The 72,089-nt window shown below is 40.4% G+C and overlaps 2 pseudogenes; one reads left to right on the top strand and one right to left on the bottom strand.

Moving 5' to 3' along the window:
- Positions 1 to 18,468: 18,468 nt before the first annotated feature.
- LOC131913854 (malate dehydrogenase, mitochondrial-like) lies at positions 18,469 to 23,163 on the top strand (annotated as a pseudogene).
- Positions 23,164 to 32,855: 9,692 nt separating this feature from the next.
- LOC131913853 (ribonucleoside-diphosphate reductase subunit M2-like) lies at positions 32,856 to 64,028 on the bottom strand (annotated as a pseudogene).
- Positions 64,029 to 72,089: the final 8,061 nt, after the last annotated feature.

Below are 72,089 nucleotides of genomic sequence, written 5' to 3'. Positions count from 1 at the left end.
CAGACATTTGAAAAAGAAAAATGTTTGTTACTGAGCTGTATACAGGGATCGGATGTTTCCCCTCACTGATTCAAAATTCTTAACCTGAGAGAGATGACTCTTCCCTCAAGGCAGTTAACTTCTCAGTATGGGACCAACTTTTCTGGACATAATCTTTAGCCAAGTGATCCTCATCTACGTGACCTTGCCCCAACAGTGTTCACCTAGAACAGCACACAAGCAGGGTTTATTGCTGAATTGCTCCCGATGGATGACGTTCATGCACAGCTTTCCCGTATGCTCTAGTTCTTGGGGCAGACCCTCCACTATTTGTGCTAGTTTCTCCTCTGTTTGCTTCTTCTGGGTAAAGGGACACAAGAACTCACTGTCTACTACTCACTGAAAATTTGGAGGAAGACACTGTGTTTTTTGGAAAGAAGTTCCTATTAAGAGCTGAAACAGGCCCTGCATGTGTTTAAACCAAGTGACAATAAAATCTCAAGCTCCATTTCTTGAATCTTCTTTCTTCAACGATTAGTTCATGTGTCTTCATAAATTTGCTGTTTCCTATATTCTCGCTTGTTCTCTATCTCATAAGAAGCCCGTTAGATCATCTAAAAGTAACAAAAAGAAAATGATTCTCTGTGTCTGAGGAGAGAACTCTCTGGATGTTTCCAGTTGTGTGCGGAAGTGACGGAATCTATTGGAGAAGAGAAAGGGCAATGGAAAAGGCGAGAATAATACTTTTCTAATTACTATGATCGAGTACTTGGCAAGAAGCAACTTAATAATGGTTTATTTTGACTCATAGTTCATGGGATACAGTCCAGAGTGGTAGAGACAGCACGGGAGTGGAAATGACTCCTGCTGGTGACAGCAGGAAGCGCCTGGTCTCAGTGGACCAGGAAGTGAAGAACAAGGAATGCCTCTATTCAGCTGGTTTGTTCCTTTTGTTCCCCTTTTAAGCAAGACTGGGACTCCAAGCATGGGACCATGCTGCCTATGTCCAGGTTGGATCCGTTAATCCTTTCTGGGAATACCCTCAGAGACACAGTCAAAGTTATTTCTCATTAATGTCCTAGATGCTTATTAATCTGATCAAGCTGACAACCAAATGTGGCTATCATAAATAACTTAGATGAAGAATGTTTAAGAATACAGAAACTATCTACTGATTAGAAAGACCTAAAGATAATTAATAGATATCTAGTGTATATGAAAGTAGCCTCCAGAAATGGATAGGGAGAAATAAAAATGACAGAAAATATGGATTGTGGAACGAAAGATTATTGTTAGAATGTGCACCATGGTATGCTCTTAAGGCATACAGCCATTTGAGGGCAAATATGAGACCCTGAGTTCGGATCCCCACTACCCATGTAAAAAGCTAAGCATGTTAGTATGTGCCAGTGCTGAAGAAAGAGTTAGAGACAGATGGATCTTCAAAGCTTGCTGGCAAGACAGTACAGCTGAATTGGCAGCATCCAGGTTCAGTGGGAAGCTTTCTCAAGAAGAAAGGTGAGGAATGCTTGAAGAACACACCCAACATTAAACTCCAATGTGCACACATGCACCCCAACACACATACACAGGCATACACACACACACACACACACACACACACACACACACACACACACACACAAAGAGAGAGAGAGAGACTTCGAGAGAGATTTAACACTCTTCAAAACCAGCTACAGAAATGTCAACACACTTTCAAGAAATATTTTAATGATGTAAACTCCAAACTGCCCCTGAACTTGAGCACAGCAAAACAATCTATAGACACACTTGAATGTACTTGTGTACATTGGAGCCTTGTTCCAGTGACTGTGAAACCAAATCTAGATCCTACTTGAAAGTATGTTTTGTTATTTGGATTCGTTTAAACTACAGCTAACAGTCCTGGGAGCTCTGAAAGCATCACATCCCTCTTGGCTTTCAGTAGGCATCAACCTTTCCCAACTAGACTATTCAGATGTTGAGCAGTGCAGGACTGAATCTTATGAAAAGAACTGTGTGTCCCTCTAACTTGTACATCCGTAGGTAGGTTTGCTATTCTCATTTCAACCAGTAGATAGTCAGCAGAAGCAGTGATGGGGTGCAAGACGTGATACTCCAGAACACCAGACTATGCAATGGGGCAGCTTTGTGGGGGAGATATCCTTGACAGAGTTATCTAGGGGCATTATACTTGCCAAATGCTTTTAGTCCCTTTTCCAGTTTTCCCAGAATTTGAAATCTGAACAGATCAATGACCTAAAATGGTGACGGCATCAACATCTAAGTATCCCTTAAGTTTTACAGAATCCAGCACAAATGAATATCATTGTTTTGTTTTTTTATATTTACCTTTTATTATTCTTAGTTTTTTTTTTAATAGTAAGAAATTTTCTACTCATTCTACATACCAACCACAGATCCCCCCTCCTCTTCCCTCCCACCCCCCAGTCTTCTCCCCAAACCACCCCCCATTCCTACCTTTTCCAAGGCAACGCCTCCCGTGGGGAGTCAGCAAAGCCTGGTATATTCAGCTGAGTCAGGTCCAAGACCTTCCCCCTGTATCAAGGCTGTGCAAGGTGTCCCACCATAGGCACTGGGCTCCAAAAAGCCTGCCCATGCACCAGGGAGGGATCCCAATCCCACTGCCAAGAAGTCGCCTAAACAGTTCAAGTTAAACAACTGCCTCAGCTATGCAGAGTACCTAGCCCAGCCCTATGGGGCTCCACAGCTATTGGCCCACAGTTCAGGAGTTCCCACTAGTTTGGTCTGGCCTCTCTATACATTTTCCCATCATGATCTCGATATCCCTTGTCATAGAACCCTCCTCTCTTTCATTGATGGGACCCCTGGAGCTCAGCCTGAAGCTCCGCCTGGCACCCAGTGTGGATCTCTGTATCTCCTTCCATCAGTTATGGGATGATGACAGGGTATTTACCAATTTGATTACCAGAGTAGGTGCCGTCAGGCACTCTCTCCACTATTGCAAGTAGTCTAAGGTGGGGTTTGTAAAGACCCTCCTCAGTCATTAATACAACACACACAACTTGTGACACACAACTTGATGTCTGGTTGCAGAAACTATAAGAATTGCACCAGACATAGCGATGCAAGCCTGTGATTTCCAGCACTTAGAATACTGATTCAGGAGGATCATGAGCTCAAGATTGACCTGGGTTAGCTAGTGATAGTTTGTCTCAAAACAATGAAACAAACAAATAAAAAAAAAAACACAGGTGCTAACTGCTGGAGGTTGAGATCCATGGTGATGAACATGGCCAGAGAACAAGGAGACACATACCCTGCATAGTAAAGAGACCTGTCTTAGTTTTCTTGCCTATTGCCTGGCAACAGTAGGACTCTTATAAAAGTCCTTTCCACACCCATGTTCCAAACATAGGTTTGAGGTGACAATCTTCTACACTCTCAACACGGCAAGACCATGGTTACACCTGATTCTACCCTGTCAATTTGCATCTCCTAATACTGGCCTTGGAATGATAGACATCCTAGATCTTTCATTCCAATAACAAATATGCAGTCCCAAAATACTTTTTTAGTGTTTTTATTACATTTTAGCTTCAATGTGTTTTCAATGAAATAGAAAACATCATGTGCTCTGCTTTCCTCCTTCCAACCTCACCCCAACTACTCTCCATCAAACTCCTTCCGTGGCCCCCTACTATCAAGTTGATAGCTCCCTTTTTCTTTTCTTTTAGTTGCATACACATGTGTGTATACATATGCACAAATACCTACTGAGTGTGTTTTTGTTGGTGTGATGGGCTTACCATTCTGCATAAGACAATCCACAAGAAGCTAACTCTCCTTCTCCCAGCAGTCGTGAGTGCCTGTAGCTCTTTGTCTAGGGCTGGGATCCCGTGAAATTTTTCCTCTAGAAGGATTATTTTGAGATGGTTGTTTTCAGATGCTATAGGTGATAAAAAAAATAAAATAAAATAAAAGAGCTCTGAAAAGTTACCCCTTCTTAAGAAAAATTTATATCTACAAAGAAAATCACAACTTGTAAAGGCATTTTTCTCTCTATGCCAAGAAGAAAGGGAGGACTAAAATGCCAGAGATTCTTGGAGAAAAAGGAGATGGCTCAGTGGGTAAGAGCACTTGCTGTGTAAATATGAGGACCTAAGTTCAAATCCTCAGAGACCATGTATTCCCAGAGCCTACATAAAAAGGCAGGTGTGTGTTCATCTATGAACCTGTCACTGTAGAAGTCTGAGCCAGGAGGATCTCTGGGGCTTGCTGGCCACCAGCCTAGCTCCAGTTAGGGGGAAAAAGCCTTTCTCACGGGAATAAGGTGGGGAGTAGTAGAGAAGACACCCAACATCCTTCTCTGGCCTTATCTTGCCTCATTTGTGCACATGTGCACAAAAGTGCAACATACACACACAAATAAGTAAACAGTACATAAACAAATACTAGGGATTCCTAATAAATAAAGAAGACATTGGCTTCCATCAGCATAACACACTTTATTTTTGTTTAATGATAACCAAGCACATCTCTCATTAGCTCTTTTTTAAAGTATTTTTTTTTTCATTTATTTAGGTGTTTTGTGGGAACATCGGTGGTGTGACTTGTATAGAAGAACAGGACAACTGTGGGAGTTGGTTCTCTCTTTCCACAACGTGGATCCAAAGTATCAAACTTAGACCATTAAGCATAGAAGCAAATGCCTTTATCCTCTGAGCCATCCCCCTGACTACCCTCATTGGTTTTTTGTTCTAGAGAACAGTGGTATTTAAGACCGATGCATAAGATGATTTCCTATAAGTTTTCTTATTAGCATGTGATAACTACACATGACATTGCATTTTGCTATGGTACGGTGTAATATATGTTTGATCATATTCACCACCTACTACTCTCTTTGTTCCCCTTCCGCTCTCATGGATCCCTTTCCTATCCCCAACTAGAAGAAGCAACTGTGAGAGACCTACTTCAGGGCTGAGCCTCATGGCATGGTCCTACAATCACAGCTACTCAGCAGGCTGAGGCAGGAGGACTGCAAGTTCAAAGTCCATGGAAAGTACAGAATATCAAGGTTGACCTCCTGAGAGTCTGTCTCCAGGGAAACGGTCAAGAGAAGGCAGAATGTATAGGTCAGTGTGGGAAGCACTCACCTAGCACACACAAGACCCTAGGCTCAGGCTCTAGGTTTCATCCCCAGCATCTTAAAAAAAAAATACTCTGGAGGTTTACTGCTTTCTCCCGCTTGCTTCTCCTGTGTGTAGGAGTTGTATGTATTATTAAACCTCCACTTGTATTTCTCTTGTTAATTTGTGTTTTGTCACAGGGAGTCCCAGCTTATGACTCACAAGGGATTGAGTAGAGAATTCTTCCTCCTCCCTGCCTGACAGCTCTATCTCCCCTAAACTCTGGTCAAGTCTACTGGGGTCTCTGTGAATTGCAGCCCTGCCTTCACGAGCTAGGAAAACGAAGGTTTGGAATGCCCTGTCCTTCAGTCTAATGTCAAACAATTGCCTGTCTCAAGCTTAAGGAATTCTTTGCTGCTCTCTGTGCTCAGTCAGATACTAAACCTATGACCATTGTTTCATCCATAAATGATTCAACCAGCCAGAAAAAAAGGAATTGTCCTCTCATGTGCCAGTATAACCAAGTGCGTCTGGAAACTGGAAGTAGAATGCAATGAGTGTTGTGGTGGCCTTGGTTTCTTTATGTGTGTCAAGAGGAGGCTAATGCCTACCTCACTGGATCAGTGAGGGAATAGGAGACCCACAGCTAGGGCACTACATCCAGTGACTGGTACATGGTTAAATGTTCAATAATGGGAGGTGTAAATGCAAAGCAGAATTTCCACCCAACATCTGAGGTTAGTGTCAGTCTCTGGCCTTCTTTCCCCACACTTAAATTAAATGTGAACTCCATTGTCCTTTGGCTTCACAGTTTTACTAACCACCTTGGACCAGCTCTAGTATGACAGTGAGATTCCAGGGTGAAAGCTTCTAGAAGCTGCACACCCTTGAGGGCAAAAAGAGTCAGTTATAATCATCATGCTTGTCAGCACAGCAGGATCCCTGCCTCTTACATCTGCCTGAGTGTGCTACTCGGGACAGCATTAGACAAGTATCATTTTGTCAATTAACCTTTTCCCATTCATGGTTTATTAAGGCCCGAGCAAATACATTTACTAAGCAGAGTGGGGCTTTTATTTTTTTTGACACAGTAGTTGCAGCTTCAAACACAATGTACCTGCACTTTCCCCTTACAACAGACCCAGTGGCATTTCTCTGGCAAATTGGATGACCTTGTGTCATGCTATGTAAGAAAATCATATTAATTTATAGAAAGCCTCGGTTTATTTAACATTAGGAGCAAAGGGTGCATGTGTTTTGCTCAGCTTTTCATATCCAATGGGTATGAGAAAGCAGAGGGTATTAGATGTTGCCAACGATCACTGACTACTTACCCTTCTATAATCTCAATGCACTTGGCCTTCCTCACCAGCTCCTGAAACCTATGTGTCACAGTGCACTTATGATTAAGATGCTAGCTGACATAAAAAGTCAAACAGATGGGGCTGGGTCTTCTCAACACCCACGTAAAAACCTTCAGTGGGATCATGTGCACCTGTAGCCTCAGTGCTGTGGTGGCTGGAGACATGATTGTTGCTGAGGCTTGCTGGCCACTAGCCAATCCCTAGGATCACTGAAAGACCCTGGGCTCAGTGAAAGGCCCTGTCTTAGCAACACAAGGTAAAGAGTGCTAGAGCAGGATACTTGACATCCTTCTCTGGCCTCTAGACACACACACACACACACACACACACACACACACACACACACACACACACTCCACATTTATATATCACACTTACAAATTTTCTAAAAAGTAAAATAAACTGTAATTTCTTACTCTGTCTTACAAAATGCCCACAACACAGCCTTCTAATGAATAACAATAAATATTTTTGCTGACACTTTATAACGTATCAAATTGTGCTAAGTACTTTGTATCTATTCTTATACTTTAATCCTCAGAACAACTCAGGACAGAAAGTATTACTATTTCCATGTTAAAAATGAAGAAACTATTAAAACTATTTTGTCAGTGATCAAGGCAACCAGAACCAGTTTGCCCTAACCAACACATACTCTATGATGTCCAGTTCATACCTTCAACTCACAGCTTTGCCCATATCTCATCTTTCAAATGTATTTCAATTGTGATAACAACTAGCAGATGCATCTATTTCAAAAGTAAAGACAGACGTGATGAGTAACACTGGAGATGGTGCTAAAATCTTCAATACATTTACGGAGTTGGGAATATTGACATTATTTTGTGTGTATAACCTAAGGGGGGAAAATGTCTGAATGAAGTCAAGCAGACAAGTATTGATCCAGCCTTGCTGATATGACAGAAGCATCAGTTCAAAATTCCTCTCCATGGAGGCATGAACAGGAAACGGAGCTCTTCTCCACTCCACCTTTCCTTTCTCCCTAAGGGGAAATTCCTTACCCTATCACTGATCCATCTCTTCCCGCTTCTATTCCCATGTGTGGATTCCAGAAGCCATACTGAAACCCGCTGCTTCTGCCATGTACTGGACACTGCCTTCTACTCAAACTCCCTGGCTTCCTCCCCTTTTCCTGCTGTCTCACTCATCCCTTGGGCATCCACACCCCCTCACTGGTAGGTAGTTTCTTCTCTAATTCTTTCTGTTCCTAACACTGTTGAATCAGAGCTTCAATTTTGAAATGATGTGATGTGACAGACTAGAAAGAAAGTACACGCTGATTTTTCAAGTTCCCTGTTTCTTAATTTTAAAAAATAAGCTAATCACTGAAAATTTTGTAAAATTAAGATCAATTATGCTGTTATCACAGAAAGAACATCAAAATGATGGTCTGGGGAAATTTGTGCTCTCTCTGGGGCTTCTGAAGGAACAGTTGACAAATGAATCGCCCTGCTCTCACTATGGTGACCTCAACAGCGACTCCAGTAAGACAAACAAGAAGGCGAATGAAAAGGCATTTAATTCTGAGGTCCACAAGGAAAAGAAACACACTCAAAAGTATTAATATTTGTCGAATGGACTAAATCAGACTGGGAATAGGAACTACACTTGTTTTGCAGTTAGAAGAAGGATAAACTGTGTGCAATAAAAATGGAAACCATAGGAAAGGGGCACTTATAATCCTAGCTTTAGATGTTACTGCAAATGAGTCTAATCGCCATGTTATCATTATCAGGATTATTATTGTTATTACTGATAATAAACATGTACTGGCTGCCAACAGGATGCCAGGCTCCACACAAGAGAGAATTAAGATCAGTCCCTGCAGTGCAGGCTTACAGCAGATTATAATTGCCATAGAAAATAATATTAATAGCAACTCGATATTTTATTAGAAAAATAACATTCTTTCTCGCTGCTCTCTGGGTTGCCTACCACCAAGTGGAGGCTTGATTCTGAGAAGGATAGCCCTGGACTCCAAAGCTTACAATTCCCCCACCCCCCAAAAAAAAAAAACAACTAATGTCTCCTCCGCAATTTTCCAGCACCAGACACTTCTTTGGATCTGTTTTCATATGATCAAGTAGGGCCATCTCACATCTACTCAGCTTTCTATGTCACAGATGAGATAGTTTCCCTGATTTAGGTCAAGTTGGCTGATTTTACAGTGGTTATCTTAAAGAGTGATTTTTATTTTCAAACTCAGGTTATAGTCTACTAGTGGGGCTTAAAGTCTAGTTAAGGATTTTCACCAGGATTTTATTTAAAAAAAAAATAATAATTGAAAAGAGCACAAAAGAATCTATATATATTTGGTAAGAATAATGTTTTCTGAAACTTACTTCCCTGTTACATGCATGTGTGTATGACTGTGTGTATGCCTTGGTAGTATATGTGTGTATGTGGTAGTTTGAATGTAATTGGCCCCCATAATCTCATAGGGAGTGCAACTATTAGGAGGTGTGGCTTTGCTAGAGTAGGTATGGCCTTGTTGGAGGAAGTGTCACTGTGGGAACAGGCTTTGAGGTTTCCTGTGCATAGGATACTGCCCAGTGTCTCCATCCATTTCCTCTTGCCTGCATGAGGAAATCCAATTACAGTTCTACCGCATGTAAAGTAGAGCTCTCAGCTACTTCTCCAGCACCATGTCTGCCTGCGTGCTGCCAATGCTCTCTACCATGATGATAATGGACTGAACCTCTGAAACTGCGAACCACCTCAATTAAATGTTTTCCTTATAAGAGTTGCCATGATCATGGTGTCTCTTCACAGCAATAGAAAACTTAACTAAGACAGTGCATGTATAAATATGCACATGGAGGTAGGGGTCAACGTTAAATATTTTCCTCAGTCTCTACCTTATTTTATCTATCTATCTACCTCTCTATATCTATCTATCTATCTATCTATCTATCTATCTATCTATCTATCTATCGATCTATCAAATGACAGGACCCTCACTAAACTCATGAGAACACACCAATAATTGGATAAACTGGATGGCCAGGGAGCTCTTGTCTCTGCCTTAGTATCCTAGGGTTACAGACTCATGCAACTGTCCCAGCCTTTTCATATAGGTGCTGGGAATCTCAACCTAGCTCCTTGTGACTTTGTAGCACGCATTTTACCAAATGAGTCATCATCCTAGGCATCCCCAAATGTGTACGACTTTAATGGGCTATAGAAGTAAATGTATTCATTACGATCAGCCACAATGAAAAAGAAACACACAATAAAAAGAAAAAAACACAAAAAGTATAAAGACAGACTGTCTACTTAATTTGAAGTTCAGTCTCCACCTAAACCACAGTTGATGGCAGACCAAAAGTGTAATTTTCTACAGAATCCAATTACAGTTCTACCACATGTAAAATCAAGTAATATTTACCAGCCTTGCACCTAAGAATTAGTTCTGACTTCTGCTATGCTTTTTCCTTTGCCATCATAAATATATCCAGACTTGTAAAATGCCAAATTCTGGCTATTGGTTTATAAAACATGTGTGCTACATGATGTCATGTTAAAGCTATTTTTTCTGGTTTTCATAGGCCTTTCCTTCCACACAACTTTGTGGTGAGATCCTGAAGTGGCCCAAGTGGATGAATGTACCTGCTGATGAGCTTGCAATGGAGCTATCTCTTATTGCTCACTAGTTTGCAATCCAGTCCTCAGCCACAAAACAGAAAAGTTCTTGATTTGGGATCTAGAACCCAAGATAGGGCTAACTGATGTGTTACCAAGTCCTGGCCTGACTCGGCAAGCAAGTCAGCAATCCCACTTTATCGAAGACTGTTTTTCTTTTCCTCTTATTCAAGCTGGACTGTGTGTGCTTTCCCTGTAGCATGCTTATAACAAAGGGGCTTATTAAAGGAGGGGCTATATATCAAATTAAGCATGCCGAGTCCCGCTAGCTTCTTAGAGCCCCTTATCTTGCAAGAAACTGCCTGAAGAAATGATCACCACAGCTATCCCTTCAAATCACAGATCCTATTTGCCAAGGAAGGAATATTTTTAACAGCCAGCCTCCAATGTATATGCCTGTAAATATGTCTAAGTGTGATGGAAATTTCCTTTGATGACCATGGGACTCAAAGACCATCTACAGAAGATCAGATAGACAGGGATTTCAGCACCATTTCCCAACCTATAAAAGCTGTAGGAAACTATGTCTAGAAGCTGGAATTTGTAAAGCATTAGCTTAGATTCAAACCCATGTGAATAAAGTTGAGTTCTTCCACTCTCTGAGTCATCGGCTTGATTCTTTGCTAGTTGGTATTTCCACTACAGTTTGATTTGATTTGCTAACAAGGCTGTGGTTCAAACTCAATGCCTCATGTAAGCTAGGCCAGTAAGGTACACTGAGCTAAGTTATTAGTAATATATTATTAGTTCTTTTAAAGTTGTATATATTCAGGACTGAGTTGGTATCTTTTCATAACTTTCTTTTCCATTTTTCAAAAACTTATTCAAACAAAACCATTTGAACTGGAGGTGAAGAGGAAAATTCTCAACTGAATTGTCAAGGTAATCTTTCAGCAAAGAGTCTGGGGAACTGGAGAAGCCAGAAAAGCAAAATATGTAGCAAGTGCTGTTAGTAAGAAGGCATTCACACAAAGATAAACACAGCCTTAGGAAGGATTTTACAGGCCCACAATTCCCATGATGTTTCTAATTGTTGTCCTGAAGAGATAATTTCTAGGGCTTAAGAAAAAGTTCTCTTGGTTTTTTTATCCTAAACTTACAAAAATCTCATAGTCATTCCAATGTTGGCCATAAATGGAAAACATAAAAAGTTATATTCTTGACTAGAAGGAAATCAATTGTTAATACATTTATTTGCAATCTGTCCTCCCACTCAACATCAACAAGGATATGAATGAACAGTTTACTAGCTGCAGTACAGGACCAAGTACTGAAAGACGAGGCAAAATTCTTCTCACAGAGCAGAGATGCTTTTATTCATTTGATTGAACCGATTAGAGCATTGAATGCTAACTCTGCTAATGTAAAGGCTCTGGCAACTGAATTAAAAGGGACACAAAATGATCCAAATGTAAGTAGTTTTCCTGGAAATGAGCCCAAGCAGAAATGTAGCATGTGGCCCTTATGTGAGAAACACCTGGTCACCTCATGGCCCTGACTCTAATGTATGTTCCTCTAGATGAATTGTCTCACATTTAAATGATTTATCTATAAGATGGGTCAGTTGAGGGGGCGTTTAGGATTAGAGGATTGCTGACATCCTGGTAAGCATTAAAATTCTGATTCCATAAGACATAGATAGGTTTAAAGAATATGGTTGCTTTGATGAATGAAATAGTACAAAAGTAGAAATTTTACCATTGTATGAGATTAACCATTGTATAATTTAACCATTCTGTAAAACTAGCCAGTTTTTTTTTTCCATATGAAATGTCAGAGTCATCCCATGTATCCTAATCCCAGATTTCCCTGCTAATTTCAATACATGGCACAAGGCCACTTCCAGCCTCCAGTCAATCCTGGATTCTCCCTTCTCTACTTCCTTCCTTTCTTCATTTGTTTCTCTTCTTTATTTAGGCAATCCATCACATTGCTCCTTACCTTATCCTGCCTCGAGTGTCAGTCTCCTCAACTCAAACCATATCACTTCAAGGGAGACTTTTAAAACATAAGTATTTTTCATACAGAATGTGATCCAAATTCTCAGCATCACCATTCAAAGCATCCAAACCCTTCTAGCTTCTCTGGGATTACATCTCTCCAGAGCCTCTTTAACCCCACTGTTTCAGTCATCTGTTCACACCTACTCACAAATCCCCAGAGACTCCTGCCTTAATGCCTTTGCACCTCCTGTTGCCTCCCAGGATGCCATTCTTCTCCAAGCTCTCTTCCCATTTCATTGGGCAAAAGCTGCCTCATCCTTCAAGATCTTAATAGACTGCTGCCTCTTCTATGGTGACCTCATGATAGCTACTTGTCTGTCTTTGCCCACACTGTGCCTTGTACACTTTCCATCATAGCACCCACGACAGACACTCCATTGCTTATTTGTCTGCCTCTCTCAATCCCTAGCACCAAGAGGCTCGAAACACTTAATGCTTTTATCCAGAGTTCTCAGGGAGTATTTGTAAAATACATGAGTGTCAAATCCCTTCCCTAATTTCTAACTCCTAAAAACCCAAGCGAAGCTCTCCTTGTCTGCTCTCTGCCGTTGCTCAGTTCAGAGCGTCCCCACACTGACTCTCATACCAACCGTATGTGTTTCCTTGGCTCACTCAGTAGTGGTGGGAGCCATGTGTTCCGTTGTGTTTAATGCTTCCTTCTCGCCACTTTCTTCACCCTTTTCATTTTTTCAAGCTTTGTTAATTTTGTCATTTGACAATTTCATCCTTGTGTCTAATGTATTCTGTTTACTCTGCTTCCTCAACTACCAGTGGTCACTATCAACACCACCCCTATGCCCTCCAATATACTTTTCCATGATTTGTGACTTTAGTTTCCTTTTGTGAGTCATTTAGTTTAACCAGGGCTATCTGTGTGACAACTGGACAGAAACTACCTGTTGTATCATAGCATCGACAGTGGGTACACCACTGAAGGCAGTCATCTTGGCTCTCTCTGAATCTACGTTCAGGAGTGATGAGTAGGGCCTCTGAGTCCCTCTTCCATCCATGACAGACTCATTCTTGTGCAAGCCTGATGCAGGCATCTTCACTTGCAATGAGCCTGTGGGATTTCGAATGGCCATGCCTTGCCTGGAAGACGTTATAGTTCACAGCCATTCTCCTTGTTTTCTTTCTACCCCCTCTCCCACAACATCCCCTGAACCCTTGTGAGGACGGTATAAAAAAATACAATCTTCATTCTTTATCAAACACATCCATCCCCTGGGATCCTCCCTCATATGCTTCTCACCAGCCTTGTTCTTCTTAGTAGTGTTTTATGTGCCTGATGAGGACTTTGTCCATTTGGGGCTTTCCATGAGTGATAATGTGCTTGTTGAAGAACAGTGAAGCTTACGGAAGTGACAGTTGCTTTTACATCACAAACACCTATGAGCATCCCCGTAAGTCACAAAGCAGAGGCAGCACAGCATGAGGTTAACAAAGGCAGTTTGGTTTAGCCAGTTGTTTAATAGTCAAGGCCTTGGATTTGAGCCCTGCCTCCAGGTCTCACTTGCTGGGCAACCCTGGGCAGGGGCTTAATTTTGGAACGGGATTGCTGTTCATCTGTGAAAGAGGATTATCGCACATCCTTGTGTATCTTGTTGAGAAGACCCAGGAAGGTAAGGCAGAAAAATGTGCAACAGGCAACAAATAACCAATCACTGACAACTTGTTATTGATTATTATTACTACTGCTGGCTAATATGAATTATTATTCTGATCCCATGTGTGACTGATGCTGTAGTGGAGAATTCCTAGGGGCAGTTTTGCCTTTGGGTTTAGGGTATGAGATTTCCAATTAGCAACTTTCTGTGCATTTGTTTCTTAATAAGGACTTCTGCTATTGGGGGATTATTCCACAGAAATCCCATCTGGAGTGGATATGGAGCCCAGCCTAGGATGGGAAAGTCCAATGTAATCCTTCCTCTCAAAGCCAAGCCTGGGGAGACAGCAACACAGTAAAAGCAGCCTTGGAAACTCTGAGTTTTGTTATTGTGCTTGGTTTTTTTTTTTTTTTAATCATTATTCTCCTTCTATTTTCCAGTAAAGAACTGAGAGCCACTAGAGGCAAAGAAGATCCTGTGGCTCAAAAATGTGGCAATGTGTCCCTGGCAGCTTGTGACTTTGTCTTGGACAAAGGAAATCACTCTTCGGTGGATGCTTCATGATGATTTTTAGTTTCTGCCACTCCTCTCCAACAGCTACTGTAACAAAAGCCTGTAGGGAGAGCTCAAGCTTCACCTATTTCCGATATCCACACACTGGCTCTCTGTTTTAATTTAAAAAGAAAAAAAAACCATGCAGAGCTTCAGTCGCTCTCATATTTAATATTTTATTTTAAAATAGCTCCCTTTTGTTTTTCTTCTTAAAATTAAAACAGTGTTCTTCATGATGGGCAACAGAAAAATCAAAGGAAGGCAGAGAAACAGTGGCACGGGGGAGGAACAGGTTTTAAAGCATGAGCTCATTCCTTCTCCTTTTGAGGTAAAGAATGTGGTCCAGGCTCCCCTCTTCCTGCTCCTGGCATTGCATAGCAGCTATAGCCCAAGAGTTGATGGAAACCATCCCTGTAAGCGTATTTGGAAACACACACAAACACACACACACACACACACACACACACAGAGAGAGAGAGAGAGAGAGAGAGAGAGAAAGACAGAGAGAGAGAGAGAAAGACAGACAGAGAGAGAGAGAGAGAGAGAGAGAGAGAGAGAGAGAGAGAGAGATGGTTAAGCTAAATAATCCTATCATGAGACACTTGTCTGTTAAAGATGAATATACAAATGCTATATTAGAGGCTTGCTGAGTTTTCCCTCCCATTCCCCGTTAAGAGACAAATCAGAAACCACCTGTGGATTCCAGACCATGTCCCCACCCCTCCTGGCTTCTTTCCCAACTCAAAATTAGTAGCAGAATTGCTGGCCTGGGGTCAAGCTTTTCCCACCTCCTGGATAAGTCGCCAACCCATGAAATGCTCCACAAAAGCACCTGCAAATCATGTCACTTGCTCCATCACATCAGAATCTTTCTCTGGCTCTCTGCAGGCTGGGCCTCATGCTGCCGGCACAGCAAGCTGGTTGTGCTCAGCTATTATGCAATGATGTTCTACGATGCCAGTAAGCCATGGCTGCATGCCATCGTTCAGCATAGCAGCTCCATTTAGCTTTATTTATTGGATTTTTAAAAATCCTTTTGTACAGTAGGTGTTGATCTCTTCTGAAGTTGTGATAACTGCTCTAACTATTGACACTTCAGTCGCAACCAACCCCTGCACCCTTTGCCCTCACACTGACACAAACCAGTAGTGCTCCCTACCCTGTAGCCTTGACCCTGGCCCCTCATATTCTGTGGCATGAACATAATAGGGAACATCTGTCTACTGATCCATTCACTTCCTTAGCACCTTGGAAAGCCCACATTGCCACCCTTTGTTACTTTGTTTCCTGAAGGACCCAGAAAAGAGTCAAAGCTATATTTCCATCTAAAATTTGTCTCTTTCCCATGCAAGAATTTATTTTCTGCCTTTACCTGGCTAGGGCACAGGCTGTGGAAATACTGAAATTATTATTTCAGTCAAACTTTGCTTGTCTCCCCTTTTCTGAATAGCTCCTGGAACCACCACTAAAATTCAAAGCACCCGAGTTTGAATACCAACTTCAATGTGAAGTAATTAGGTGATTAAAAAAAAAAAAATAACTCAGTCTCTTTATATTTCAGGCCCTTCATTTAGACAATGCAGGTCCCTCATTTAGGCAGTGAAGAAACCACAATGTTTCTCTGAGCTTTATTATGAGGGTTAAATGGGAAATTGTGTAGATGGATGTGAAACACAGTGGGTTGTCAGTCCTTTTTCATTTCACTCCGACATTGCCCTTTGCTGTCTCAGGTTCACCAGACCAATTACTGCCCATGAAAGACAAGACAATCATGCTGTCATATTTCTTCACCCTATTGTAGGTCAGATTAAGGAGTTTGATCTTATCATCCTGCTGTCCTGACTCATGTTACCATGACTGGCCTCACTTGGGTGCCTGGGATTCTTCTAGTACTTACTTCTCTTGGCGCAAACATTGACAAGGTGCTATTATGAGTTGTAATGTGTTTCTAAAGTCTTACTTAGTTAATCAAGTAGTTTTCAATTCCAGAGTGGATTTACCTTGCCTTTAAAATATATTGCTGTAAATAGGTTCAGGATTCTTGGAGAGCATTCCTAGAAATATATGAATATATGAAGAAATATATAGACCTCATACCTAAGCATTCTATACCTCTGGCAAAGGAAGTTGTATTAAATATAACAGGCTTCCTAGAGGAAAATAACAAGGTGAGCGATGAGAGAAAAGCTTTAGTCCCCATAAAGAGGACCAACCCAGTGGAGGATGGTTCATATACAGGATGTACAAAGCTTAAATTTGGTATCTTCCCCTTAGCTTGTAAAATGGGAGAGAAGGGAACCATTGAGAGACAGAGCATCTGGAAGAAATTAGGTAGCAGGACATCAAAGCCATTTGCTGCTACTTTCCAGGACACCAAAACCATGTAATAGGATTTTATAGGATAATATTTATCAGTGTTTATTATAGACAGAATGGGCAACATGTATAGGTATAAATGGAGTTCTCCTTGCTTAATGTTCAAAATGTTAAGACGTTCTGAGTTCAAATTAAACAGGGGCCGTTGTTACAGGATTTCTAGGAATCCTTTATGGTTTTGTGTTTTTCAAAGCATCAAGAAATCTAATGAATGTGCCTCTGTCACAAACTCAGGTCTCTTCAGAACCTGCTTTTAGAGAGCACGTTAGTGAGCCAGGACTCAGCAGAATAGTTTCCCACTGAAAGACTCTGCCACAGTGTAAAGGACTTAGGAACAGTGGCTGAAAGACTGTGTCAGCCCAGAACTAGCCTAAGTTCCTACTTCAACCTATTGAGAATATCTGTCCTCCAAGAGAGCATCCATGGTGAGCTCTAAAAAACATTAACTGAAGAATAGGAGGGGGAAGGAAAAAGGAGGGAGGGGAGATAGGAGAAAAGAGAAGAAGGGGGAGAACAGGGAGGGGAGAAAAGGAAAGGAAAGGGGAATGGAGGGAAAGAAGAAGGGAGAGAAAAGGAATGGAGGCAGGAAGAAAGGATAGAGGGAATGGAGAGAAAGAGAGGATGGGATTTAAAAAAAAAAAAACTCATCCCAGAGTGTTGGCACACACCTTTAATCTCTGAACTTGTGAGTTCAAGGCCAACCTGGTCTACATAGTAGGTTTAAGAACAGCCCAGAGCTACAGTGAGAAACTGTCTCAAAAAAAAAAATCCAAAATCCATAGTTCAAGTATGTGGTGTTCATTACCAACTCAGCAACCGGAGAAACTGAAAAGAAAAAGAAAATGAAGAAATGAAGAGAAGCATGGTTATAATATTGGAGCATAATGCCATCAAGAATATGTTCCCATTGGCCATGTAACTATGCCTCTGTTTTCACCTCTCTGTGCCTCAGTTCCATCTCCAAAATGATTACGTAGAAGTTTCTGGACTCTAACAAACGTTAAGCTCTCTTTCCAGTATACTGTTCATAGACCCATCCATGTGAGCACTGGGAGACCAGTGAGAAACCCCGAAGCTACCAAATCCCTTTTGCTGTCCCAGGAAAGCGAAGACTAGACTGAGTTTGGACCTTCAGTATAGGAAACCCACACTCAAACAAACAAAACAACAACAACAAAAAAAAAAAAAAAAAAAAACAAAAACAAAAAAAAAACCCAGTCTGCTTTGGTCATCTCTAACTGGAAGAGATTGCTGCCTCTCTTAAATCAAGCCATTACCTACAGAACAATTGCGCATATGTCCTTGCTTTACCATCTGAGGTCACAAGAGATTAGTCTGAACTTCTCTCACTGCACTGACAGCTCTTATCTCCTGTCTTAGTTTCTTTTCCTGTTGCTATTAGCTAATGCATGAGAAAAGAAAAGAAAAGAAAAGAAAAGAAAAGAAAAGAAAAGAAAAGAAAAGAAAAGAAAAGAAAAGAAAAGGAAAAGAAAAGAATAACTCAAGGAGGAAAGGGTTTGTTTTGCTTGCAGTTCAGGGAGACAGCCCATAATGTTGTGGAAGTCACAGCAGCAGGGGTTTGAAGCTACTGGTCACACTGCACCCACATTCAAGAAGCAGAGAACAATGAATACTTGTACTCAGCCCAAATTGTCCAGGACTGTGCCAACCACAGAATGGATAGGTCTTGCCACCACAGTAAACTCAATCAAGATGGGCCTGTCTCCTGTCTGTCAGATGAGTCTAGATCTCGTCAAGCTAAGAACTGAGATTAGATTTGTTTTCTATTAGCTCCTTCGTGTGTAGGTCCATGCCCCGCCTGCCCCAAGTAGCAGTGGTGGGAGCTTCTGGGGGCATTGGGCAGCCCCTTTCACTCCTCCTGAAGAACAGCCCCCTAGTGAGATGCCTGACCTTCTACAATATTGCTCACACACCTGGTGTGGCACTGGATCTGAGTCACATTGAGACCAGAGTGAATGTGAAAGGCTACCTAAGACATAAACAGTTGCCAGACTGCCTGAAAGATTGTAATATGGTGGTGATCCCAGCCGGAATGTCCAGAAAGCCAGGAATGACATGGGATGAACTATTCAACACCAAAGTTACCACTGTGGCCACCTTGATGGCCGCTTGTGCACTGTCCTGAAGCCATGATCTACATCATTGCCAACCCAGTTAATTCCACCATCCCCATCACAGCAGAAGTTTTCAAGAAGCACGGCATGTACAACCCCAACAAGATTTTCGGTTGACAACCCTTGACATTGTCAGAGCGAAAGCATTTGTGGCAGAGCTGAAGGGTTTGGATCCTGCTCAAGTCAATGTGCCTGTCATTGGTGGCCACGCTGGGAAGACCATCATCCCCTTGATCTTTCAGTGTACCCCCAAGGTTGACTTTCCCCAAGACCAGCTGACCTCACTCACCAGGAGGATCCAGGAGTCTGGCACGGAAGTCAGGCCAAGGCTGGAGCAGGTTCTTTCACTCTGTCCGTGGCTTACACTGGAACCTTTTTGGTTTTCTCCCTGTGGATGCCATAAATGGGAAGGAAGGTGTCTTTGAGTGTTATTTTGTTCAGTCCAAAGAGACAGAGTACACTTACTTCATCACAGCCTTGTTGTTGGGGGAAAGGGGCCTGGAGAAGAACCTGGGCACTGGCAAAATCACTCCATTTGAGGAGAAAATGATTGCCAAGGTCATCCCTGAGCAATCAGCTCCTGCCTCCAGGTTCCTGCCCTGCTTGAATTCCTGTCCTGACTTCCTTTGAAGATGAACAGTGCTTTGGAAGCATAAGCCAAATAAGCTCATCTTCTCCAAGTTGCTTCAGTCATGGTGTTTAAGTAGGACAGATTTACTTTATTCACGTGACTCACTTTAAAGGTGCTCAAATTGTGTTCCAAAGGGAAAAAGTATGTTGCATAGAAAGAATGGACTCGTTGTTGTAAATTTAATTTTTTTCATTTTTGATAGCTGTTAAGAAATATCAGATTATTAAAGAAGATATAAAAAGCAAATGTTTGAGGCTAGGTTACTATGTTGTATAGTAAAATTATTCCTGTATTCTTTCCATCAGTGAATTAGTATAAATAAAATGAATTGATTTCCATGGTATTAGCAGACATCTAGGTTTTCTCAAACTGTACTATATGAACACATTCTCATTGCTAAGAATTATCAAATTAGACATGTGTCTTAGGCTAGCATAGATGACCCAGGTGAATGTATACCATCCATATATCAATAATAGAACAAAAGTCAGTCACTTGGCTATCATGGGACATACATGAGTCTAAATAACAAGAGAGTAGACGGTTTAAATTGGTAACTTAAAAAAAAAAAATGTGTGAAGGGGGATTGATTAAGGAATCCCGTGAGGAGTGAATGCAGGCCTAGCATATATCTTGCTTTGGGGTGTTGTAAGCAGACATTTACCACCATCTGCTACCATTGTATCTAGAAGAAGAAGAAGAAGAAGAAGAAGAAGAAGAAGAAGAAGAAGAAGAAGAAGAAGAAGAAGAAGAAGAAGAAGAAAGAAAGAGAAGGAAGAGAAGAGGAGGAGGAAGAAGAGAGGAGGAAGAAGAGAGGAGGGAGGGAGGAAAGAAGGAGGGAAGGAGGAAGGAAAGAAGGAAGGAAGGAAGGAAGGAAGGAAGGAAGGAAGGAAGGAAGGAAGGAAGGAAGGACACAAACAACAGTATCAACAAACAAACAAACAAACAAACAAAAAATTCACCCAGGGTTATCAAAGACAATGTCAGCACCGAAAACTCTATTCTTGTTTTGCTGAGACACCAAATGTAATATGGGTAAAAATTTCATTTAAGTCTTTGTAGAGAGAAGAGTAAAGAGTACTAAGAAACAAGAAGCAGATGGAGGCTGGCAAATCCCACCCCTCATCACCTTCACAAATAGCATCTATCCCCTCTCTATGGTTTGCCATGTCAGTGACAAAGAAAAGAAGCCAGAAGTGCTGACTACTGGAGCAAGAGTGAAGCCATTTTATTTAGGCCCTAAGAAGTGCTAGGTAATAGGGCAAAGGAGAGAAACCATTTTACCTAGGCCAGGAGAATAGGGAAGGGTGTCTAGGGCAGAGTACCCATTTCCTGTGAAGAAGAAATGACTCCTTATTTGACTATGAAGAACGAGGCTTTAAGTTTAGGAAGACTAGAAGGAAGGTTCTCTACAGAAGGAACAAAAGAATGTTACGCAAAGGCATGAAGATCAGAAAAAAATAGGGCTTACTTAAATACTATAAAATATTGTACATTTGGGTAACTGTACATCACAATAATGTACAATATATTTCAAAAACCTAGATGAAACTATTTTGCAGATTTTCATCATAAAGAAATGTGCATGTTAAAAGGGATAAATAGGTTTATCCTGATTTAAACATTACACAATGTATGAACGTATGGAAATATAACATGGTATTGCACTCATATATTCAGATTTTATGTTTGTATTCATAGGTTAAAATAAATTTAAAATAAGAAACAAAATTTAAAACATCTTCAAAGTAGGGAGTAAAAAATGTAATAAATAACAAACTTCAAATAATTTGGCCCAGCACAGCTGGAGCACAGCAGTTTCCTAGGGTGGTTGCTTGGAGACAAAAGGAAGAAACTGGGTTCTATGGAAATACTTTAAACAGACAATGAAGGTCAGAAGGAAGAGAGAGGAGGGCAGAGGGAGGTAGAGGTTTGAACAGGGATAAATTTTGTCACAGATTTTCCACAGGGAATGAGGTAAAAGGACAAAATGATAATTGCTAGTATAAATGTAGGATTAGGTAATAGTGATGCCATTTCAAACATGCTCCAGTTGCCTAGTCTAGTAAGGATTTCTATTCCGTAACTTCTAAAGGGCTTCTGAGAATACTGATTAGAAGAGGATACTGATTAGAATATAGTTCATTGTTTCATTTTACCTAAGTGTATTCTATAGCTATTGTAGTGATCTTTCCTGCTTGTAATGAACATTATAATGAAAAGATGTCTTATAGTGGTTAAACTTATTAAAAGCAGACTCTGGTAACAGGGAGGTTCTTCTTGTCTCCTAAAGCAGGTAGGCCCCCTAAATCCATAACAAGGAGAAAAGAAAAGAGCACAAAGCTAAGGCATTAAAAGTACAGTGTCCTTGGAACAGCTGGAAGGTAAACTATCTCCAATCAAGGTTACTATTGTTTACTCTAACGTAAAATTGCCTGCAGTGGGAATGAGAAGCCAGAAGTTCAGTCATGGAAGTGTATCCATGGAGAAGGCAGAGGGGATCCTCTTCCTGGGACTTTCTTACTCATGAAATCCCACTGACATTCTCAACTCCCCAGCGCTTGGGTTTCTACGGATGTTGTGAGTGTGCGATTTAATGGTTGCCATCTTCAGCTATTTGTTCTATGACTTGGAAGTCTCACCTGAGGAAGGACTCTGCTTCACCCAGATGTCTGAATGATGCCTGGCTCAACATAGCTTCCCCACAGCTGATTTCTGCTGAATGTAAGATCCAGATTTGAAGACCTTACCTTATGTTTGCTCTCTCAATTGGACTACCCTAACTATCTCTACTAGATACCGACTGCGAGAGCCCAATTTGATGATGTTTTGCTCTTTGCTGCTTCTCTATGTATGCTAATCACAATTATTTCATTTTTCCTTGCTATCTACTTACTAAACGCATTTCATTCAAAATTGAAAACATTGTCATCATAATCATTTTTAGAAACACACAGCAATGCTTTCTGATCTAAACTCCAACACTAATTTGCTTTTTTATTGTGCTGTGTTATTACAGTATTCCTTCTTATTTTGGACAAAACAATCCCTTTGGAAACAGCTTGGGAAAGTAAGTAATAAGCAGTTAAAATGTAAGCAAGAAGCATTGAGTTATTAGGCAAGGCATTACAAAGATAAATGGTTGCTGAAGGAAAAAGGTAATTAACAGGTTACACTGTATATGTTTGCAAAATGCCTATGATGCGTGAAAATGTTTTTGTCTACTTAATTTTCCAATGATTGTGTGTGTGTATATTTAAATTAATTAGATGCAAACAGTCTTGTGCTCAAAATAATTTTGTCATAACTGCTATAGGCAGCCAAATCAATGGACTGTAGTAAAAAAAAAGACCAACCTCAAACTTGTGGTCCAAGCAACCTTCTTCCTAGTGAGGACCTAGGAAGAGTTAGGCCATAGAATAATGATACTTTCCTTGAGAGGAAAGAATCCCAAAGCCACCTTGAGCACCAGCCAGAAGCCTTCCTTTCAAAGGGAGATTTGCAGCATATTAAGGCTTTGCCAAGAAATCAGTGCCCAGAGAACGGAGATCTTCATCTATTTTGTTCCCTGACATACCCAAGTGCTTAGAAAAGGCTAAATGTTCAATAAGCATTTGCTTAACTGGTGAATCATTGAGTCTGTTAATCAATACATTGCCCCCATCACTTTAACAGCATGATACGAGAGCAAGAATTTGACATCAGAAGTCCTGGGATTTCACCTTCATTGGTAGTGTGATACACATTAATACACTCAGTATTCACTTAATCTCATCAGTAAAATGGGGAGAGTAGTTATGAAAACCAAGTTACAAGTTCTTATGAAAGCTGTGAACATGGAAGGACTGGGCTGGGGAGATGTCTCAGTTGATAAAGTGCTTGCTGTATGTGCAAGAATGACAACCTGAGTTTGATTCCCAGAACCTATCATAAAAAAAAATCATGTACAGTGGTCTAAGCTTATGATCACAGCACTGGCAAAATGAAAACAAGAGGATCCTTGGGGCTAGCAGACCAACCAGCCTGTTCTAAGCTGTGAGGCCCAGATCGAAATGTGAGATCTTGTCTCAAAAAGAAGGGTTGGGAAGGTGGATGGCTCCTGAGGGATACCACCCAAAGCACAAGCATACTCACAAATATGCCTGCACACACACACACACACACACACACACACACACACACACACACACACACAAGGATTGATGTTTTTAACTCCTTAAAGATGAAGAGTCTACTTGTGTGTTACTAATTATCAATCCCAGCTCTCATGTATTATTTATTTTATGGTCCCATGACACACAATCAATCCATAATAAACGTTGGTTATAAATGTCTAGAATTCATGATGGGTAGTGCATTTTACACTGGGGAGTGAAAAAAAAGAAAGAAAGAAACCAAGTTGGCATGAATGATGAGAAATTAATTCCAGGAAGCATCTGAGGTTAGTTGTTGGGGCTTCTAAGGTCTAAGTGTCTTTTCCAGACTGAAGGTCCTCTCCGTCAGCTTTCTGTAACATGACAACTGTGCACAAGGTGGTCTGTGTCTACTGGTTCTTACAATACAGGTCTATCCAGATCAAATGGCTCTTAGTTTGAAATTTCCCCTCTTTATCAATACCCACGTATGTTTTATAGCTTCTTAAACCATCTCTTTATCGAAAAATCCCAAATTTCACCTGTAAGAATCTCATGCATGAATTTCTTTAAGAAATCCAGGAAAGGTCATTGTTCTAGCACCTGTATGAACCTCTGGGAGCAAATGGTGTCCATGATGTCTTCTGCCACTGTTGGGTCCTTCTCCCCAGTCTCCAGAGGCAGGAAGAACAAGGAGAAAGCTACTGCCTGTGGTGATGTGAGCGAAAGATGCTATGGTAGGATCTTTGGGGAAGAGAGCTGGGAACTAACTGGAAGACAGAATCATGAGGACCATTTGATGGTTCCAGTGTGAGAGTAGATAAGTAGGAATATTCTAAGGTGGCACACTGGGTTTATGGCTTCTGTGAGTGGGAAAGCAGTTCGATTGTTTGCTGAATGAGAGAGGCCCACAGGGTGATCAGTTTAAAGGCAGGAAAGAATTGCTTCACTCATGTGCAGCACTCAGCACAACTCTGGAGTTGAACAGGTAGCTTGCCATTGGCACCAAATATGAAGGTAATACTTTACCTGTATTTTGCCATAGGTACCCAATATGGGTTAATAGTCTCTGCTCTACTATTTACTAGTTGTAGAGCTTTGGATAATTCATTTTTCCATTATAACTCTGATGGGGGGGTAGAGAAAATAGCTCCTAACTTTGTCATTATTATTTTTTAGACATAGAGTTATGATAGGAGCTAAAGGTAGAGCTCAGCTAGAGGAGTACTTGTCTTGCATGTGTGAGGACCTGAACTTGACCTCCAGCCTGGCAAGCAAAACATAGAAAGTGTTTAGGACCTGTAATAGCAAGTATACTAAGTTTTCAATTAACAATGGCCACTTAACATTCATCCCCTCAGGGAATTTGTATCTGATACAGGACAGCAGGAGGAAAAAAACAGATGGAAATAATTATTTTATTAATAGCAGAAACTCATTTTTAGATAATTATTGGCTGAGCCTCTGTTGACACAGAACACATAACTACATTTGATTTCGTGAGAACAAAGGAACCTCATCAAGCAAATACAGAGCTCTCCAAGTAAAAACCTGGTATGAACCCCTGTCAGGACTCAACTCTCTGTAGCCTTATTTTTATACACCTTTCTTTACCTCTTCCACAATATAGATAGATCGGTGGCAGAGGATGTGTTAAGAAGGAGTCAATGCAAGAAAAAGCAAGAATTGACCCCCTCAGGCCTACTTACTTAAACTTTAATATTGTGTGTAAGGGTAGATCATACAGTTAACATAATTTTATGCACAGCACACGTGCATATGCAAAAGCATGTAAATCATATCACTCTAAATGCAAATATATGCATGGTCTTTTTTGTTATCTATGCCACTTAGATATGACCCTCAGGATAACCTTAACAGAAACTACTGCCCTAGGTGCCATATTTTAACTGAATCACCAATTTGAGATTTTTTTTTTCAAGAAATTCAGGAACGAAAAGAAATCTGTTTTATAGTTCATATCTGCGTGGGTCAAACCACCTGCTATAATTGTGTGTATTGTGTTCCATTTACTGGCTTTTCACTATTGGTTAGCTTTTTTTTTTAATGTATACATATTTTCTTTCCCGCCGCCCTCAACTCCAGATTTTAAGTTGCTTGAAAGAAAATGTGATGGTTTAAATGGGATGTCCCCACTAAGTTTTGGATCTATGACACCCCAGTTGGTGGCTGTTTGGGAAGGATTTGGAGTTAACACTTTGTTGGAGGAGTTGTGTCACTGGGGGTGGGCTTGAGGTTCAAAGGCCTCCCCTATGCTCAGTCAGTGCACTCTATTTCCTGCTTAGGATTTGAGATGTGAACTCCCAGCTGCTCCATGCTGCCATGCCTTTGTTCTGCAATCATGGACTCTAACTCTCTGGAACCATAATCCCAATTAAATACTTTCCTGTATAAATTACCTTACTAATGCTGTTTTGTCACAATAGAAAAGTAATGAATACATTATATGCACTATAATGTATTGTAACACGAATCTTAAAAGGTCTTATTAATAAAAAACACAAGAGCCAGATATTGGGGTGAACACTGAAAGATCAGAGAAACAGAACAAGCCACAGCCTCATCTCATCAACTTCTCAGCCGATCTTGTTTCTTCAAGCTGGAAGCTTCTGTGTCCTCATCCAAATGGATCTCAGCTGAACTGCTGCTAAAAGCCTAAATGCCCTAGTTCCTGGTCTTCACAACTTATATACCTTTCTGCTTCCTGCCATCACTTCCTGGATTAAAGGGGTGTGCCACCATGCCTGCATGTTTCCAGTGTGGCTTTGAACTCACAAAGATCCAGATGAATCTCTGCCTCTGGAATGCTAGGATTAAAGGTGTGAGTGCCACCATTTTCTGGCCTCTATGTCTGTCTAGTGGCTGTCCTGTTCTCTGACCCCAGATAAGTTTTTTAGGGTGCACAATATATTGAGGGACACAATATCACTACAATGTATTATATGTGTTATAATTAGATATATTATAATCATTATTTTCCTTTGTAACCCTGGCAACCAGGGTTACAAACTTCACAAATAGTTATTTCCAGAATTCTAGTTCAGGTGGTATGGCTCCAAAGGTCTCCACAAACCAGATCCAGAATTTGTACCTGAGAAGCATTGAAACTGCAAGGATATTAATGGTGGTAAAACAATTTATTTCAATGTGACCTAAACTGAGATGCATAAGGGCCTAAAGTCCTACCCATGGCCTTCAGTATACTAACAGTAACTCTGAGATTATAGAAGGGAAGAACATGGGACATTGGCTGAGGAGCATATGTAGTTAAACAATTGGACAGACTTGGGACACTTATTAATTCAGGTGGGATTGTGTGGTGTTCCTCAGGCACAGGAGAAGTGACTACTAAGTCACAGGGGTAGCTCGGTTTCCTGCCCTGGTATGTTTGCCTGGAAGGTTCCCTATTCCTGGGATCTGAGGTAAGCTGAGGGAAAATCACTCACAGAGAGATTAGGCCAGCAGAAAACCACAGTCAATAAAGATAACAACAGCTGAGCACCTTTTGCAAATCGGAAGAGAGGACCATTTCAAAGAATTCCCTTTTGTAGACAGAATGAGCCACCACACGAATTAGTACCATGGAAACTGTTTCTCACCTGCCTTTCCATTCTTGCTTCCATAGATCTATCTTCTGCTCGCCCCATGAGTCCTTCTTGGTCTCCCGTCTCCTTTCTCCTGGACTGCATCTGTCTGTCCTCTTTGGCTCAGCACACTCAGGGATGCTCTGCCCTGCCGCCTCTCTCTCCACGGCCTGGGTATCCTGGACTGTGCATCCTGGGTCCCTCCACCAGTTCTCTTCCGGTCTCACCACAAATTCTCCATCCGTCAATTTGCATCTTCCATTTTGGATTCTATTAATATATATCGAGTGTCTATATGACAAAATCACTAAGACACAATTTTTAGATTTGGACACAGTCATCTCCCTTTAGAGGAATTGTTTCATTCCACATGAGACAAAATGACCTGCTTTCTCCTCAGACATGACTTAACTACAAAGATCATTAGAACTCTTCTTCACAACTTGTCTCATTCTGTGTCAGAATGAGCTCTAGTCCTATAGGTATTAAAAAAAAAAAAATGGACAAACTAAATGCCCTGTCAGGTGGCTCCTTAAGTTACTTCTTGGTTGCTACCACTCTTACTTCTTTTTTTTTCCTTTTTTTCCTTGCTATTGTTTCCAGAGTTTTCATTTCATCTAAGAACTCCTCACACTTAAGTTCAAGTTTACTGACTTCATTCCCATGCACCTGCTCAAATCCCAGGTCCGTCTGCACTCAATTTTTCAGAGCTTTTCATTGGGCTTAAGGGTATACTTCTTGCTCAAATAGCTTCTAAGTTCCATGGGGAAATGAGCAGTTCATTGTTACCTTGTCAGCATAAATCTATGGAGAACCACTTGGGACCCTGTGGATGCGTTTTAGGGAAATAGCTCTTTTAAGGAATGGCTCTGTAACAGGTGCCAGAGAGGATGCTTGCATTCTTTGTTCCTGTAAAAATAAAGTCATGACAGTTTTGAGGCAGTTTTTTTTTTTTTTAAGAGAAAAGGAAAGTTAAATACCTGTTTATTTCCACTTTTTGTTTGCTTGTCTCTTTGGGTATGTTTTGCTTTGTTTGTCTTTTTTCTATAGAATGGAGCAGAAAACCTTTTTCTGTAAAGAGTTGGATATCAACAGTGTAGACTTTCCTATCCACTCAGTCTCTGTCCCCACTACTCAGTTCTGCCAACGTTGTGCAAGAGCATCCACACACAATATCGAGGAGATTTGGGTGTGGCTGTGCGAAGATACAAGAACGGAGGGGAGGGATCAGGCAGGGAGTGAGAAAAGGAGGCAAAGAGCCTTTGCTCTCTCATCCAGCAGGAAGCTCTTGGCATGGTAATACTTGGATCACCAAAAGTGACCCCCCCTTTTTTTTCAGTGCATATATCCAAGCCAACATGAAGTAGTGAATGCCAGAATGCCCACTTCTTACATCATCATCAGGAACTCATCTAGCCCTTCCTTCGTAGATTGGGTCTGTTTTTTGGACCTGCCTCATTGGAATAATAGTACCTGCAATCTGAGTTGTTATAAAAACATATAACACATCCTACTCTAGAAGGGAGGATTCGAATGTATATTTTTCTTGTTAACATAATTTGGAAATTTTAAATCGTCAATAAAATACCAGTTTAATAAAATAATTACCTGAGATAATGTAATGATTAACAGTGATTGTCCGATTCCCAAGGTCCAGAATCACCTAGAAGATAGACCTCAGTTATAAATGTGAGGGATTACCTAGGTTAGACTAACTGAGTGGGAAGGACCACTCCATGGGCTGAGCTCCTGGACTGAATGACAGAGACAGTGTACTAACCACAGTATCTATCTCCCTGTGTTTCTTGACTATGGCTGCAATGTGATCACCTGCCTTCATGTGACCATGACTGCCTACCATGGTGAACTGTACACTGGAACTGTGAGCCAAAGGAACCCTTTACTTTAAATTACTTCTATTGAGTATTTGGCACGGTGTATTATTCATCATCCGTGAGATGAGTACTAATACAGTTAGCAAAACACAGAATCTGACCCAACATTGCAACTTAAGAAAATTAGTTGATGACATATTGTGGCATGAAAACCTCAGTCTTATTTCTTCATGGTTCCCGGATGCTGTTTAAAATGCCCCACTGTTCAGCAGCAGGGCCTTGTTATAGCAAGGTAATAAAATCAGAGGGCTAAAGTAAGGTTTTCTTATATTTACAAAAAGGCCTGTTCATTTTTATTCTTTTTGAATTTTATGAAAAAGAAGACAATTAAGACTATGTTTATAGTAAGATACAAATAAAAGTATTGTAATATTTTAATATTACATGTATATATATATGGATACATATAGTTTTACCTTTATGTATCTATGTAATATCTAGGATCCATATATGAGAGAAAAACATGCTATTTGTCTTTCTGAGTAAATTTATTTTATTTAACCTGATTTTCTCCAGTTGCAACCCTTTTAAGCAAAAGACGTGATTTTATTCTTCCTTGAGAATGCATAAAATATCTCCATGTATGTATGCTATGGTTGCTTCTCTCATTCCTCTGCTGATGGACATCTAGGGTGATTCCATAACTAGCTATTGTGAATAGTGCTGCGACATACATGGATGTGCCGGTGTCTCCACAGTCAGATGAATTAGAATCCTGCTGGGTTCACAGGAATGTATAGTTGGGAGTCATCTGGGAATTCTATTTTTAGTTTTTGGAGTAACCTCCATAATGTTTGGGGGTTTTCGTTTTTGTTTTTTGTTTTTATATCTTTGTCAAAAATTAGGTACTTAAAACTAGGCTCATAGCGGCTCACAGAAACTGAACCATCAACCAGGAGCCTGTATGGAACTGACCTAGGCCCTCTGCTTATATGTTACAGTCATGTAGTTTGGTCTTCTTTTGGGACTCCCAGCAGTGGCAGGGGCTGCCTCCAACTCTGTTACCTGCTTTTGGGACCCTTTCCTCCTACCGGGTTGCCTTTTCCAGCCTTAATAGGAGGTGCCTAGCAACTTGATATACCATAGCTAGTTGATATCTATGGGAAGCCTGCCCTTTTCTGAAGAGAAATGGAGGAGGAGGAGCAGATGGGGCAGGGGAGAGGGGAGGTCATGGGAGGGACTGGGGCAGAGAAGAGAAGGTAGTTACAGCTGTGTGGGTTTTACTTTCTGTGTCTTCCATGGTACTGTTGTGATGTGTGTCTGGTTTGCATTATTGTAGCTTTGTAGCAGGATTTGAAATCTGGTATTGCAAGCTGGGCGTGGTGGCACACGCCTTTAATCCCAGCACTGGGGAGGCAGAGGCAGGAGGATCTCTGAGTTCAAGGCCAGTCTACATAGTGAGTTCCAGGACAGCCAGTGCTGTACAGAGAAACCCTGTCTTAAGAAAAAGAAAAGAAATCTGGTACTGTGATCTCTCCAGCACTGTTGATTATTCACTGTCTTTTGTGCTCCCATTTGAATTTTAAATTGTTTTGCATTTCTGTGAAGAATGACATTAGAATTTTTTTTTATGAAGATTGCACAGAATCTGCAGATCACCTTTACTATTGGAGCCATCTTCACAATGTATATATAAAGTCTGCCAGCTAGTAATTGTGGAAGTTATTTCTCCAGTCTTTTTTATCAATTTCTTTCTTTAGTGTTTTAAAGTTTTTTATTAAAGAGGTCTTTCACCTCCTTGGTTAGGATTTTGCAAAGGTATTTTATTTTTTGAGGCATTGTGAATGGGGTTGTTTTCTTTCTTTGCATGTTATTTACTTGAATATAGGAAGGCTACTAATTTTTTAATGCTAACTTCATAGTCTGTCACTTTTGTTGAAAACGTTTGTCAGAGCTGAGATTTGTCCAGTGTAGTACTCAGTCTTGTCTGGTTCCTGATTTTGGTAGAAAATTTTGAGTTTTTCCACATTTAGTTTGTTGTATATAGCTTTGATTGTGTTGGAGGGCCTCCTTTCTATACCTTGCTTCTTAGAGTCTTTTATAGTGAGATGTTAAAAAAAAATCACAGGGTTTCTATCCCTAAATTTACTAGTGTGGTGTATTACATTTGACTGACACCTGTTGAACCAGCTTTTCTACCCAAGAATAAAGCTCACTTTATCGCGGCGAGTTGTCTTTTTGATACGCATTTAATTTGGTTTGTGGTTATTTTATTGAGGATATCTCCATCTGTGTTCATCTGGGAAATTGGTCTATAATACTGTAATGGCCTTTTTCTGTTGTGGCCTTCTCTGAGTAACTCTGTCATTGTAATGGCAGTATTCTTTCCTTTTTATTATTGTAGATATTTTCTTGAGGAACATATGTTTGTTCTTTCTTAAAGGTCTGGTACAATTCAGCAGTGAACCCATTTGTCTAGACTTTGGACTGTTTCTCACTTTTGATTCATTCTCATTGTTTGCCCTTGTCTGGTTTATGTTGTATGTGCTGTAGGCTTAATTATAGTAGGTAATACATGTTTAGAAATTCATCCATCTCTTCTTGATTTTTAGTTTATTAGAGTTTAGGTTTCCAAAGCATGCTCTAATTGGGTCTCTGATTTTCATTTTTGTCTCTTGCAATATCCCATTTTTCTTTCTAATGTTATTAGTTTGAGTCTTCTGTTTGTTTTGGTTAATTTGACTAAGGTTTTATCAATTTTATTTATCAATTCCAAAAACCTCTTAATATGATTGATTCATGTTCTTGATTCCATTTAATTGATTTCTACTGTGATCTTTATTATTTATTTCCATTCACTAATTTTAGATTTGGCCTTTCCTTGTTTGTTTAAATTCTTGAGGTGTAACAATTTCTCACACATGCATGATGTGCACATACATGCAATCTCAGCCCCACTGTCCCATTACCACTGTTCATTCTGATTTTATTTTATTCTGTTTTTAAGACAGGATCTCACTATGTTTTGCTGACTGGTCTGGAACTTGCTGTGTAGACCAGGCTGGCCTTGAACACATAGGGATCTACCAGTCTCTGCTTTCCCACTCTGATTTTTTTTAATGCAGGCATCTACAAATATAAACTACCCTCTTAATAACACCTTCATAGTGTCTCGTGGATTCTTCATGTCATAATTTTAGCTTTTAGTTTCCCTCCTGGTTTCTTTGATGATTCATTCATCACTCAGGAATGTGATGTTCAATCTCCATGAATTTATGTAGTTTTTACAGTTTTTCTCTCAGCTGATTTCTAGTTTTTTTTTTTCTTTTAGAAAAAAAATATTGATTGTACTGCTAGAAGTCTGAATGGAGGATTCTTTAGATGATGATCAGGTCAATTTGTTCTGTTATCCCTTCTGATTAACTGTATTTTGAAGTCTATTTCATCAGATATGAATATGACTACACCTATTCTTCTCTTTGGAACATCTCTTCTCATTCTTTCACTCTAAGGCTGTGTTTGTCTTTGCTAGTTAGGTACATTTCTTGCAGGCAACAAATAGATTGGTCTTCATTTTTAATCTAGCCTACTAGCTTGTATATTTTGATTGGAAAGTTGAGACTATTATCATTTAGAGCTATTGAAGATAGGTAGCCATTCTCTTGTTTTCTTAACTCTCTAATGTTTGGTATTTTCCTGATCCTCAGTTTCTTGCTTTTCTATTGTGTTTTTCCCTTTCTGCGACCTCGCGGATATATATATATATATATATATATATATATATATATATATATATATATATATATAATTATTTTTGTTGTTGTTAAGCTTCAAAACAACAGCACATCTTCAGTTCATTTAGAAATCAGCATCCAAGGTAAAAGAATTCTCTGTTGTAATCAGCCTCCCTCCCATCCCCCGAGAGTCACCTGCTTTCTTCCCAAAGAAGTTACTCTCCCCTTCCCTGGATGTATTCTCTGAGAAGTCAAACGGATTTTCTACTCTGAAAACTCAGTTAAAATCCAGACCCAGCAGAAGCAAGGCTGCCATGGATTCAGTGTGCGGCTTCATTAAAAACCAATTCATCCCAGTGAGCTTCACAGCAAAGGCGTCCAGGAGGAACCTCTGCTCCATTCGAACAGCACTGATAATTATTCCTTTTACTCTCTGCTCTGATGCTTTGTGTACCAGGTGTTTGGACATCAGGCAGCTAAAGTCACAGTGCAAACCTTAGTCTCTGCTAATAAGCTCATTGGAAAATATGCGGCTGGGCACCCGTCCTTGTTTCTTGAGCCAGAACACTGATATGAAAGAACCAGAAGAGAAGATTCCTTTCACAGTGGCAAGGGCTACCACATGTTCTCCATAGCCTCATCTTCAATTGCTTGTTTTCCCTTCTAGTTCTTTCATGTCCCCCAACCAAGTACAGTCTGTCTTCTTCTCACACAAGGCTCCATTTAAATGGCATTGAAGAGAAATTCCCTTTCTTTAGAGTCTTTATTGTGTTAGTGATGAGACTATCCATTTCTGAAAGTACGTTTTCTATGGCAGATTTGAAGCCATCAAAACAGTAAGCTTTTATATTAAAACTTCTTGGCTAAATCACCTCACTGAATTTTCATTTATTCTACCATCACTGACTGCAAAGAAAGCCAGAACATGAGATATGTTAAAATTTGTCTCATAAAACAGGTAATTTTATATTAATCTTTTCTTCAAAATTGTCATGGCTGCTCTTGTGCACCAATGAATAGAGTATTATTTTGGGTCAAAAAAAACCTAAAAGCCAATATTACCTCAGGCCTGATGTACAAAAAGAACTACATGTAGGAAAGTCAATAACATTAGAAGGTTCATCCAATCATGGTGATTTGCAAAGAGGCATCAATAACTTTCAGGGTGTGAACTGAACTGAATAAGGTAACATATCATCACAAGAGAGCGTAGCAGAGCAAGCTGCTCCTATAATGATGGCAAGAAAACAGAGATAGAGTGAGAAAGAGATCGGGTCCCACCATTCTCTTGGACACACACCCTAAAACCTAAAATCTCATACTAGGCTCTATTGTTACAGTCTCATCATCTGACAGTGCCAAGCTGAGGATGAAACATCTGAGCCTATGGGAACATCCTACACAAATAGAGTAATATAATCCTACTCTTCTCCCTGTGACTCTTGGGAGATGAGGACCCAGAAAGAAATATGGTTAAATAAGATCACAAGGCTAAGACCCCATAAGAAGAAGAGATGTCTCAAGTGTTGGGGTATAGCTATTTCCTCCAAATTGAAACATTTCTTCTTGAAGGGAAGAGAGAGACTTACAAGACTCGGGAAGTAAACACAACTCTGACATCTCAGAAAGTTCCTGAAATTCATGAGACTCACAAGGCCTCTTCCCAAGATTATAAAAGCAGTCACAATTTCTGAAGAAAGGAAACTCCCTCAGCCAAGAGTCATGAACAGTCATGTCGAGAGCTACAGAATGCAGTTTTCATGAATCATCACTCATGCTGGAATTGGCTTTATCATGGTGCTGCTGCCTTGAATCACCCATGGTTCTCTAAGTAAGCCTTCAAATATACACTTATAAGTAACCCTAAAAAAACTCAATGGTTCACTAGGCTAAAATCATTTCTTTGGTCTGTCCTTAGTGCCATATCTGGGGTAAATAGACATTTGTTAATATACAGCAGTAAAAGTCATATAACAAACATAATGAAAGGTCACATGAGGACAGGAAAAAAAGAATGGTGGCATCTGAATACTATGAAGAGAAGAGATGCTAGCACCTTAACTCGGGTCTTCAAGCCCCTGAACTGAGAGATATGTCCTTTGATCTACCTGTCCAGCAATATTTTGTTTTGGCTGTGGAAGCAGACTAATCTCTGCTCTCCCTTGCTTCATTTCTTCCTTCCTTTCTTCTATCCTTCCTTCATTCTCTTAAAAAAAACTATTCTTATTTAGACATTTGTTTATTCTCTTTCATCTCTCCTTTTCCACTTCCTTCCTTTCCTTTAAAAAAAACAACTTTATTGGTTTTTATATTTGGGGAAAATATGTGTATGTGGGTTTTTTTTAAATAGTTAACTATATGCCTGTGTTGTTTGTTAACATAAATGCTATTGTATGTTAAAAAAATTTCATTCTGTCTTGCTTTTTTATCACTGCACATAAGATTTTACATATCTATCAAGATTAATGAGAATATGTGTCTACACATTAGTCTTGAGTGATATGCCTGTCTGTAGCATGCAGCCACAACACTCATGTAACCCTTCCTTCAGCAAAAGAAAACTGGGTTGTTTCCAGTGTCTCTCCACCACCACAATGATTTAAGAAACAGCCCCATTCATTTTCAACTACCATTTTGTATAGAGTGGAATCTCAGTAATAATGGATACTTTTATTTTTGTTAGGTATTAGCAAAATGCTTCTGAATTGTTACATTCTTCTATAATCTAACCAGCCAAGCCAGAGTATACCCATAACCTCTCCTTCCGCCAGCATTTATTAGCCACTGTTTTATCCATCTGACAGGTCTTTGGGGATACATCATTGTTACTTTAATTTGCATTTATCTAATTACTAATGATTTTGAGCATCTCTTTGAAAGTTTATTAGTCCTTTGAGTTTCCTCTTCTATGAATTTCCTTTACATACATCTTTGGACTATTTTTCTCCTGGGGTTCATATCCACTTCTTGTTTATTTGTTGGAGACCCATATATATTCTAGATATGGGTCTCAATGGTGCTAAATATTGAATAAAAATCTTCAATGTATTGTAATCAATTACAGTCATTGTCTATATCGTGATTCTATGGTGTTATGCTTTTCCACAATTAGAAAACTATTCTTCTTGTGTTGTTTTGTTAGCTTTATGGTTTTCACATTTAGATACATAAGCCATATGGAGTCTTCTTTATAGCATTATCTGTTTTATTTTTATGTTCTAACAACAACTAGGAAATAAATTGTCTGCTTCCCATAATATCTTGGGCCCTTTCACTATTTATCAACTGTTCAAGTGCATACATGGTCAAACATATATATGGATGTATGTATCTTTATAAAAGTCTCTAGACTTCTATGATTTATTTTTATATCAGATTATATAACTCCAGATGTAGCATATGACAATATCTAATAAAATAAGTATCCTCTAAGATTCTTTTAAAATAAATTTTACTTCCCATCAGCACTCAAATTTTGAAATGATTTGAATGCATTCCTTTCTTGTTAAGTTTGTTCTAGGAATTACCTAGATTTTGTTTCTAAAATGACTAATGCTTCACTTATACTACAATTTAGATTATTTATCATGTATTAAAACATTAATTATTACTTCGTTATTACTTTTTATGTGTTAGTTGTATATTTGGCTTTCATTGAATTTCAATTTCTCAAATGTAGGGAATGTTTTTTTTTTATTCCAGGCATGGTGGCTATACCTGTACTCCCAGCATGGGAGAATTTATCATGGATCCAAGGCCAACCTTGGCAATATCCTGAACTCTAGGTCCTCCTGAAGGATAGAATAAGATAAAGGAGGAGGAAGAGGAGGAGGAGGACGAGGAGGAGGAGGAGGAGAAGGAGGAGGAGGAGGAGGAGGAGGAGGAGGAGGAGGAAGAAGAAGAAGAAGAAGAAGAAGAAGAAGAAGAAGAAGAAGAAGAAGAAGAAGAAGAGGAAAGCATGCTCACATGCTCTGTTAGTCTTAATGCATTTTCCCAGGCCAAGAACTCATGTCATATGTAATCTGCTCATTTGTGTTGCCTGTATATCTGAATTCTTTTTCTGAGCATGTAACATTGCCTAGAGTTACTGTTCAATAGGAAATTATAGACGGTTTCAAAGGACATCTTTGTGTTTGTTGTCCCTTAGGAATGGCTCAGAAACTTATTCATTAAGTATGATAAGTACTTCATAACGTATCAGAGTATTGATCTAGATTAATTTTCTGAGATATTATTATGGAATAAATAGAATCTTGGCAATGTCAAATGTGTTTTTATCATTTATGTGCCATAGCAGCCTTCCTCATTTCACTTCTTAATTTCATTGCTAATGAATTTCCTATCATTGAGGCAACTTTCTATTTCAGAAGCTTAATTTAATATGACTTAGTGAAATTCAACATAACCAATAAACTCAATTTATTGATATGTGTTATGTTTATAATCTTCTACAATTTTGATAAGTTTTGCTTTTATATTTTATTAGGGTGGTTAATCAAACTGAATCAATAAGTTAAATTGCATCATAAAGTGTTTCAGGTTTAATCATAAAAACATTCAGACTTCATTTATTTCTGGGAATACTATTGACCACTTCCAAAACTTTAATGAACTAAGTTCTCCATTCATTAAAGCAATTTACTAAATGATATTTTGTTCTACAATTACCCATTTACCAGATTCTCACATCTAGGTCCTAAATCATAGCTTGGATTTGTTGGATGAAATCTTCCAATGCTGTGATTTGATTGAAAATGCCCTTAATAGGCTCAAGTGTTTGAATACTTGATCCCCAGGTGCCAGAATTGTTTGGGAAGAATTAGGAGGTATGGACTTTGCAAGAGATGTGTCTCTGGAGGTGAGCCCTGTGGTTTCAAGGCATCCCCAGGGTTCTCTGTGCCTTCACTTGAGGATAAAGATGTGAGCTCTCAGCTGTTCCTGCCACTGGGCCTCTGCTGCTCCATCATGAACTCTAACCCTCTGGAACCACAAGCCCAATTAAACATCCTCTTTTGTAAGACGTCTTAGACCTTGTGTTTTGTCACAATGATAGAAAAGAAACTACTGCATGTGCCTTTTATAAGCTCTCCCCTTGTTCTAGAATTATGTACTGAATTTCTGTACATAATTTGTACTACATTTCTGATTTGAAAATCTGGAATGGTTTCTCTTTGTAAATACTTATTTAAATTTTAAGAACCAGCCCTGCATTTATGTTCCTACTCTCCAAATTCTTTTCTGTATTTGCCCCCTACAGCTTTTACTTTATTATTTTTTCTCTTTGTTTTTATAGTATTTTTTTTAAGATTTATTTATTATGTATACATTGCAGAACACCAGAAGAGGGCACCAGATCTCATTATAGATGGTTGTGAGCCAACATGTGGTTGCTGGGAATTGAACTCAGGACCTCTGGAAGAGCAGCCAGTGCTCTTAACCTCTGAGCCATCTTGCCAGCCCTGTTTTTATAGTATTTTTTAAGTTTTATGAATTAAATGTTTAAATAAAATGTTTTCATTCATTCATTCTTACTTAATAATGAATGAACTGAAATTGGTAGATACCTATAACTACAGTTCTGACTGGACCCCATGTTTTGATATGTGTCTCCTTTTCAATACCCCTATGTCCTAAGCATCAAATCTGCAGCTCTGATTCCCAATTCAACCCAGCAGTTATCTAGAAAAAATTACATTGGCTTTGAATTCTCACATGAGTGGAGCAAGTTCTTCTACATGATTATAATTAACTTCTTGCAGCGTGGTGAGACAATAAACCACATACACATTTTTCTCTTTTTTTCTATGTTGCATTTTATTTAAGATTTTCTAGTACACTTTGAAATTTAAAAGATATCAGTTGCCTCTATGCAAAAGAATATTATCTGTGTTTCCAGAAACAAAATATTAATCAAATCTGGGAAATCATCTGTTTTGAAACCATTTTAATTCTCTACACAATTATTTGCCTTTTGCTGTTAATATTTCAGACAGAGAGAGCTATTTCTAAAACACCACAGTGCTGGCCAGCTTTAAGTCACTGCTGTTATTTTTCAATATGAGATTACTGTTTACTTCATTTAAGGCTGTTTTCCATTAAGATCTACTAAGTGGCAGTATTTCTGTTTTCATTTACTTTTAAGGTTATCACCTTTCCTACTACTTTTAAATTTTCTGAGTTGCTTGAGGTACAAAGACAGCACTCTTGTAGCTGATGTAGAATTCTGATATTGTTCTATTTTCATTTGAAGTTGACCTATTTATAAATAAGGGAATTCAGATATGCCCCATTCGTTGTGTAATTGTGATGGCTAGTCTTAATTATAATGTAGTGTTACACTTTGGACCTTTTCTGATTCCTTGCTGTTTTATTTTATACTTCTTTTTATTCTTCTCTTTTCATTAGGTTTATTGGAAACATTATTCTGTAAAATGAGACTATAATATCTTCATCACAAATGCATTATGAGGTTTTAATTACCTACTATGAAGAAAGCATACTGAACAGTATCTGCTGCACTAAATATGCGCAGGATGTACTTGTCATTTTTCTTAATTTACCATCCATCATCATCACCATCATAGCTACTGTTTGGAGAAAATTCATAGACCTGCTCAACTTCGAGTCTTCTCTAAGTGTCTGATGAGATGACCATGAAAGTTGTTAAATTTCCCAATAATGTGCCTAGCTGTTCGAGTTCACCTCATATGGGAAGGTCTTTAATTCTACACATTTCCTTCTGAAGTCTCAAAATGTCACCATGATTTTGGCCTTAATCGATGTTTTCCTTTTGTTTCCTTTTGCAAGATGATAAAACAACCACTTGTTAGAACAGGGTCCTTTTCTCTGAACACACCGTTTTCCCTCCTCTAAGGTTCCAAGGCCACCCCAGACTACTGTCCTCATCTGCCTTATTTTTCTTGAGGCTTCTGGTGCACTTCTGCATCTTCTTAGTTGTGTGCATGAGATGCCTCCTATCCTAGCTCCTGCTGCTTATCCCCTCTTTCATATTTTATTTCCATATAGCCCTTGCTCTTTAGAATTTTATGAGGTGTACAAAGTTGATGGCATGCATCTATTTCTGCTTCATTTAAGACTGTTTAATTTTTTTTCCATCTACTCTTAAGTACTCTGTTTTTCATATTCTTTATGGAAAAAGGCTCACAGCCCCTTATTATTATGTATCCTTGAGTGAAACGTTGATGCTGCTTCTGCTGTATTTGCCTAGGAAAAGAAGCACAGATGCTTTTCCAGTCCCCATTTATCTCCATGGCTAGTAATCATTTTCCAGACCTCGGGCTACAAGGCAGATGGAAGCAGCGCCCATTAGGATCTGATTTCCAGAGGAACGGTGAGACAGAGCACATGCCCATCTCTAAGCAGATGGACAGCAGAGCCGCGGCAGTTCACAGACCCTATTTTCTGCTTTTCTTCTTCTCTGTACTATACACCCTGAAGCACTATTCAAGCCCCTTTTCTGTGGCATCTTTGGAGCAGTGGAAGGTCACTGGTGTTCAGCAAGAACCCATCCCTTACTGTACTCCAGTTTAGGGTGGCCCTGTACATAAACCTTGAAACCCCCAGTCTAGCCACAGCCAAGAGCACCAGCTTTAGAGGAAAAAGAATTTGAGGAAAGTGTTTCCATCTCCCCCATGGGTCATGCCACAGAGTAGGTGTCATTTGGCCTCATCAGCTCTTCACTCTTTCTCAGAATACTTTGTAACCATATCATAGAGGGGAGCTGTGTCATCAACCCACTGTGACTCCTTTCTACTGCATTTCAACTCTATCACGGTTCAAACTCCTGATAGGGAATATCATGGATCCATGATCTTCAGAACAAATGAAGTTTTTCCTGATTTTTTTTTTGAGAGGGAGATCATTTGAATAGGCTTCTCAGCTGGAAGTAAGAGGGCAGGTAGAGTGAAAGCCTCATGCTCTGGCTTTGGTTGTCACAGAGTCTAACAGCACAGATACTCAAATATCTACTGCCTCTGTTGCAAACATCTAGAAGTTCCTGACAGCCATCTAGGAAATGTATAATGATCAGAATCCATACCCCTGAAATCTACAGTTACATTACAGAGATCATCTTGTTCCAAATACAAAAAGTACAGCTATCTTAAGAGTACTTAGGAAACTTAAGAATAAATCTCACGAAAGGATACAGCAAAACAAGTAGCGTGGCACTGGAGAGTTTTGCCTGGTAGTCGTGACAAACAAGCCTGGGGTTTAGGTCTGTTCACGGGAAGATGTGGGAAGATTCTGCAGCCTCTTTTTGCACAGAGATTGAAAATGGCCAAGAATGCCAGATGGGAGTCAATATCGGCTCTGCTCCATCACTCAGTAAAGATACCAATAAGGAGTGTGAGGCCACCACACACTTCTTGGGATGAGAATGAGTCCACAGATGGCATCCCCAGAAGCTGCAGCTGAATACACATACATGGCCTCTGTAAGGAGCTGACTTTGAATTAACAATATCAAAGCAGTCTCACTGCACAGCACAAGCCTTTGTAACAAATACTTTGAGGAATTCTTGTGAGTTCCACCTTACGACTCACTCACTTCAAAGATTCAAAGATTTTGCTTGTTCTATGGACACTTTTTTGTTTGTTTGTTTGTTTTTTGAGACAGGGTTTCTCTGTAGCTTTGGAGCCTGTCCTGAAACTCACTCTGTAGATCATGCTGGCCTCGAACTCACAGAGATCTCCCTGTCTCTGCCTCCTGAGTTCTGGGATTAAAGGCATGTGCCACCACCTGGTACACTTTTTTTTTTTTTTTTTTTGGTTTTTCGAGACAGGGTTTCTCTGTGTAGCTTTGCACCTTTCCTGGAACTCACTTGGTAGCCCAGGCTGGCCTCAAACTCACAGAGATCCACCTGGCTCTGCCTCCCCAGTGCTGGGATTAAAGGCGTGCGCCACCACCGCCCGGCACTTTTTTTTTTTTTTTTTTAATTCAAGTATGTAACTCAAAATGAGGTTCTTGGGGCTGAGAAGAGGGCGGAGTCCATAAAGTGACTGACAGATAAGCATGTGAAAACAGGGCACTTTAGATGGAGTTTTTCCTGCCTGGCCCACAGTCAGGGCAAATCTCTTTCACCTGCCAGTCCCACAGCCTCTCAGACCCAACCAAGTAAACACAGAGACTTATGTTGCTTTCAAACTGTATGGCCGTGGCAGGCTTCTTGCTAACTGTTCCTATAGCTTAAATTAATCCATTTCCATTCATCTATGCCTTGCCACATGGCTCGTGGCTTACCGGCATCTTCACAAGCTGCTTCTCATCGTGGTGGCTGGCAGTGTCTCTCTGACTCAGCCTTCCACTTCCCAGCTTTATTCTCCTCCTTGCCCCGCCTATACTTCCTGCCTAGCCAACGGCCAATCAGTGCTTTATTTATTGACTAATTAGCAACACATTTGCCATATAGAACATCCCACAGCACTTCCCCCTTTTTTTTTTTCAAAAAGGAAGGTTTTAACCTTAACAAAGTAAAATTACATACAATTTGGGAATTTGGGCGTAGCTTCTCTTACTACTTCCTGCTGGAAGGGGGCGCTGTATCTTATGGGGAAACAAAGAAAATTTTAGAATTATGGAATAGTCCATGAGGCTGTATCGTCTGAGCCAGATGCCTTCAAACCATTCTGGATGTTGGATCATCTGGGCCATGGTGTCATCGGAGACCTTCAGGGGGTCTTGGCTGGTCAAACCTGATGTATCTTAATCTTGAACAAATCCATAGCCTTTGACTTTCTGTGGGAACAAAAGCAGAGTCTCCTTTCCAAAGTAACATATCCTTACATCGAAATTTTGAAGTCAAGATATCTTTAAAATATGCATATTGGTTTAACTCAGCTTCCTTTACAATCAAATATCTCTCTGAAGTTAAGAATCCCAAAGACAACACAATCCAGATTCTCTGTGTAATATCCATTTTTACGTGGCTTATTTTTTATACTACCTTTACTGTCTCTTTAAAGACTTTATTTTTAAAAACTATTTCTTTATATAACTGTATATATTCCTTTTTCTCTCTCTTTCAAGCCTACATACATTTTTACACACATTGTAAACTATTACATCTGAATCTGTCTTATTGTGAATCTATTGCTTTAAAGTGCATCAGCTGTGAATGCTGGCTCCACCCACCTCAGCTTCCCAACATGGCAGTGGTTTACCACGAGCTCTGGGAGCTATCGTGGGTCTATGCTTTTATCCAAGCAACGTGTAGTCCAGAAACCTCTTTTTTTTTTTTGTTTTGTACCTGCAAAGGCTAAATCCACCATGCAGCTTAATGTGCCACTTGTAGAGGTCTCATTCCCGCCATACTGCAGGTCGAGCACACACACCAGGAACCCGCCAGTAGCTCAAACCAGCAGCTGCCGCTCATTTGAGAGAGACAATTAGGAAGCTGGTTTTAGCTCCGTTTTAGAATCTTTTTTCTCAGTTTTTAGGTGGAAACTCTTGCCACCACGTTGGACGCCATTTTTAGATGGAGTTTTTCCTGCCTGGCCCACAGTCAGGGCAAATCTCTTTCACCTGCCAGTCCCACAGCCTCTCAGACCCAACCAAGTAAACACAGAGACTTATGTTGCTTTCAAACTGTATGGCCGTGGCAGGCTTCTTGCTAACTGTTCCTATAGCTTAAATTAATCCATTTCCATTCATCTATGCCTTGCCACATGGCTCGTGGCTTACCGGCATCTTCACAAGCTGCTTCTCATCGTGGTGGCTGGCAGTGTCTCTCTGACTCAGCCTTCCACTTCCCAGCTTTATTCTCCTCCTTGCCCCGCCTATACTTCCTGCCTAGCCAATGGCCAATCAGTGCTTTATTTATTGACTAATTAGCAACACATTTGCCATATAGAACATCCCACAGCAGGGCACAGTGGTGTGTCTGTAACCCAGCAGTACAAAAGGGAGAGACACAAGAATTCTTAAGTTCACTGCCTAGATAGTGTCACCAAATTGATGACCTCTAGGTTCAGGGAGAAACCTGTCTGAAAAAGTAAGTAGGGGGCTGGCAATACATCCCAGCCTTCTATGTAGCCTCATAATCTGAGACAGATTCTCTAGGACTCACATGGTAGAAGAAGAAAACTAACTCTTAAAAGTCGCGCTCTTATGTACCCATCACACACAAACAGATAAAGATATGTAATAAAACTTAATTTGAAACTATAGTAGAGGGTGACACCAAACACTGACATCTGTACTTGGCACTTACCTATACACACAAGCACACGTACTCTCTGGCATACACCAACACACACATCCATGCTCAAAAAATGAACAAATGGGTAAAAAGTAAAATAAATAAATAATTGAAAACTAAATTCTTGAGATAGTAAAAAACAGATGTTTTGAACCAAGTGGAAATGCTTGTTGACTATATTAGACCAAAAAAAGTGGGGGAGCATATTCCAGGCTTATAAAACCTAACACCCCTCTCCAGAAAGTCAGGAAGTAATTACCTTTCCTGGCAGTAGTGGGTCTCGCCATTTCAGGCAAGTATTCAAACGGCTGGATTGTTGATGCAATTCTTCAGCCTCATGCTCCGTAAAAGTCTTTAGAATCATGAAGAAGACAAGCTAAATAATAAGAGCAGATCTTATAAATAGATCCACAATTCTAAAATATACCCAAGGCTGACTATTTCAAATGGCCTCACTCCAGTTAGTCATTCTCCTCCCCACCTCAGATGTATTATAGCCTTGCAAACCTTCCCACACCATCTATTATCTTACTTTTTGTTGACGTGAAATTACCTTAGCAGGGTTCAACACATGAACTTTCTGGCTTCCTGTCAGATGGAATGTACTTGCTGGCTGCAGGGTTAAATGTGCTGCCTATCTCAAACTCCTTTTCTTACTGTGCTGCATTCAGTACGTTGAATGCATGGGGACCTTGGCTGACTCCTTTATTTGAGTGACCCTCCCCTGCCCCGTCAAAGCCAAAGCCAAGCAAATCCAAGCTAAGAAGGAAGTATCTTCCTTGCCTTCTGCCACAAACATCCTACTTCCCAAGAGTGGCTAGAGGGAAGACAGAAGCCTCGTCTTCTCGTTATATTCCCTCTAGTTTTTAGTTTTTGATGAATTCCTAACAATTGTCTGCTGACGCATCTGTAGAATAATGGAGGGGACACACTCGGTTCACTCACTCTCAGTGAGCAGGCTGCTACATGACTAGGCATCTTTGAAATTGTTAGCAACGTTATCTCATTGGCTCCTCGGTGGTGACGTTCAGTAAAGTCAGTCCGGCAACTATCATTAGTCTACAGTTTGTGGGCAGAGCAGGGATTAAATAATGTATCCAAAGTTATATAGATCATCAACCGATAGTCTGGACTCAAACCAAAGCCATCAGGCAGGAACTCGTGACTCCTCTGCACCACTGTGATGCTACCGCTTGTAGGTGTTCTATTGCGTGGAAGCTGCACAAAGCTGTAGACGTTAAGAGCTGGTTCAGAACGTAGCTTCCATTGTGTATTTCTCCTTGCATAGGTTTGAATCTGTCTGTACTTAAGTTTTATGCATGCTTCTTGTCTCATCGACCTGTATCCCTAAGACCCAGTCTTCTGACTTCCCTGACATCTCTGCTAGGCATCACCTAGACCCCTCTGTACCTAAACCAGTGGATGATGATCACTCTTCCTGACTGACACACCCTTTGAACTTTGGGAGCACATGTGTTTCTTGGTCAGCATCTTGCTCTAAACTGGGGGCCTCCTGGCTCAGGCTATGAAGTATTTTACTGAACTCTGCAGCTCAGTATTTTATCAGTCTCCCTGAACTGAACTCCGATGTAATCCGCTCTATCTATTGTCTCTGTGCTTCTAACACTCCAGCCTCCTGCCCTCAACTGTCACTAGCTAATCTTGTTTCTTTTCTATTTTGTCTTTCCTATCCTTCCTCCTAATCCTTTTCAAATTGCTGTTTTCTCAGGCCCTTAACCCCAGCTCAACTCCTCCCTGTTCTCTAAGCCTCTTTCTCATTTCTCTCTGTCAACACCAAGAGCTCTCTCTCCCTTTCTAACTGGGCTTCAGCAACCCGCTGACATCCGACCAGTGAGAGCATTCCATTGTTTCTCCTCTTGCCCCATCAGGAGATACATATCTCCCTTTCAGGAATTCCTGTCACTTCATAAATATCCCTAGGCATGTTGAAAGGCAGCCACCATCTGGCTGTGCTGAGGCCCATCAACAAACATCCTCAGAACTATTCAAATCATGTATATTTAATAACACTGCCTCCACCTTCCCAGACCTTCTAATCCAAACTTGCTTTGCTTCTTTTGGATATTGATGCTACTCCATTGGTTTATTTGTTCTTAAACAAGCATACTGTGTAAGTGGCTCGTCATCTGAAATGTTTCTGCCGATAATCTCAGTTTTGGTGCTGGGGACATGTCTCATAGGGTAAAGTGCCGCTTAGCAATCAGAAAGAACTCCTTGTTAATTTGGCTTCCCAACACCCACATAAAATCTGGATATAGTGTGTGCGCCTGTAATTCCAGTGCTGGAGGACAGAGACAGGCAAATCTCTGGGGTTTACTGGATAGCCAGTCTAACTAAACTGAACTTCAGGTTCAGTGAAAGATTCTGTCTCGGAAGATAAGGTGGAGGGGTTGGAAAGATCATTTAATGGTTAAGAACATATACTGCTTTACAGAGAACCTGGACTCAGTTCCCAGCACCCATACCAGGCACCCCTTAACTGCCTATAACTTCTGTCCCAGGTAATCCAAAACTTTCTTCTTGTATCCATAGGCACACCCACAGGCACACAAACACACACACACACACACACACACACACACACACACACACACACACTTAAAAACAAAATAAAACCAGGTTGGGCATGATAGTTCATGCCTTTAATCCCAACATTCTGGAAGCAGAAGACATTGGATCTGTGAGTTCCAATCCAGCCTCATCTACATAGCAAATTTCAGGCTAGCCAATCCTGTGTACTAAGACCCTTTCTCATAAAATAATAATCTTTAAAAAAAAAAAGAGGTGGAGAGAACTAGAAGAATGACACATATTGATCACATGCCATGCATGCACAAGTGCACACAGAGACACCATGCACAAACACACACACACACACACACACACACACACATACACACACACACACCAATACAGATGTGTATCTATTTGCTTTGTGGTAGCATGCATCATAGACATTATATGGCATAGACAAAGCTGAGTAGTGACTAGAAGGAATTAAATTTACATCCTGGTTCTTGGAAGTTTTATTTGTCCATATCAAACTATGCTCTGACAGTTACAGATACTAAGGAAGGGACACATTCCCAGCAGCAGGAAATAATTCAGAGAAGGTCTGGGCAGATGGCGAATCTGCATCAGGGGACAGTAGGCAGCAAGCAACAGGTGTGCTGGCAGAGAAGCCGGAGCCAGCATCAGGAGCTAAGTTGGCAGCAAGCAGAGTCAATATCAGGGAAATCTGGCAATAAGTTAAGGGAGCCAAGTGCGAGCACTAAAGTTCAGCTCTACGAAATGATGCGAGTGGCAAAGCAGCATCACGGTGCTGGAGGACTGTAGGATAACAGACAAGGGCCACAGGATTTCTTGGAGTCACTGGAGTTGGGAGTCAAGATAGAGTTTTTTTCCCCCAAGAAAGATGACAGACAGAGTACAAAGGCAATCTGACTGACCAGACATTGAAATGGTAAATCATTCCCTTCTGTTCAGGTTCTGCCTACCTGGGACCGAGACTGACCCAAGTTGAAAATGGAGTTCAGTTGCCAAATGAGACTCAAGCAGCCCAACTTTCTAATTCAAGACAGAAGAGCCCATCATTTGGTTGCCTAGGTGACCCCTAGTGATCAAAGATGAGGAAGGGAGAAGGATCAACAGAGTATGGAGGCCCTAGAGTGGGTAAGCTGACAAGGAGGCATATTTCCCAGCAGAGTTTGTCTGGATCAGAGTCCAGTGTCCTAAGATCTGCCTCCCTGCTTCCCTGCCCACATATGTGCTATGTTCCAGAGATGCCTGATCCACAGACCCTTAAGTCTGAGGTGAACAACTCCCACTTGTTCTAGGGAACAAATTGCCCTAGAGAAAAGCATACCGAACCTAGAAATCCTTTTCTTAGGATTTATTTTTATTTTTAATTATGTGTATGCCTCTGTGTGTGTGTGTGTGTGTGTGTGTGTGTGTGTGTGTGTGTGTGTGTGTGTGAGAGAGAGAGAGAGAGAGAGAGAGAGAGAGAGAGAGAATGTCCACCTGATGTGGGTGCCAGACACCAAACTCAGGTCCTCTGCAAGAGCAATGTGTGATGCTCTTAACCACTGAGCCATCTCTTTAGCCTCAAGAAACTAGAGATTTTAATGAGGGCATGTTAAGGATTATAACTTTCCCTGAAAAGATCCTGTATCTTGCCTTTGACAGAATAGGAAAGTCAATGCTGGAAAACACTTTGGCATGGAGGCCAGGAGAACATGGTAACTTCTAGAACATGTTTTAGGCACTTGATAGATATTTGGAGATTGGCTGATCCTGCTCTTTTTTTTAGGTTTCCAAAGAATTAGAAACTTGATTCAAATAATGTCCTTTGCCATTCTTCTTTATCCAGCAGGAAAAAAATATGAGCAATTTTGACCTCAACATATTCTTTGGTGACATTAAAGGTCAAGCCACAAGGGAATAATTACCTGAAACCTGCCCTAGAGTTTTTATGACTATAATGTCTACAACTCAAAATGCAAAGTATCTACTGTCTGGGAAGTTGTCCAGATTTTCAATGTTGGCAAGTTTCTGAGTTGCCTTGAAAAAAAAATAATTTTGTTTAAATAGCAAGAATGGTATGTATAGGTGTTCACTGTCTGTTTCAATGTTAATTGTTCAGAATTTAAATGTACTTTTAATGACTATTATTTATATGAGTCGCAATGAGGTCACTCTTGCCAAACAAATCATGCTTTGTTTGAGTACAGAAGAAACTTGTACTTTCTGCTGCTGTGAGCATTTTGGAGACTTCTCTTTCCTCTACTACAAAGCAAATACCAATAGTCCTCTGCCTTTCGTGCATAAACAGGGTGACCAATAAATGCCTAATGTGTCTCTACCTTGACTGTCTGAGCCAGGATTGGGATGGGGGCAGAAAGAAGCAATCCATTTCGTTTAGAGCTATGAGGTGCCATCCTGGCATCAAGATGACAAACGAGCCTTCTCCATGTGTGAAGCATGCTGGAGTTAGTGGGCTATGTACCAGGGCTATAAAAACCTGGAAATGTCACTGGTATTCCAAGCATCTGTTCTCTCTAGCCCCACATTTCTGGGTAACTGCAAAAAATTCTTCAGAGTGATGCATTCCAGCCTCAGTCCTCCGACATAATCTGTCAGGAGAAATTTTAAATTTACATCAAAGAAATTAGGTGAATCATCCGACTCTCCACCGTTACTGCTCCATGGGGGTCTGGGGGATGAAATGAAATTGTGGTTACATTTCCAAATGGGTTATAAACCCAATACAATACTCCTCAGAGACTCACAACTTATACTTCCCTATTTCCTGATACAGTATCACATCTCTAAAGCTACGCCAGGCGTACTAGATAAAGCAGAGGGCCTTGGGGAAAAGGAGAAAAGAGGGAAGACACAATGTGTGATTGAGAGTTTAGTGGACATTATTAAACACACACACACACACACACACACACACACACACACACACAGGCATGGGCACACACACACATGGGCACACATGCGCACACACATTCACACTTTTCTAGTCCTGTACCCCGATCACTGCTTCCTGGATAATTCTGTCCCATTATTTACTGATACAATGACATGCTGGCAAATAGCTAAATCACAGTTCTCCGCCCTTATAGGGAATTTACACCCTGTGAAACCTCCTTTATTTTTTTGACTACTGAGCTCTAAATGTGAGTTCCCTTTCAAATCTTTCTAAGAGTGTTAGTTGGTTTGTGTGTTTACTTATTTTTCTTTTTGCTTTTGGTATGGCATCTTAAATATAACTGTGTGTGCGCATGTGTGCTCTGTATATGTGCTTGATGGGATGTGCACGTATGTGTGTGCACATCCACTAGCAAACACGGGGGTCACAGATGTGTGCCACCACACTGTTTTCTCATGGGGGCCTGGGATCCCAGCCTAAATGTTCATGTTGAAAGCAAAACAAACTCTTTTCTCTATTAACTGTCTTCCCAGCTTCTAATGATTTTTGTCCAAAATTTTTGATTGTATATTTACATGGAGCACAGAAGGATTTCTGGGCGGGGGACCGGGAGATACAACACCTGGATGAGATGTACTCCTTGCATAATCCCAGAAATGATAGTAAGAACCCCCAAATGGCAAATTTTGGCAGACTTTATCATGATCAGGGAATTACTGAGAAATGCATAGCTTATGTCTAGGTATTTTTAGAAAACAGGCAATAACCAAGAAATAAACACATTGACTAAGTGCACACGTCTCTGAGATGATTGCTAATTTAAAAACACACTTCCAGCAACTCATTTTCTCCTACTGTTTCTAGGCACCGTACCAGCAAGAAATTAATTGCCTAAGAGAAGGGGGAAAATGTAAGTAAAATAAAATCAAATAAACTCCTCTTTAAAAATAATAGCACATATGGATTTTTAAGACTATTTGAAGATTGCTCCGTGAGCATAGTCGTGAGGCCGCACTTCAGCAATCTGAGACCAAGTCGATACATCCAGCACTGCGCCCGGCCTCTGTCGGGCAGCCTCTGTGATGTATGCACACTTCTACTTACCATGAAGCTTTTGATTAATGTTCAGTTGATCTTTCTTCTCGCTAATAGACCAAAATATTTCTCATCAAGGAAAAAATGATCAGACCACTGTTACAAGTGGCTTTTGAAGAGTCCATTTATAACGCAGCACCTTCAGCAAGAATTCTTGATTAAAGAAAAGAAAGGGGGAAACGAAAATTGATATGTTTAGACTTTTACAACTCTCTCCCATGCCTTCTTTCAGACAGGACTTTTGTATAGGTTCGTAAAATTGGCAAGGTAAAGGCAAGAGACAGATAAGAGCCATGCCATGCCAAGTAGCATTTACCAGGGACTCACAAGGTGGAAGTCCCCATAAAGGACAATGAATTACATACTATCTTACTTGAATATCACAGCAATGTTTCATACCGAGCCTTGTTATGCCGATTTTCCTAATGAATAAACTGAGTTGTGTTGATGTAGTCCTCGTCTGTGCAGGTAGCAAGGGCATAAAACCAGCTTCCAATCCTAAGCTATCTAACCATAAAATCGATGCTATTAGTCTGTAGTATTTGTGACTTATTGTCGATCATCATCTTGACAAAATGTGGGATCACTTCTGGGCTTGCATGTGAAGGATGTTATGTTGATTATAATAACTGCTGTGAGAAGATACATCTTGTGGGTGGCATCACTCCTTGCCAGGGACCCTGGACCATATGAATGGAGAAAGTGAACTGATCATCCCTCTCTGTTTCCCAGTTGTGGGTACACTGTTGTAACCAACTACTTCAAGATTCTGCTGCCTTCAGTCCTCACCATGATGAACTGTACCTTGCACTGTGAGCTAAACAACCTTTTCTCCCACTAGCTGCTTTTGTCAGAGTATTATATCATAGCAACAGGAAAAGAAACTGAGACAGTGTTAAACATCTACATATTTAGCACAGAGAAATCATGTGATTCTATCATTAGAGGTGCTAATTCTCCACCAAATTCTACAAACATATATATATATATAATTTATAATACTAATAATAGTATATAATATGGTGAATTAGCTGAATGAAGGTGCTAAGTAATCCCATAGACATTTCCAAGAGAAAGTTATCACCTAAGACATGTCCCTCCACAAGACATTAGAGGCTCCAAAGGACAGAGAGGTCATTAGCCAGAAGTTCAAAGTTTCCAGCTTACAGCACAGAATCTGACATTAAATAGATTGACTTTTAAAACTGTTGCTTAGATCCAGTTCATTCCATAGTTTGGGGCTATCACTGTATCTTCGTCAGCTAAAACCTCTTGGTACAGAGTCCCCAAATGGGAGCCAAGGTGGATGAACACAGGTTGGCCCAGGAGAGGACAGCCCAGCCTTCAAAAGGGTACTGTGCTTTAAGAGGCAGAGAGGTGCACAGAAACGGTGCAGAACTAAGAGGCAGGAAATGCAACCTAGGTCTAGCTCTCATTTGTATAAAGATTCCAAATATGTCACTTAACTTCTCTGGGTTTTGTTTCCCAGTCTCTTCAATCGAGAGCCTAAATTAATATCTCCCCAGTTCCCGGCAGACCATTCTGTGCTTTTAAGTTTGTGTTCAACAAAGTGGAACAAGGAGAGAGTTTAACATTGGAACAAGGCTGTATTGAAGTTCAGAACAGTATTACCACAAAGAACGGGGACAAAACACAAACCTCTCCATGCTCCAGGTGAAGGAATCAAAGCAAAGAGGAACCAACACCCAAACACAACAGAACAAGACACTGGCAGGAGGGCAGATGTTGGGGAATACCCACTAAGCTTTAATCCCAGGCTCTTCCTGAGAAAAGTAAACCAGCCACTATCAAGAGCTAAGCATCTTCAGATGGTGAGCAGTAGTGGGTGTGCCTGGTTAGAGTGAGCAATATTCATAATGAAAGAGTCCTGGGGTACTCCTATTGTTTGCAAACACAGTCTTGACAAGAATGTCCTAGCACTTCACTTTGGCTCCAACCCTCTTAGCAACTCTTATATTCTTAAAGAAGCAGAACAAAAAAAAAATCAATAAACCACAGAGACATTTTAATAACAACTTTCTAAGAAAGGAACTTGGGTCCTTAGGTTATTTCCCCCTGAGGGAGATTGTTTTAATAGTAATAATGATTTGAGCCACAAAGATTTTTTTAAATTTGCACTATTTTTTTAAATCAGTTTTACTAATACCTACCATCCTCACTTGCCCATCTTTAAGTAACATAGCCTGTCCATGTGTGGTTTTTAAAGGGGAGATTTAATTTATTTTTATGACTGAAATGGAAATGGGCAGATGATTTGGGGGTTGTGTACATATCATATGCTGCGGATATTATCTGTACGTATATGCCTATCAGCATATTGCTTTGATATCAAAAATAAGAGTAAAATAAGAAATTCTGGGTTGTGAATATGGTTCATCTTAATAATCATTCAGAAGAACTAACCCTAAATCCTTCGCACAATTGTAAATACAACTTGATTAAGCTATTGTTCGACCTTACAGCAAGTACTGTAAAATTGTTAAAATACAGAGGTGGACTCCTGTGTGTACACATGAAAAGACTTGTGTGGAATCCATGACTGAGAGACCAAGCTATGGTCACACGACACTGGATCTGTGTCCCATGTTAACACACAGACACAAGAAAGCAGAAGCCTCCTATTAGCAGTTGCATCTAGGGACTAAACTTGCATTTTCTGTATGTTTTTCTTTTTTCTATTCTCTTCTTTTTTTCTTCCTTTTTTTTTTTAACAAATTACTTGCTGATATGTATTAGTCAGGGAAAATAAATCAAGAGAAAAGAAGGTGTAAGCAAGCTTCCCATAGGCCTGTGTGCTTCTCCCTCAGTGCTGTCATGGAAGCTAAGCATTAGGCTCAACTTGGCAGTGTGCCATTTAGTGTCGTATTCATGGGACTAATTGTGTTTTAAATTTTTATGTAAAGTATCTGACACATGTGTCACTTGTGATCATCGACAGTCATAATGATGGCTGACTTCCGGGGATGATCTTGGCTTTTAAAACCCTATGTTGAGCATATTCCTTCAGAGAGGATTCAAACCAGGAAGCTTGATTGATAAAAACCTGGTGTGTACTGAAGCTTTCCACAATCCCCAAGAGTGCAGGACTTGTGACTTAAACCAATGCAATCTTCATTTTTATTGATGGATGCAAATCGAAAAGTACAATGGTCCCTAACAACCTATATGGCCATTGGGAGTGAGAGGGTGATCAAACAACCACTTCACACAGCATTTCAAGGTCAATGAATACATGTGGCTAGGTTCCAGGCACTGCCCTGGGCTTTGCACATCAGAAACCATTGCTGGCTTGGTTACTTTTAACCAGTCCTACAAGTGGGCAAGTCCTACAAGTCCTGCAAGTCACAAACACGAGCCTTTAGAATCTAACCTGCCTCTAACAGATGCACTATGTGAATCTGGCCAATGCATTTCCCACCTTCTCCGTGTTCCGACTTCCTTTTGTCCACATTTTCTTCGACTGAGTGAATCTACTTCACACCGCAAACATCAGTCTGAACAGCCTTCACAGCTGATGTCCGCATCTCTAGCTTCTAGAAAGGTTCTGCTCCAGAGCTAATAAATACTTAATACATATTGTTTCACACTGGTAAACTCCTTTTTTTTTTTCTTTTCTTTCTTTCTTTTTTTTTTTTTTTTTTTTTTTTTTTCTTTGGGCACAAGTTTAAGTGAAATGAGAGAGCACAGAATAAAGGTCAGGTTCTATTACTGGGGCAAGAGAACTTCCTTGCCTAAAAATCAAAACCGAATCAGCAATGTGGAGACAACCGGCTTCGCAGTATTTACAGTGAACGTGCCCCAAAGCATGGCTGACTTCAGCCAGACACGCTGGCAATTCAACAGTTTTATCAGCCATGAGTTTGCTTCATACAAAGTAGGGTTTGGAAGGTCCTGGCTTTCTTTGAAGCTGGCCTCAAACTCAGAAAGAGCGCCTGCCTCTGCCTCCTGACTGCTGGGATTAAAAATGTGTGCCACTGGGTCTGGTTTTAAAAAAAATTTGTTTTAAAGAATCCATATATGTAAACCAAGGACTCATCTGAGAAATTACAATAAACAAAAAAGATTTTTTCTTTTATCAAAAAAAAAAAAAAAAAGAACCAAATCAGCAAAAACAAAAACAAACAAACAAAAAAAACTCACGGCCAAGCCTTTCCCTAAAGCTCATTATGTTTTCATACAGCTTTGCCAGCCCCGCAGAGCAGAGTGCCTGCTGGGAAAGGGAAAGCTACTTACACAAAGCAGAGCCCACTCAGCCAGGCCCACTCAGAGCTCAAATAATTGGCCCCCTCCCCCTTTCTCATTCCTTTCCTCCCTCTCTTACTGTCTCGGAAGCCTGCCCTATAAATCAGATTTAATTATCTATAAAATTTGGTGTAGAAAAGGATTTACTCATTAAAAATGTTCATCAGCTTGCTACCCACGTTCCAGACTAATAGAAGCGGAAAAGGAACACCATGGAAACACCAGACGGGCTGGAGAGATAAGCAGGCTTTGAAATACCTGAACCTCAATTAAATAGCAAGTTCCTGCTTCTGTATTTGCCTTTTAAAATATCATGTCGGAATAAGTAAATGTCACCAAATAATCAGCCTGGTTCCCCCTCCTTTCTGTTTTGGTTACTTGCTTCAACAGGTTTTAAGAGACGGGTTTTTTTTTCCTCTAAGTTTACCTCCTTTGCCTATGTGTTACCCAAGATATTTCCTCAGTTCTCTCTCTCTCTCTCTCTCTCTCTCTCTCTCTCTCTCTCTCTCTCTCTCTCTCTCTCTCTCTCTCTCTCTCTGTGTGTGTGTGTGTGTGTGTGTGTGCGTGTGCGTGTGCATGTTTGCAAAATGTCATAACTCTCTCTACAGCCAAACACAACGGCTCTCATTTAGTCACACAGCAAGGAGCAGTTAATTAATGAGTGCCAAGGGAGGCACGGAGGAAACGTTGGAGAAGAATGCAGCCGGTGAAAGAGCAGAGGGGAATGTCTGAAGTGAGGCCAAGATAAATCTTCAGTCCTCAGAGAAAGCCCTGGGAGAGGCGAAGGAGAAGCTAGCTGCTAGCTGAGACGGGCTTGGGGGCGGTGGGGAGAGGATTGTTTGTGCAAGTGATCGGAGCCAGAAGTGCAGGAACTTGGAGAGGAGCTTGGAGCTTCTTTAATGAGGCAAAGCTCCTAAAATCTAAAATCTCACATCAGTTTCTATGAAAGGCTTCCATGGGAAAAGTCAAAAAATCCAAAACTTTGTTCTCGTCTTCAGGCACATGAGGGGATTCTCGTCATGACTCTCCTGAATCCGCATGGTGCTAGGAGACAGAGAAAAAGTGCCCACAGGAGGGGGGGCGGACAAGACACACATGGTAACAGCCAGGAAACCTGCCTGAGGAGCCAGCTCTCCGTCTGTCCCTCTCTGCCTTCCAGGGACAACATCTTTCCTGACAGTGCCTACCTCCTGTGCTCCATCCCGTCTCTCAGCCCAACCTTGGGAGCTGGGATTTTCTTTTTTAAGCAAAGTATCTGAAGGGAAAAGTAGACAATGACTAACCAAAGGGGACTTGTAGACAGGGTTCTGTCACATTGTCATCGCATTAGTGGGAAGGCCCATTTCTCTCATTTTTAAGACAAGAGACTGTCTCATCTGTACATTCCTTGTTTCTTACTTGTTCCTAAGAGATCAGTTCTTTTCTTGTTTGTTCCTGTATTACTTGCTGAGCTTTCCAGTCAATCCTTTTAATCTCAGGAATTCACCAAAGCTCACCTAGTTAAAGGTTGGGATCTTTTAATTAAGTTTAGAAAAACAAGTACTCTAGTTAGTACTCACTCATCCATAGGAGGGCCCCACCTTCTCCACTCATGGAAGGTCTCTGAAGACTCTTGTCCTTGGTCACACAGCTATAAGAGACTGTAGAACCATAACATCCTGACCAAGTGCAAGATGTGATCCTGACCCAACATTTGCCTCAGAAGACAGAAGCGGGGGCGCAGGGGGTCAAAAAGTAAATGATGAACTCTACTTTGTGATGCTATTGTCCCTCTGAGCCACTGATTTGTTAATGTGGTGCAACTATTCACACATATGGCTCAGCTAGACCTAGTGACTCATTGATGAAGATCTTGCCTCACTTCATATTATCAATGGCTAAGGTTGTGCCTGCCATATGGAGGGGTTACAATAATTGAAAATGAACTAATGAACAAATAATCCTTTGGTGTTCCAGGTACAGTACCATCTGATTCAGGCACAAAAGCTAACATTTTTAAACCATTAGCATATTGCCTTTGGATTCACCCAGTTACTTAGCGTGCAGGTAGCAGGAGTGATGGCCCTGGTAGTTTCCAAGAACAACGTTTTATCCATCCTTTCCCGTTCCTCTTTTGTCGTTATCTTTACTCCTGTCCCAAATGGCTAGAATAGCACACCTACTCAAATCCCCGTACAGTCAGTAAAGCCAGACTTGGGGTTTCACTGAAGTGAATACATACTGAACCTGTATCACTGACCTTGTCCTCAGAGCAAGAATGCAGAGCCCAAACCAGAGAGAGAAGGGGGATGGGAAGTAGAGATCCAGAGAATGGGAAAACCTTGGTATTCCATCAAACACTACTTAACATTTACTTGCTTAGACCAGGAGTTGAGCTGTTTTCCTATAAAACAATGGTAAACAAAGCGCAGTACTAGTTTTCAAAGAGTTAAAAGTCCAGTGGGGGCAGTTAAGCATGAACGTGGTAGTCCAACTGATTTCACTGCTCTGATAATCATACCTTCTAAGTGGTTGTTAGGCCTCAGGCTGTGCTACTGTTGATTGTAACTGATAATGGGTGAAAAACCCAGAGCCTGAGCTCTGAGCTTGATCATTAGCTCTGCACTGTTGACCACGATGATCATTCTTCCATGCCAATAGGCTTGCTACCACCATCTGAGTGAATACCAAATGGACTCCTTAGGCAATGGGAGCAGCCAATGAAATCCAACATATGGCTAGTTAGAAACAGTAGACAGCCACCACTGACTTTCTTTATTATGCAAATATGGTGGCTAAGATCCACAGACAGAGAAGACTGATGCTTCATTGAAAGACTGAAAGACCCACAAATCCTCCCTTTTCTAGAAATAGTCACCTCAAACCTGCCACAGAATTCTTTATGCCCCTATGAGAAAGGCACTCAGCAGATTATGTCATCGTGTGCCTGGAAAAAAAGAAAATACATGAGGAGATCTTGCCCACTACCATGGTTAACCTTATTGGTTAATCCATTACCTTCTCTCTGCTGACCCCTTGTCACATCCCAATCCATGCTCACATCCATCTTTGTTCAGATAGCCAAAAGTCCAAGCAAGCCCAGAGAGCAGAATGCTTAATCCTCTATGAAGAAAAGACCTGTGTTTCTCTCAGGAGGCCTACAGCAAGGAGCCCTGGTTTTGCTACCTGTGACCCACAAAGAAAGTTTTTTCATATCACAACTTTGTGAGCTGTACTCTGAAAGCAGTGGCTCCCCCACTCCATTCAAATCTCAACCCTAATACAGAGCTCTCTGAAATGTCTGCTGCAGGCACAAAATCCCCATTAAGACACTCGACAATCTAACCCAGGCCATTCTTCTCTCAGAGGCAGCTACACTAAACGACATCCACACATCAGTAATGAGGAGACATCTGCATACACACTGGTTTTGAAACATAAAGCACTGGAGGACTTCAGAGCTGTCAATCACTGCAGCTGTCCTGGCCCTGTGTTTATTCAGAAGTAATTTTCAAGGCTGCAGGAAGTGTTGTTACTAACTGATGAGCAAGTCTGAACACCGAAAATGAAGAATGATTGATGCTCCTTTAAGTAAGCTGAGAAAGTCTTCATCCACTAGAGGCAGCCACCACTTGGGATGCTGATAAGGCCCTGATGTGGTGTGTGAGTGATGAGTGATGTGTAATATCCACTGAAAAACAAATACCTTCAGCACTGAAGAAATGTCCTTTGGACACAAATCCTGCAGCTCCACACAGCAGCTAGTGGCCCTGATATCTTGACTTGATCCACAACCAAAGCTCCCGTAGGAGCGCTTGTCCTTTTCTGATGGGACAAATTATAAAAGCAGAGACTCACTAAGTGGTTACAAACTCCTCTTTGATTTACTAATTGGTAGGTAATTTTGAAATTTTTTTAGTCGGAATGTTTAATTCGGTGTATTTTCCATCCTGTCATGTTTTGGTATGAATAGCTGGAATAAAGGATGGAAATATTAAACATTAGAAACATTGAAACCATGAGAACTAATTTGGGGACTCATGTCATGAAGTCACCAGACCTACAGAATCCCTCATAGTATCCTTCCCTGAATCCTAAGTGAAGGATTCAGAATGTCATTCAGTACAGATCTTTGCTGTCTTGGAAGGACAGAACATGCTTTTGATCATTGGCCTGTATATTGGCTGGCTCATAAGTTAAGATAACTCCAAATTATTGATCTACTCAAACTCCAGACTGAAGTTGCCACCTACCCTTATGCATGAAGTGCATGCCCATTCAGTGATGTGCGGTGGACATGTTCTATGCAAGACATAATGTAGGTGCCAAGGACACATGGGTGGATGAAATCAAATTCTCTCTCTGTCCAGAGCCACTGAATATAAAATATATATTTCAACAAGTGACATAGAGAGTAAGTGTCCATTAGTATGAAAGAGAATGATGGACTTCTCCAATGAATGGCTTTCTGCAGGCATTGTATTCAGGCTGAAACATTAAGATAAAATAGGGAAAGACCAAGCAATGCACAAAGGTCTCCTGGAAAAGGGGGCTATAAGCAACCTATGCAAACAGAACAGCATATGATAAACCTGTGGCAGATTGAGAGGAGGGAACCACAGACTAATATGACCTGTTCTTAGGCAGTGGAAATTATTACAATTCATAAATCCATTCTTTGTCTTAAAGAGTTGTGCCCAAATAAATCGATTATCCTTTAGGATGGATTGCAAGTCTCTCATTTAACTCTGAGTTCTCAATCCCGTACTTAGTCACTGGCATCTTTGGACTCCCTTTTCTGGCTTGATCCTCAGTACTTCCAAATTTTCTATAATTTTCAGCAGCACTGAGAATAAGACAGATAATCTGTTGGAATGTTGACTTATGACTTGAACCTGTGATTGTGCTATAGAAAGCTTGACAGATTGAGAAGGTTTTCTGTATCTCCCCTACACAGGAAGAACAGACAGCCTCAAACATCTGAAATCTCTTTTCTACCTGCTTGAAAAACTTCCTTCTGTGTGAGAAGCCCCCTGGAGGTCTGCTGTTATGCAAAATGTTGCCCCATCAAGAGAAAGGACTTGAGATGGAGTGTGTGAGCCATCTTGCTGACAGATGATTAGCATGTCTTTGTCATTTTTCTACTCAGGAGTCTACAAAAATCTATAAAAGTCAGTCAAATCTGGATTTCGAGGGCTGGAATGTACCTTGGTTGGCAGAGTGCTGGCCTAGCATACACAAGGTCCTAAATTTGACCCCCTAGTACCACATAAATGGACTTGAGACACATACCCCTAACCCGGGACTCAAGAGATAGAATTTGGGAGGATCTGGAGTTTAGAATCATCCTCAGCTATACGGTAAGGCCAGCTTAGGCTACACGAGACCATGTCTCAAAAACAAAAACCTGTACAGCTTCAATGCTATTTGGGCCCTGACATCTTCTCCTTAACCAGCCCCACCACTTCCAAATTCATGCCCAATACTAAGTCCTGCTCTACCAACTTGTCCTGTCCTGTAATTCATCTCAAATCTTTCACCCATGTTTTTCTCAAATCCTGTTCTCCATTTCAGCCCCATTTTAATCATTCATTTTCCTGATATCCCCTAGAACTTATTGCCTATACTGTGCGTATGGCTACTAACTATATCCTTGAGTACAAAACAATTACAGAACAGTATATGTACTTTTTCTCCTTGACTGTATTGTAGAATGCTCAATTACTGAAGTAAATTGCATCGAATTCCTACTGCAAAGCTAAATCTGTGGCAAGCATTCAAACTGTTAAATTTACAAGATAATAAATACATAAATAATTAAATAAATAAAATCTTTTGGAACCAGTTTAAATACACTGCCATCTTGGGTACTGTGAGAGTATGTAAGGACATTTCAGCCGGTCTCACTCCTCGTCATCTCTCCAGGCCCAATTTAGACACGGGACTTTTCTCTTGCTGGTTCTTGACTCTAAGTACAACTTTACCTTCCCCTGTGTGCTGCTAACGTGCCCAGTACAACTCAGAACATACCATTTTATATAGGAGCCTGTCCTTGGTCTCTTCCTCCAGGCTAAATGCTCCTTGAAGATGGGGACCACGTTTGATTCAATTATCACTGAGCCAATGCCCAGCTGTCCCATTGCAGTCATTGCAGAAAATACTTATTAAATAAATCATCGAAAAATTTACTGATTTTAATACACAAATTATACAATCATTGAAATAGAAGATCTGTACATCCATATTTACTAAATAGATCCATATTTATGAAAGCATCTGTTTACTTATTTACTCTAAGGCTACATAGTTTAGTTTGAACATTCTTCAGGGCTGGTAAGAGCTTCCTTCATACAATGGCAAGCAGTAAGCTGTATGTCTGAAAGCAGTCATTATTAACACAGCATGCCAATATACGAATTTGTAGCTTTGCCATAGAAAATCGCAGATCACAGAACCTCACCAGATATTCATCTCAGGCTCTCATACATTCTGTGTGACGGTTAACATTTATTGTAAGATCCATAATTGCCTGGAAAACAAACAACCAAACATAAAGCCTCTGGGCATGTCTATGAGAGATTATCCAGATTAGGTTAACCTCTGGCCATGCCTATGAGGGATTATCTAGATTGTATTAATTTATGTAGGAAGGCCCACTCTAACTTTCAGACAAATAAAAAGGGGAGTGAGAGCTGAACATTCATTAGCCTTCTGCTCCTTGACTATAGACAAAGTCTCTGGGGTTATCTAGGTTGGGATAACTGAGACCAGTGCATATTCTAGAAAAATGCAAACAAGAAAGCCGAGGGTTTTATGAGCTGTGGATCTTTTTTTCTTTGAGCCAGGCTGAAGTAAATTCCACATTCTGAAAGTGTGTGTACCAAATACAATGTAAAGTGCTTGAAGTGACTTACATTCCTGAAACCCCGTTCTGCCTTTAACTCTCATGCTCAAACACTTTCTTCATCGTGCCTGGACCACAGATGCCAGTCATTATTGAAAACCACTCAGCACCTTCTAGGCGTCTACCAGGGTTGGATATCCTTTGAAGATTATTAATTCCCACCTTGAGATTTCGAGGATAGTTCGGGATTTTAGCAGACTAGCAATTCACCCATATTTTCCTCCATTGAGTAAGTATTTAAGAAGCACCTACTTACTATGTACTAGGTACTACGCTAGGTGATGAGGAGTTAAGAGTGGGTGAAATCTACTTCCCTTACATTTTTCTTAAGTTTTCCACTCCAAAATAGAGGGCCAAATACAGGTATTCAGTTTCTCTTAGTTTTCCAGCATTTCCATAGTTACCAGGTTCCCCATTGTGTGTGACTATGAAGAGAGGTTCCTGTGACAAATCAAAATGCTGTCATTATGTCTAAAATCCTCTAACTTGCTTTCCATACCATGAATTTGGACTATTTTTCCTGTTATTTTACTATTAGGGGTTTTGTTTTTGTTTTTTGTTTTTTTTTTTTTTTTGCTTTTGTTTTATCTACCTAAAAAGACAATTAAATCACCAAGGGTGTGGCATCACTGTATCACCGGAAGCAGTGTTCTTCCAGGGTTTCCTGGTTCACTAGATTTTCTTTTATCTTTCCTTTCAGGACTCTGAAGCTTCCTGCTATAACTAATACATCAACACGGGTTCCCTTAACTGGTAGAGGGTTTTGTGTATTTGAACGATAAAAATTAAAAATGAAAAAAAAAAATCCAAATGACCCGATTACATGCTCACTTGTGGAATTTTTACACATTTCAACACCAAGTGACAGCTATGAGTGCCAGTGAAAAATAGCCTGGAAGAGAAAGGACATTGAAAAGTTCGCATAATTACTTTGAAAAAATGACGGGATCAGGATTTGGGAAGCATGTAAGCCAGAGGCAGAATACCAGAAAGTTCACCAGTTCCTCTTCCATGGCCTGGCATCAAGCCAAAGGTAGATCAGGAAGGTTGCACCTTGCCAAGGTAGCAAGGTGTGGTCACTGTGACAGCGGGGGCCTGTTGGTGCACATGGGCTGTGAGACCCTTGACCCTCCATACTCTGGAGTTCTCATATCTAACATATTGAGGAGAAAGTGACATGCATTTTGTTTTTGTTTTTTTAACGACAATATACACCATATTCTCAGCAATGTCTTGACTGAAAACGGACAGAAGCAAGCCTTCATTGTAAATACTGGTCTACTCAAATTGACTATTGTTGCTGGTCATTCTTTTTCTCTTCCTTTTTTTCCCCATGAAAGAACTATTAAATGTTATTCCAGCACATGAATATTTAAAGTTGCCTTTTTAACACTGCTCCTGGGAGTCTTAAAATGTTGCAAATATGACTGTCCCCCTTTGAGCCCCATAGAGCATCAGGTAGCTTTAATGCAGTGGTGGCCAAGGATTCTCCAGTCTTGACACACCCGCTTCAACTTGAGGGGCTCCATCTAATATGACAGTTGCCTAAAATTTAGAGTGTAGTGTAAATGAGGTTTTTCGTTGTGAGAGAGGGATGGATTTTGCAGCCTTTTAAGTGTATAGACCAGTGGCTGAACAAACAAAAAGCTGTGGCATACGCACATGATTTTTTTATATATTTCTGCTTCAGAAAAATATTGGATTTCAATGACATATATCTTTGGATATATCACTGCATCCAAAGTTTGTTTCTTTGGCCTTTATTTATGCAAGTTAGTGTCATGAAGATTACTTCTTTAGTGGGTCAGGCTCCAAGTGATACTGCAGAATAAATACTAAGGAAATGCAAAGTTACTTGTCAAAACAGTTTAATATTGTTCCGTAGTTTTATCCATGAAGGTCTGGTGAACCTAGACGTCACTGTCAAATGTTGTTTTCTCACACTGGAAGCAGAACCCACACTGAACTAAAGCATATACCAATTCTGACAGGAAGCCGAAATATAGAGTGTTTATGTAAGATAAATATGTGCTCATTTCCAAAGGCAGCTTGAAAGGCAATGAGACTAAAAGACTACACTATTAATCATTTGAATTCTATTTTTAATTTATTGTTTTAATTGATAAGACATAAGACGGCATGTATGAATCCTGTATAATCAGATGCTCTGACGTGTATGTGTATTGCAGATGAAGTAAATCTAGCTAATTAACTCAGACATCAGCTAGCATGGCTTTAGTTCTTGTGAAAAAAACATATCCTCTCCTCTCTGCATTTTTTTTCAAGAATACGGTGTGTTAATAACTACCGTCACCATATTGTACATTATCTGAATTCTCTCCTGTGTTTTCGAATCCTCCCAGTGCCCACTGTGAGCCATTGCTACGGGGAAATTTCGATGTGTAATTCCCATTAACAATGTGACAGAAACAGCAACTGTGTAACTAATTCCCCACATTGTATGGTGTCTTCTGCTCACACTACATTGAGCACATTTCCTCATGAGTCTGACAGGAAGTAAGTGGCATACCCACTCCTTTGAAAAGCAGAAAGAATCCAGCAAGTCCTGCAATTGTTCTGGGTACCAGAAACAGAGTCTAGCCTTTGATATTATGTGCTCTCTGTGCTGGAGCCATTATCTCTTCGTACACATGGGATACTAACATCTAATTAGCATTCTGAAACTGATGAACTCTCAATATGGTCAGTACAAAGCAGAGAAATACATCTTGATGCAGTCTATTAGGTCTATTTAATAAATTAAAATACTTGAGGAAGGAAAAATCAGCCTGGCCTTTTCTCCAATCTGTTCTTTTTGGCGAATGACTGGATTACAGTGCAAATTCTAAGAGAGTAGAGGCCACACTACATTAAAAGCTCTGTAATCAAAACAGAGAGCATAAAAACACTTGAACATTGGCTAATGGACAGTTTATCATCCAAACAGATGCATTCATTAAGGGAAAAATTACCTTCAAATATCAGTAAAATAAATTGGGTCTCCTCTGATTTCTTATTTCTGCAGCAAGTGTTCAGAACTATAGAAACAAGAATATAAAGGATGTTCCCGTGCAGAGGCAGGACAGTTTGGGCATTTAAGTTTATTGGGTGAAGCTGTTTGAACTGCTTGAAGGTGGTAAATCAAGCAAATATGGAACATTCCAGCTGATAATGTCTTTCTGGGCCAATTACTTCACTTCTATATTTCAAACACAGAGACTGTTTTGTTACTTCATGGCTATTGCTATTATTAATGCTACAGATAGTGCTAATAAGAAATCATTTTCTGCTTTGCCTTAGCAGTGTGAACTCTGATCACTCACTGCAGTATCCCCTCCATGACAGGCCTCCAGCACAGAACTGGAAGACTCGACTCCTGCACTGTGAACTCACACTCAGATGGCAGAGGGAATCGCTCTGTGCTGCTGGTGGCCTAGGATGAGAGCTCTCCCATCTTGCCACATCATTCTGAAATTAACACTGGGAAGCAGGGCTCCTAGGTGCCCCAAGGCTACAATCCAACCACAAAATGCTATAAAGAACTTTCATAAATAAGCAGTCTAAGCAGTAGCTCACTGCACAGTGGCCCTCAGGCACGTGGAAAGCATTGCCCGGTGAGTGAGACTGTAGAGAGATTCTCTAGACTTCCTAGTGCTGTGTCAGTCAGTATACAAAATCTATGGTGGTTGTCTACAAAGCACTTACTGTGTGATGAGCATTTGCAACTGCTCTTGCATTTTCTCTGACACTGACAGCAATCCTGCCTATAGGTATCACTGATATATATATATATCATATATATGTATATATATATATAATGTCACTGAGAGGGTAAGGAAACTGAGGTTCAAGGCCAGCTTGCAAAGCCTTTTATGTGAAGATATTGTCCTGTGATCCTGAACCTTGACCATCATAAACATCTTCTAAATACTGATAGTAGGCTAAAGAGTAGTTGGGTCTTCTTATTTTGCATGGGATGAAATGAAGGGAACAACAGCTAAAGTAAGCACCACCAGTTTAAGACTGAGTAAGCAAGCTACCATTTGACTGCTTCACCTGTGGTCTCAGTGTGTGGAGCCAGGCCAGCTCTATGCAAAGAGGGAGTCAATACAATGTTACAGGCAAAGACTTCAATGTTAATCTGACTTGAGGGTGTGACTGGCTGTGTCACCTTTAGAAAGCTAGCAAACACTCCTCATTCTTATTTCTTTCTTTGTGAAATACTAACAATAGTAGCAACTTGGACAGTAGTCAAGCTTTACTGAGCACTTCCTGTGCAGGAAGCACTTTTCTAAGTCTTCGCCAATACCTCAGTTCACTTAACACCCAGAGCAATGGTGCTATTAATTTGTAATGGTAAAGCTAGGTTAGAGAAAGGTTGTAGAATTTGCCCAGGGAGAAATAGCAGGAGGTGCCACAACTGATGTTGTGTCGTGTATTCAGACCCCAAAGCCTGTGGTTGTACTGTCTCATTCTTACTACCTGCCTCACTTGGCTGCTTTTAAGATCAAGGAGTACATATGTTATCATATACACACACCTCATATATATGTATATATATTTTTTATATGACACTTTGTAAACATATCTGTAGACCATCTTGTTTATGGAGGATATGTATTACACAGTTTTAAATGTCAGTATATAATATGAAATGATAATAACTGCATTGTTCAGTAAATACTGACTTTCTGAGGTCAACTATACTCCACAAACATGGCATACTATTAAAGACAGGGCAAGCTCCCTGGAAGACATCTTCAGTCACAATGTATATGTAATTGAGATAGAATGGCATGGTCTTAGAGGTGGAAGCAGAGCCTTAGTCATCATGTAAGCCTAGAAAGCAACACTTTGCATGTAGAAAATATCCCATCAAACTGATTCAAATTGTTACTATAATTGAGAAATGTCAGCTTTGCTGGGGGATGTCTTTCTGTATGCTGTGAATATATGTCGTTCCCATTAGTTAATAAAGAAGCTGCTCTGGCCTATGGCAAGTCAGGTTATAGCCAGGCAGGAAATCCAGGAGAGAGACAGGAAGAAGAAAGGCAGAGGCAAAGGGAGATGCCAGCCTGCCGCCCAAGGAACAACATGCCAGCACACCTGCAAGCCACAGAACACATGGTAAAAGAGAGATTAATAGAAATAGGTTAATTCAAGATATCAGAGATAGCTAGCAAGAGGCCTGCCATAGACCACACAGTTTGTAAATAATGTTAAGCCTCTGAGTGATTATTTTAAGTGGTTACAGTACCAGAAGGCCAGGCAGGACCAGAGAAACCTTCCTACTACAAAGTTTGTTCATTGTGTTTCTACTGCAGGCATCTCTTCATTTGATTGGGCACTAAACCCTAACCAGGATTGTGAGGATGCTGTAATATGATTCTCTGGACTCCTGTATCTGAAGAATCAGTAATCTATTGGTCATAGAGATGTAGATAATGTAGATGACACACCCCTAAGTAATAGCTCCATAGTATACACTACAGTGTGGGAAAGTTATACAGAAATGGGTGGCTTACTTTGTCTACCAAGAGTGTTTCAAGAAGAAACATTTGAAGAACTATCACAAAGAATGATTAGAAGTATCCAGTTAGGGAAGGAGGACTCTGTGTGTAACATCCACTTAGAGTAAGTGCAGCTCAAAATGTCAAAAAAATTTTAGACAGTAAGAGGCTGCAGTTAGGGCACTTTCAACTATATATATATATATATATATATATATATATATATATATATATATATGCATATATATATATGCATTGCTAAAGTAGATGCACACTAATTGTGGAAGCCACCATGAAATTCAAGAACTGAGGCTAGGAAAGTAAACCATGTTTAGGTTTAGAAAAATTTATGTGCTTTGTTTATGCTTCAACTGTATGCATTAGGAAAACACTGACTATTCTAAATAGGAGATTCATATGGTAAGATTTATGTTTTGTTTTCATATTTATTCAGGGTGTATGTGTGTTGGTGTGTGTGTATGTATGTATATGTATATTGGTATATGTGTGTGCGTGTGTGTGTGTGTGTGTGTGTGTGTGTGTGTGTGTGTGTGTATACATGTGTGAGTACAGAGACTATGGAGGGAGTCATCAAATTTCTATGCTGAAAATATTTGGCACTCAACCCTGCATGTGGAGGTCAGAGGACAACTTGTGGGAGTCAGCTCTCTCCTTCCAACTGGCTTGGTACCTCTAGCCACCAAGCCATCTTTTGACCAAAGATTTCTTTTTTCTCAAAATAATTGGTAAGAGGACCAGCTAAAGAAGCTACCAAGGAAAATAAAAATAGAGACCTGCACCCCAGACAGAGAGACATGAAGAGAAGTGACAGGCCATCACTGCATGTGGGAACAGAAGAAGTCAAGCTTCTCATGTGGAGACTTCATAGAAACTATCCAGTTCAAGACCCCATGAAGATGCAAAAAGTAAAGCCCACAGCAACAAGTAGCTTCAACCTATGACCACATAGCCCGCATCTGTTTAAACCAGAGGCAGCCCTTCTGCTGTGTGCAAACAAACAAACAAAAAAAAAAAAAAAAAAAAAAATGAGTCTTTTTTGTATTTTTGTATTTTTGATTTCTCAAGACAGGGTTTCTCTGTGTAGTTTTGTGCCTTTCCTGGAGCTCAGTTGGTAGCCCAGGCTGGCCTCAAACTCACAGAGATCCGCCCGGCTCTGCCTCCTGAGTGCTGGAATTAAAAGCGTGGGCCACCACTGCCCGGCAAGTCTTTTTTAAAACAATTTACTTATTTTTTTTTTAATTTTATGTGTATTGGTGTTTTGCCTGCATGTATGTCTGTGTGAAGATGTTGGATCCTCTGGAACTGGAGTCACAAGACACTTGTGAGCTGCCATGTGGATGCTGAGAATTGAACCTAGGTCCTCTGGAAAAGCAGCCAGTGCTCTTAACCACTGAACCATCTCCTCAGCCCCAACAAGACCAATCTTGAATGTTTTCAGCATGGAAATGTGATGATCCGTGAACACATGTATCACCCTAACCGAGTCATCTCCAAGGCAGGTTTTGTCTTCATAGCAAAGATCATTTCATATCTTTGGGCTTCTCCTGGTCCACAGGATGTCTATGCCACAGGATATATGGCATAGGATATATGTCCACAGGGTAAGAAGCCTGATGAGAGGTGTGTGCTGAATGTGGTTCATAGATTCATATTGTTACTACTTTTATGGAATTTTCCTTTTTTAAATAATTTATTTATTTATGAGCATTGGTGATTTGCCTGCATGTGTATCTGTGTGAGGGTGTCAGCTCCCTGGAACTGGAGTTACAGACAGTTTTAGGCTGCCATGTGGATGCTTGGAATTGAACCTGGGTCCTCTGGAAGAGCAGTCAGTGTTCTTAGCCACAGAGCCATCTCTCCAGACCCTTATGGATTTTTCTTAATGTTGAAATTTAAACTAGAGATATGAACAAGTAAATGCAAGATTTAGGAATATTGCAATAGAACCTGAAAGACCTCATTCACTTGTGGAGAACATAGAAGAGCTTTGTCTGTGGTCAAGGCCTAGTCAGACTTCCTGGGTTTCTTGCTTTGTGCCATCCCCATTTCCTATGAATTCCATGGTTCTGCCTTCAACAACCACCTACGTATATACATAGGTGACCAAATTTTTGTCAGCAGGTTTTCATGAGCTGAAGTGGGCATTTTGTAGCGGCATTTTCCACCAGCATATCAAAACCAGAGTGTTGGGAGCCAAACCCTTTATCCGCTCTCTAGCAGCTGTGCACCGTCCTCTGTCCCTTGATTTCATTCACAGTACACCATTAATGCAGAATACCATTATCCAGACACGAAGCCTCCATTTCAGAGGAATAATTTCAACCATGGCACATAGAAGTTGAATTTTCTACATAATTCTGCAAATTCAGAATATCAATGCCTTCACAAACAGACAAGAAGCTTTATGTTCCACCCAGCTTCATGTGTCTCATGGATTAGCTTTGAAGATTCTGCTACTGTGGTCACTAAGGCCAAAGCTAGTGTTGACTTCACATTCTCTTTCTCTGGAGCATGTGGTCATCCCTTTCTATAAAATGGGGAGAGGGTCTGAAAAGTCTGGAGCTCAATGCTTGGGTGTGGTAGTGGCTTCTGCTCTTTTCACTCACAGCTCACTTCCCTAAAATCGTGCAGCATATCGTCCTGCAAGAACACAAGGGAGGAAGGTATTTCCTTCTGTGCCCAGAAATAAATGGCCACTTGAACTTACCAGTATCTGTGACCAACAAACAAACAAACCAAATCGGAGTATTTAGACTCTCCTGTGCTCCTAGCCTTTGGTGGAGTCTCTATAGGTGAACAATAGCAGCTCATGTGCAACATGAAAAGAATCTGTTTATTCACTATTTCTCCACGGCCCTCTTGAGAGGAAAAAAATCCAAATCTGTTGGAATAATTATAGTCCAAGCCCTTAGATTGAAGAGCACACTGCCAGCCTATATTTATTTTGTTTTAGTGAGATTCGTTCTTTAAAACAAGTAGGTAATTTCCACTGAGCAAGGCTTTTTGTTCCAATACCTTATAACTAAAGTCCATTTGTAAACTTGAAGGTTTTCTGCAGTGGGAGAGTGAACTTGCATTTTAGCAATAGCTACATTGCATAACATGGAGTGCTTTGATTTTTCCCATCTAAGTTGAAAAAGTTGTCACAAAACACCAGCAGATTCAAAACAGCTCTCGAAATGACTTTTGTTAAAGGCAGATTCCTGAACTATTCATCTGTGTTAAAATGCATTTTGCCTTGAATCATATGTCATGTTGCCAGCAAAGACTTGTTTCCATGCCAACTCGTTTGCAACACAGGGGGAAAAAATCAAAGCTGGTAACATCTGGAAGATGTCAGTACTGATATCAGCCACTTACAATGAAAAACACGGGACCACGAGTGTCTGCCAAAGACACCCTATATATGGGGGTAAAATTTTGCAATATAATTGCCTAACAATACACGACACTTTATTTGAGGGGAGGGGTTGTTTTCTTGATCTAAACCCTGTTCCAGAAAAGGCTTGCAGAAAGAAAGAATTAATATGCTTCTTACACAGTGTTTCCTAGAGAAACCAGCACATTTTTATGACATGAGCCTTTTAACAAGCCGCTTAATTTTCTGCACAGACTTCAAAGCGAGATGGGAGCCTATCCCTTCCCTCTCTGCATGTTCTCTTTCACCTGTGGTCCTGCAAAGCCCCACTTTAAATGAAGGTGCTATAGCTGAGATCAGTGAGACCCAGCATTTCAAACAACGAATGCCATGACCACCAGTTCCAAAATACTCCTTTTTCCTCATATTTCTGACTTCTTTTGTATGTGTATATGTGTGAAAATGTGTGTGTGCTCTTATATATCTATTTATAGATCTTTAAATATAATGAATTAGTTTCTCTCCTGAGTTATAAAGAATGACGCAAGCCAGGTAGTTTCTTAGAAATAGCATCCTATGGGCAAGGAGCCTAAAGATACTAACTTTCAAGGTGCTGTGAATGCTGTCAGAACAGCTCAGGTCTGACACAGAAACAAGGACCCACTGAGTACTCTTGCCTGATAGCAGAAGAGCATGAGTGTTTCACATCCCAACAGAACATAAGTGTTTACTAAGCTTTAACAACTTGTAAGCATCCAAAAGGTTATGGGAACAGTAACCATCTGTGGTCCTTACCCTGCCTACTCAAGCAAGAGTTTAGTCTCTTGATATATTCCAGTATTCCTGTCTGTAGAATATGCCTCATCTATGAACACACAAGAACTCTGCTTAGAGGCACTGTAAGCGGACCTTCTTCTGCTACACCCTAACTCTATAGCTCTGTCCACCATCAACCAAAACAGGGTCAGTTTCCTGCAAGACACCAGAACACCACCAAGGGTTTCTGCCTCTTACCATCAAGTCAAGCTTCCAATATGTCAAAAGTGTACTGGTGTATCTGATAAGGTAGGAAGGCCTTTGTCAATACTTCCAAGCACTACTCAGAATATTTGATGGCATGGTTTAAGGATTTTAAATTCAAAATTGCTTTCAGTGTGACTTACCCATGAGTCTATTGGGACCTGGGTCAGTTCTAATCAACATAAACTCCCAATGACAATGACTATACAAAGTTTTTCACTCTGATCCTGACCCTCTATCATAGTTTAGATTGCCTTGCTGAGTCAAGACACCCTTTTGTGGCTTATCTTCATTTTAAGTATATTCTTTTTCCAAGAAGTTCATTGACCTCTCTTGCAAAGAGATCATCTGACAGGCCCTCCCCAGGCTACCTAGCAAGTTCTAAAGGACAGCTGAAATGCTAAGCACGAATCATGCACTGTCGTTGGGCATCTCTTGTTTTTCAAAAAGACCAGATCTTTGGAAGTGTTTCTAGAAAGGATTTAGGAGAAGCCCAGTTTTTCCCTCCAAACCCTCATCCATATAAGCTCAT

This window comes from Peromyscus eremicus, chromosome 6 (genome assembly GCF_949786415.1).
Source record: "Peromyscus eremicus chromosome 6, PerEre_H2_v1, whole genome shotgun sequence".
In the NCBI taxonomy this organism is placed as follows: Eukaryota; Metazoa; Chordata; class Mammalia; order Rodentia; family Cricetidae; genus Peromyscus; species Peromyscus eremicus.
Note: the sequence above shows the minus strand (reverse complement) of the source record. Positions and strands in the feature narration are given on the sequence as shown.